The 72,089-nt window shown below is 38.8% G+C and overlaps 1 protein-coding gene, 1 long non-coding RNA gene and 1 pseudogene across 3 annotated transcripts; 1 reads left to right on the top strand and 2 right to left on the bottom strand.

The window, feature by feature from the left end:
• Positions 1-16,132: 16,132 nt before the first annotated feature.
• On the top strand, positions 16,133-20,505 carry LOC122136614 (zinc finger protein 501-like). Of its 2 annotated transcripts, XM_042720984.1 has the most exons (3): positions 16,133-16,210; positions 16,298-16,569; positions 17,027-20,505. In XM_042720984.1, exons 2-3 carry the CDS (start codon positions 16,371-16,373, stop codon positions 17,995-17,997), a joined length of 1,170 nt encoding a protein of 389 aa, XP_042576918.1. In that variant the 5' UTR covers positions 16,133-16,210; positions 16,298-16,370; the 3' UTR covers positions 17,998-20,505. The 2 variants fall into 2 exon arrangements, with proteins under 2 accessions (XP_042576918.1, XP_042576917.1); XM_042720983.1 differs by having other exon boundaries at positions 16,140-16,569.
• Positions 20,506-20,591: 86 nt separating this feature from the next.
• LOC122136619 lies at positions 20,592-24,424 on the bottom strand. The gene is made up of 3 exons (XR_006154269.1): positions 22,486-24,424; positions 22,232-22,372; positions 20,592-21,896 (listed from the first exon to the last, which is right to left on the bottom strand). It is a non-coding gene; the product is annotated as an uncharacterized LOC122136619 (long non-coding RNA).
• An 11,417-nt stretch (positions 24,425-35,841) lies between these two features.
• Positions 35,842-64,696, bottom strand: LOC109086750 (annotated as a pseudogene).
• Between the last annotated feature and the right edge of the window lie 7,393 nt (positions 64,697-72,089).

The raw sequence follows: 72,089 nt of genomic DNA, 5'->3' as shown, positions 1-72,089 counted from the left end.
CTCGACGCGCCGGCCTTGAAGGACTCTTAGCACAGGGCGGAGCCGATGTGGAGGATGCAGGAGGTCGCCCGCGGCAACGAGCAGGCTGAGGCACAGCCCATGACGGAATGGTGGCAGCCAGAGGATCACATCAGGGCACGGTGCGCTGTATGGCCTCAGTCTTATGTTGTACTGCAGGGAACTGCTGGGCACACCCCTCGACAGCATCACCACACATGCCAGCCTGGGAGATGGGACTTTGTCAACATCTCTCATCTTAACCAGGCTGAATCAGAGATGGCACTACTGGACCATCAGAGTGGACATCTCCTTCCCAAGGGACTGCATCGTGACTTCCGTCACCCGGAAGGACGAGGTCAGTCGACATACACAGATCTTGAATTAACCTCGGGTCAGTTTTACCCTCGTGCATCTCTTTAAAGCCTTGGTTTGGTGAATTTGCAGGATTGCTATAGGGATATTGAGCTTGGCCCGCTGCACTGCAAGCTTTGGCAGCAATAGCCGGCGACAGCTTAAAGGCCTTGGACGGGAGATGCAGACTATTCTTCCCAGTGGCGGCGTTATGCAGGCACAGGTGCACCGCAATCGCACTCTCCTCCTGGGGAACGTCAGCGCACCCCCTAGCTGCCCCACCATCGAGGGTAGTGAGGATGGAGGAAGAAGACGAGCGGTTTCTGGCCGTAAAAGGGGCCATCCACAACTACGTCACTTCCCCATGCACATCCTGGAAGAAAGGAACCAGAGCAAAACGCGTTTGTGAGCCGCGCTCTACATCGAGAACCAATTGACCAGTTGTGAGCACTCAGGGCTGGGTGGTGTATTCACCTCCAACCTGATGCTCACAGCTGCCCGGGCAAGCACGGCTGTCAACTCTGGGTCTGATTCGGCAGTGGCGACAACACCTGAGGGGGGCAGCCCCGCCGAACCTTCATCCACAGAAGTCAACATCCCCATCCCCCAAAGCTGCAATCGACATCTGATCCTCCGGCGGCACACCGAATGACATGCTGGGACTACCGTAAGACAGCCCAGCAGAATCATCCAGCAGCCGCACAGGACAAGCGCTGCGTAAGGGGTGAGAGGTCCATGGGTGGTGGGTCGGTGGGGAGTGTCTCGCTGTCACCCTCAAATCTCCCAGAGCACTAGCCAGCAGTCTTCTGCTCATGGCAGAGAAACCAGAATGGGTAGTGACAGAGGGGTCTGCTCCTTTCCTTGAACCATCCACGAACGCGTCTTCCATGTGCTGAGTGCCCAGACACAGAAGACAATGCCTATGGCCGTTGTCAGAGGACAGGAAACGACCGCATCCAGAAGGACACGGACAAAACAACATCTTTAAAAAGACACGAATTGTCAGTGATTTGCCCTTTTAGGAAATCTGCTCTTTTAGTTGAAGCGCCCATGGGAATCGCTGAAAGGGACACCGCTGTTTGCGCCGTACCACCAACCAGAACAGCTTCCCAACACACAGCAGATGAATGGCTTTGTGGAGTATAACAGCTTTTCATATCAATCATTAGGCTCTGAGGCAAAAATCTGAAGAGTGGATGCACCTGTTGCCTATTTATACCCATAGGCACGGGGAGTGGCTCAGGTATGTAAAATCCACTAGCCAATTTTCATTGCCATTTTCTCTTAAACTCAGAGATGATTGGCCTCCCAGGTGAGACCCCATATGTCGTTCAACATAACTCGTAGTAACTGACAGATAGGGAACTGATTATGTTCATCACCTCTTTGAGCAGTCCTTAGTCAATAATTTGTGTCCTTTGTTTATATGGTTATTAATTTTATTTAATTTTCTTATGTCTTTGCTTTTATAGCCCTGAGGTTGTTGTATTTGTTCATGCTGATTATGCCTGTAAAGCTAATATTTGTTTTGCTGTGCTTGTTTACCACAGTGGTCTTCAACCCTGCTCCTGGAGAGCCACTGTCCTACAAATTCCAGCTCCAACCCCAATCAAACACACCTGAACTAGCTAATCAAGGTGTTCAGGGCTACTTGATAATTACAGACACGTGTGTTGGAGCAGGGTTGGAACTGAAATCTGCAGGGCGGTAAGCTCTCCAGGAGCAGGGTTGGAGATCCCTGGTTTACCATAATCAACAGTCTATTGAATCTGTCTGCTTAGCTGCAATTTCATGTTTCTCCTTACCTGTAACTGATCAATTACAATTGTATTAAAATGAATTTTAGAATGACCAATCTCAATTAAAATCCAGATACAACAAGATTACACATGGTAAGACAATTGACAACACAAAGTAAAAATAAGTAAAATCGTATCAGTGCTGTAGTTTGAAAATGATCACACTTTTATTTTAATTGTACTTAGTTTGAAAATGATCACACTTTTATTTTAATTGTACTTATATTTATGAAAGTACATAGAATAGGTTATATATATATATATATATATATATATATATTATACATTTATTTTATTTGTTTTTGTAATTTGCCTTTCTTATTACAGAAAACGACTTTGTGCATTTTAAGGAATAACAGCACTATGGGCATACTGTTGTACATCCCATCAGACTGCACAACAGTGCCTACTGTGGCTTCAACACCTGTGAACATTTATTGACTGTCTTCTGCACATTGATGCATACACCAAAAATCTCATATCAAGATTTTGTTTATTTGCATAAAAAAAATACATATTTGTATTTATATCTGTGAAATGTCATAACACAGGTTACATAATCCCTATCACAATTTATTTCTGTATTTCAGTCTTAATAAAACTCCTGTTTAAATTCCATTAGGTTGTATTGCAGTTGATCAATCAATAGCCTACTGTTATTTTAAGGTGTCAATGAGTATTGAAAGGTGCCTAATAAATTGTATTATTATTATTATTATTATTATAATTAAATTATTATAGGAGTAAGCTTCAGCAGAGGCTGTGAAAGAATTAAATCAAGGAGTTCTGCAGAGGCATGAGGACTATAATTGTTTACAAGCTTTCTGTACAATATAAACAACAACAGACAAATAAAAATAGAGGGAAAGGAAACCTCAGCAATTTTTCCCATCAAAACATGAACATGACTGTTTTCTACAATTCACACTGAAACAATAATAGACTAATAATAATAATAGCAAATAATGTTTGTTATATAATACTTAGCATGTGTTTTTAATCTCAAAAGATAAGGTATTTGTTTCAAATTAGGGCATTTAACAGGATGCAAGAGCTAAATTAGTTTAGCCAGGTCTTATTTTAAATGTCATCAAATAGAATATTCCTGACTTATTTTTGTGCTCTTAATTTCTTATTATTATTTGAATTAATACATTAATAATAGTCAGGGTGACTGTGAACAGGAATCAATTGAAAGAACGAGCAAACCTATAAAAGAAAGATTTTTATGAGTGTCTGAAAATAGGACATCGTGTAAAAATGCTTATGCACTCAGATGCTTGGGGTGAATTAGCCTTTAATTTTCTCCAAAACCATACAGTAAAAAGACTTAAAAATTTAAACAGCAGTGGTCAGGGGCACTGTGAACAGGAATCAATTGAAAGAATGATTGTTTGAAAATGGGATGTTTTGTAAAAGTACAAAGGTGCACATAGATGCTTGGGGTGAATTTGCCTTTAATTTTCTCCCAAACTATACAGTATATAATATATAATATACAGTAATTAAACATACTATAATAGTCAAGATCACTGTGAAAAGTAATCAATTGAAAAAAATGAGCTAACCTACAAAGGGGGAAAAATATGGGTTTTTGAAAATGTGTAATGGTGCAACTGGAAGTAGAATGCACTTCGTTTTTCTTTTTTTGGAGTGAATTTGCCATTGATTTTCTTCAAAATCACAGAGTCAAAAAAAAAATGTTAAAAATAATACAGTACTAGTCAGGGGGACTGTAAACATGAATCAATAAAAATAAATAGCAAATCTTTAATGGAAAGATTTCTATGAATATATGAAAATGGGACATGATGTAAAAGTGTTTATTCAGTTAGACACTTGGGGTGAATTTGCCTTCAATTTTCTCCAAAATTATACAGTAAAAATATTTGAAATTTTTAAAATGATAATCTGGGTCACTCTGAATACATATGAATTGAAAAAATGAGCTAACCTATGAAGGAACACTTTTTATGAGTGTTGGAATATAGGACACAGTGCAAGTGCTAGGACAAATTTTGTTGTTTGGGGTGAATTTGCTTTCAGTTTTCTCCAAAACTATACAGTAAAATGTCTTGAGAATGAAAACAGTAGTCAGAGTCACTCTGAATACATATCCATTGAAAGAATGAGCTAACCTATAAAAAGACACTTTTTATTAGTGTTGGAATATGCAAAAATAAAGTGCAACAATGGAGTTAGATGTTTTGGGTGAATTTGCTTTTAGTTTTCTCCAAAACTATACAGTACAATGCCTTGAAAATGAATACAGTTATAGTCAGGGTCCCTCTGAATACATATCAATTGAAAGAATGAGCTCACCTATAAAGGAACCCTTTTTAGGAGTGTTGGAAAATGGGACACAGCGCAATTGCTAGGATGCATTTTGTTGTTTTTGCTTTGTTTTCTCCAAAACCATACAGTAAAATGACTTGAAAATGAATACAGTGATAGTCTGGGTCACTCTGAATACATATGAATTGAATGAATGAGCTAACCTATAAAGGAACACTTTTTATGAGAGTTGGAAAATGGGACAAAGTGCAAGTGCTAGGATGCATTTTGTTGTTTTGGGTGAATTTGCTTTCGATTTTCTCCAAAACTATACAGTAAAATGTCCTGAGAATGAAAAAAGTGATAGTCAGGGTCACTCTGAATACATATCCACTGAAAGAATGAGCTAACGTATAAAGGAACATTTTTATGAGTGTTTGAATATACAGAAACAATCCAAGTGATGGGAAGTTATCAAGACATTACATTCAGATAATAATTCAAATAATGAAATCTGACTGAAATCTGACTGACTGACTGTACTTATACTGGAAATATAATAAATGTTTTCTTCGCTTGCAGTGTGAACTGGTTGCTTGTTGAGATTGATGCTTGCTGAACAGAGCCTCAACAAATCGCCTCAACAGTTGAGGTAATGTTAACTTAAATGGAGTGGAAATGCAAGTTGTGTCCTGTCTCCTCAGACACTAGGGTACAGTCATTTATTAATCACTGCCGTTTACAGCATAGCAATTATTTACGAATTAGCCCTTTGCCTTGTCTATATAACACTTGTATTTGTACATTTCAGTCATTTAATGCACTGAAAATTCCTTTTTTAAGAAGTCACAAAGACACAAATAGAACTGGTGCAAGTGAAGGAGCACAAGCAGAACATGCAGTTTTTTCTTGTTGCTTGTGTGACTTTAAACAGCCTTTCTCAGAGGCAACAATGTTCACTCATTTCAGGAAACAGTTAAAAACTATCGTCTTTTGACATGCCCATTTAAAAACAAATGTCTGTTCTTAATTTAATGCACACAAAAGTAGAAAACATGCAGGAAGTTTAGACAGTTGTGATGACATTGTGTCAACTGAAAAAGACGATTTTTTTTTTCTTTTCAGTCTGAGCATGCTGACAAATTTGATTTTCCTGAGCCTGACAGTTGGTGTGACACCAACCAATTAAGAGCTCAGTTGCACCATAATTCGTCACTGGCCAGTGCCGGCCCTAGCGTTTTGGGGGCCCTAAGCAGATTTTCAAAAGGGGCCCCCATACAGTTTCATCTAACCACCCGCAACCCATCCCAATGTACACATATAGATAGGAAAATATATTTGGGTGGTTGACAAATATGCAGTAAAAAATGCTTTTTTGTAAAACAATATTCCTGGTCCTTCAACTAATTAAAATTGTCCATAGAGTTTAATAACAGGATATGGTGTCACACCAGAGGACAAAGATTTTAGTGTCATAATGTATCAAGTTCATATGCTTTTAGAAATATATGGATGAAAAAAAAAAAAAAGAGAGACGTTATTTTCGGGTCCAATACATGGCTGGGTTTCGTGCACTTCAGCAAGCCATTGACATATGTTTTCTTTCCCCAGTCTTTGAAGCATTTCCTACATTACTTTTATTCGTTTTTTGTTTGTTTGTTTGTTTTTTTTTTCAGTTTAATTTAAATGTGTATTTTTATTTTTTTGCCCCTTTTAATTATTTCATTTAGAAATTAATAAAATTAGAAAAATAAAATAAAGAAAACGAGTCATAAAGTGTACAATAAAGCACAATCAAATCCTTATATTATAATCACATAACACTTAAATCAAGTTATAGGTGTAATCTGCCGATTGTCCTGCAGGTGACCGCATAAATCTGTCTTCTTACGATGCCCTTAGGGCTTTACGATTACTCCAGAGCACCCGTAGATCTACGATGATTTTCAAGTGCTACTTAAGTTACGATCCGATCTTAGCTCTTAAGAGCATTTTCTACGAGTAATGTTACGAACGTTCGTTATTGTTTCACGTGCATTTCCCAAAAATGCACTTAACAAAGTCACTCGTAGCCGTGCTTTAAGTGCTACTTAGGAGTCGCTATCCGTTTGTCAAGTGCTGAAATGTCACCTTATAGAATGGCTCGTAATTGTAGGCTACACGCTCGTTTATTGAAATGTTAACTTAATGCTGCGTTCTAGACAACTCGAATATAATATCATATAATATCATATCATATAATATAATGTAATATAATAGTCATAAGTATATTTGTAGAGACTTTATTTCCTTTTAAGTCATTGACAGTTTATTTATTTATTTTTTTTTTGTTTATACTTTTTTTTTGTCTTTGTTTGTTTTTTTTTTTTTTTTGTGCTTTTTTTTTTTTTTTTTTTTATATTTTAATGTGTCTATAATCACATGAATAAAGCACTTGAATAAAGTTAAAGGTGTAATCTGCCGATTGTCCTGCAGGTGACTGCATAAATCTCTTCTTATGATGCACTTATGGCTTTACGATTACAGCGCATCTTATACGAGATAAATAATAAATACACTATATATTTAACTGGCTGAAGTGTTTTGAAATCACTTGTACCCTACGTGATTGTAAGAAATCCAGTCTTTCACTCTACCTGTGTCAATTTGAGTCTTGTTAAAGTTTTACATCTCTGCCGCCATGATGCTTCTCTGTCGGTCTCGGATTATAGAAAGTGAAACTGAAATCTATAGGGGTGGTTGGATTTTAATGTGAACGTTAAAATATTTATTTGAAGCTTCTTTTTCAGATTCTTATTTACAGCATTATCTTAATAGGCTAAAAATAAACTTATTGGGAGAAAACCGGTAGTTATGTAAAATAAGACTTTTGAGCATTTATAGCAAAAATGGAATAATCATAACAGCCGCAAATATTTGACTGTGAGATTTGTAGTCGAATCAGGCTCTATGTACCCCCACTCCCCCCACTTTGTCCACACTCACCCCAATGTGTCCACACCCAGCCCACAGTGTACCCACACTCTCCCCACTTTGTCCACACCCAGCCCACAGTGTACCCACACTCTCCCCACTTTGTCCACACCCAGCCCACAGTGTACCCACACTTCCCCCATTATGCAGCCGCTTATATCGCTTATTAGGTAGGGCACTGACAATCGTTCACTGACGTTAACCTAATGCTGCGTTCCAGACAGACAACTTGGATATAATAACTATAATACAATACAATGTTATATTATATTATATAGTGTATAATATTATACTTTACATAATAATATATAATATACTTTATATACAGTATAGAGAAAGAGAGACGTTATATTCGGGTCCAATACATGGCTGGGTTTCGTGCACTTCAGCAAGTCACTGACATATGTTTTTTTCCCCCCAGTCTTTGAAGCATTTCCTACATTACTTCTTTTATTCGTTTTTTTTTTAGTTTTTTTTTTCATAACATCGAATGATCATAACAGCCGCAAATATTTGACTGTGAGATTTGTAGTCGAATCAGGCTCAATGTACCCACACTCCCCCCACTGTGTCCACACCCAGCCCACAGTGTACCCACACTGCCCCCATTATGCCTACAGCCAGCCCATACTCTCCCCAATTGTGTCCAAACTCAGCCCACAGTGTACCCACACTCCCCACAATGTGTCCACACTCAGCCCACAGTGTACCCACACTCACCCCAATGTGTCCACACTCAGCCCACAGTGTACCCACACTCCCCCCAATGTGTCCAGACTCAGCCCACAGTGTACCCACACTTACCCCATTATGCCCACAGCTAGCCCATACTCTCCCCACTGTGTCCACACTCAGCCCACAGTGTACCCACACTCCCCCCAATGTGTCCACACTCAGCCCACAGTGTACCCACACTCCCCCAATGTGTCCACACTCAGCCCACAGTGTACCCACACTCCACCCAATGTGTCCACACTCAGCCCACAGTGTACCCACACTCCCCCCAATGTGTCCACACTCAGCCCACAGTGTACCCACACTCCCCCCAATGTGTCCACACTCAGCCCACAGTGTACCCACACTCTCCCCACTGTGTCCACACTCAGCCCACAGTGTACCCACACTCTCCCCACTGTGTCCACACCCAGCCCACAGTGTACCCACACTTCCCCCATTGTGCAGCCGCTTATATCGCTTATTAGGTAGGGTACTGACGATCGTTTACTGACGTTAACCTAATGCTGCGTTCCAGACAGACAACTTGGATATAATAACTATAATACAATACAATGTTATATTATATTATATAGTGTATAATATTATACTTTACATCATAATATATAATATACTTTATATACAGTATAGAGAAAGAGAGACGTTATATTCGGGTCCAATACATGGCTGGGTTTCATGCACTTCAGCAAGCCACTGACATGTTTTTTTTTTCCCCCAGTCTTTGAAGCATTTCCTACATTACTTCTTTTAGTCGTTTTTTTTTTTTCAGTTTTTTTTTTCATAACATCGAATGATCATAACACAGCCGCAAATATTTGACTGTGAGATTTGTAGTCGAATCAGGCTCAATGTACCCACAATCAGTGCTCACACCCAGCCCACAGTGTACCCCACACTGCCCCCACTGTGTCCACACCCAGCCCACAGTGTCCCCACACTGTCCAAACCCCCATGTACCCACACTCTCCCCTACAGTCCACCAGCCCCAGTGTACTCTCCCCACTGTGTCCAAACTCAGCCCATTATGTGTACCCACACTCTCCCCCACTGTGTCCACACTCAGCCCACAGTGTACCCACACTCCCCCAATGTGTCCACACTCAGCCCACAGTGTACTCCCCCCTCCCCCACTGTACCCACACTCACCCAATGTGTCCAGACTCAGCCCACAGTGTACCCACAGCTCCTCCCCCCACTGTGTCCAAACTCAGCCCACAGTGTACCCACACTCTCCCCACTGTGTCCACACTCAGCCCACAGTGTACCCACACTCTCCCCACTGTGTCCACACCCAGCCCACAGTGTACCCACACTTCCCCCATTATGCCCACAGCTAGCCCATACTCTCCCCACTGTGTCCAAACTCAGCCCACAGTGTACCCACACTCCCCACAATGTGTCCACACTCAGCCCACAGTGTACCCACACTCCCCCCAATGTGTCCACACTCAGCCCACAGTGTACCCACACTCTCCCCACTGTGTCCACACCCAGCCCACAGTGTACCCACACTCTCCCCCACTGTGTCCACACTCACCCACACTCACCTCCCCCCAATGTGTCCACCACTCAGCCCACAGTGTACCCACACCCACACCCAGTGTACCCCACATTCCCCCATTTAGGCCCACATTCTCCCCACTGTGTCCACACTCAGCCACAGTGTACCCACACTCCCCCCCAAGTGTCCACACTCCCCACAGTGTACCCACAAATGTGTCCACACTCAGCCCACAGTGTACCCACACTCCCCCCAATGTGTCCAGACTCAGCCCACAGTGTACCCACACTTCCCCCATTATGCCCACAGCCAGTCCATACTCCCCACTGTGTCCACACCCAGCCCACACTGTGGACATACCTGTGGGCATGTTATGGGCACACAATTGGCCCCATTGGGGGCCCACTCAGCTTTGTGTGGGCCAGCCCACACTCAACCCACACTTTTGGGCTGTCCCACTCGGGCCCCTTACGGGCCATTAGGGAACGTTCTCTATAAGTTATTTTTAGGTTATTGTAAAAATAACCACCCTGCAACATTCTGGGAAAGTTATTTTATGGTTACAAAAAATATTATAAAATAAAGAGAGTTTTTCTATAGTTTTTGTTTTTTTTTCAAAAAAATATAAAAAAGGGAGAACCAAAAACTAACGTTAGGGGAACATTCTCAAAAATGTGATGTAAGTTGATAGTTTAAGCAGTATGACATCCGGGGATTTCTCGCCTACTCTTTTTTTGAATACTGCGGTTTTCGAACGTACTTCTTTCTTCGCATACTCTTTTCCCCTACTATATAGAAGGTAAGGCATATTAGAACTCAAATTAAAGGGATAGTTCACCCAAAAATGAAAATTATGTCATTAATGACTCACCCTCATGTCGTTCCAAACCCGTGAGACCTCCGTTCATCTTCAGAACACAGTATAAGATATTTTAGATTTAGTCCGAGAGCTTTCTGTTCCTCCATTGAGAATGTATGTACGGTATACTGTCCACGTCCAGAAAGGTAATAAAATACATCTTCAAAGTAGTCCATGTGACATCAGAGGGTCCGTTAGATTTTTTGAAGCATCGAAAATACATTTTGGTCCAAAAATATCAAAAACTACGACTTTATTCAGCATTGACTTCTCTCCCGGGTCTGTTATTAGCGCGTTCACAACACTGCAGTTTAGTGATATCCGGTTTCGCGAACGAATCACTCGATGTAAACCGGATCTTCTTGAACCAGTTCACCAAATCGAACTGAATCGTTTGAAAACGGTTCGCGTCAACAATAAGCATTAATCCACAAATGACTTAAGCTGTTAACTTTTTTAACATGGCTGACACTCCCTCTGAGTTCAAATAAACCAATATCCCGGAGTAATTCATTTACTCAAACAGTACACTGACTGAACTGCTGACCGAGCCAGATAACGAACGAAACATTGACTCGTTTCTCGAGTCAAGAACTGTCCGGATCGGTTTTCGGATCACCGGTAGTGATGGGAAGTTCTGTTCTTTTCCGCGAACCGGTTCTTTCGAACAGTTTGATTCAATAAACCGGTTGCCGAAAACGGTTCACCAGTTCTTTTGCGCTCGACGTAATGACTTCATTGGCGATGATTGCCCTTGATTCAAGCCTTCGGTTTACACCGCGCTCATAACATTAGCACAGAATCAGTTCAGAATCAATCACCAAAAGAACCAGCTCGGTTCAGACGCGCTGTGTGTCAGTCTGCTTCACACTGAATCAAGCATGCGCAGTATCATCAGCTCCTCGGTTCTCGAAACGGACGCGTCCGACAGAAACGGTTCTTGACTCGAGAACGAGTCAATGTTTCGTTCGTTATCTGGCTCGGCTCGGTGTTCATCTTCAGTTCTCTCTTCACAGCAGTTCAGTCAGTGTACTGTTTGAGTAAATGAATTTGATTTGGTGAACTGGTTCAAGAAGATCCGGTTACATCGAGTGATTCGTTCGCGAACCGGATATCACTAAACTGCAGTGTTGTGAACGCGCTCATAACAGACCCGGGAGAGAAGTCAATGCTGAATAAAGTCGTAGTTTTTGCTATTTTGGACCAAAATGTATTTTCGATGCTTCAAAAAATTCTAACGGACCCTCTGATGTCACATGGACTACTTTGAAGATGTTTTTATTACCTTTCTGGACGTGGACAGTATACCGTACATACATTCTCAATGGAGGAACAGAAAGCTCTCTGACTAAATCTAAAATATCTTATACTGTGTTCCGAAGATGAACGGAGGTCTCACGGGTTTGGAACGACATGAGGGTGAGTCATTAATGACATAATTTTCATTTTTGGGTGAACTATCCCTTTAAGTAAACGTACGTCCGAATCTCGCAAGAATTAGTGTAATTTTTGCCAACTCTTTTATGAATACTGATCATTCAAACATAGTCATTTGCTCACCTACTGCTTTTTGACTACTATATAGTAGGAAAGTATGCCATTTAGGATGCAGCAACTGTCTGGGCCGTAGATCTGAGATACCCCTCGCTGCAGACTGTAGTGCGGTGACGTCACGTACGTGTTGTGTTTACCGGGCATGCGCACAGTGACGTAAGGTATGTCTATAACACGCATGCGCATTAACGTGGTGACAGTGCATGTATGTGTAATTTGCATGATGACGTTAAATGTTTTCACGTAGTGTGTGACGTGACACATCATTAAAATGCATGCGCATACTTAACAGAATACTTTAATAAAATGTTAAAGTATTTAAGTACTTTTAGGTGGGAAAAAAGAAGAGAAAAACAACAGTAAAATATAATACAGCAAACAGCACATATCCATTACTTTAACCATGTTTCATCTGAGGTAAAATTATACTGAATTATAGAGTTTATTCTGTAATATCTGTGTAGTATTTTATTTACAATATATTAACATTCTGTTGCACTTTACTTCACTGTGTATATTGTAATATTACGCTTTAATGGCACCTTATATATTTCTTATTGGGATAGTTAAGATCACAACAGATGAAGCACAGTCTTCAGCTCTAGTGAAAATCCTGCTATTTTAACATAGTGTAAATAGAATCTATACACTGAAAAAAAATAACTTGTAGGATTTACTTAAAAAAAATCTTTGTAACAATTTGTACTAACAATTTCAAGTAAATTTTAAGTATTGAACCAAAAATCTAGTTAACTATGTTAGGTAAATTTAGCAAAGGAATTAAGTAAATTTAACATGGCCAGTTAGAGTTTGATGAGTAATATCTACTTAGTTATTTAGTTAAATGCAATACTCCAGTACATTTCCCTCAGTTACAGTTTATAAAATTTACTTTGACAAGGTAACACTCAAAAACAACCATGCTTTTAAAGCATGTGGTTCACTTGCAGCTTGTTGTCCTTCAAAGATAATATGTCCACTCAATATAATTGTTGCCCAAATGAACACAGAGACCTCAATACTTGGTACACCACACACAATGATGGTAACAATCAGTGGCTAGTGTTTGAGTATAAATGGATCATTTCGAATAGAAAATTAACTCACATGTCACAAAACAGTAAGTTACGAAACCTAACAACAAAGCAACCGTAACATAACAGTGTAAATACTACTCGAAAACATTGAAAAATGTAACTTTTTTAAATTATTCATGCCCCAGTGCATGATAGGAAATATGGGACCATGACTTTGGTATTTACTTAAAGAATCCTTGTAAACATAACAAGCAATTCCTAGTAAAATATACTTATAAGTTCAAACTTTAATTTCTACAAGCTTAAATTAAGTACTAATATAGAATGTACTTATTTTTTTTTTAAATTCTTGCCTTAACTAAATTATTTAATGTAGAAATTACATTTGTTTTTATGTAGTATTTACTTCACCACAAAATCATTTTTATCAGTGTAGCCACTGCCTTTCTTATTTTAATCTTTCTTCTGCCATGGTTCTTGTTTATTTATTAAGTATAATTTTGGACATTTTTCTTTTGCTTTGGCAATTCTGCATGTGAAATATTTAAGCCAATAAAGTAGTTTTAAGTTCAATTGACTACATACAGTATATTTTCAGTGTCTGCATCCCATTTTATGCATGGTGCCTCCAAAAACAAAAAAACAAACAAACAAAAAAAAACTGATAACAGTGATCTTTTTAATTTTATTTAAAAAACAAAACAAAACAGAAAATATAATTGTTTATACAAATACAGATTAAGACTATAGTCTATAAACATGACATTTCATATTAAAATATGAAATTAGGAATTTAGGTATTTCAATGGGGAAATCCATAGCTTCAAGTAAAAGACAAAAAGAATATAAGGTCATTAAAGAAATAATGTGATTGTCCAGTAAAGATGATTTAAATATGCAGGAATTAATAAATCTATCGTCATTACAAGAACAACTGGAAAACATTTACGAAGAAAAAGCAGAGGTATATTTCAAATATTTCACAGTTTGTTGCTCAGTTTTATAAAGATTTATATACTTCTAAATTAGTATCTTCTGATCTGAATAACTTACTAAATAGTGTCAAAGATAAAGCCAAAGTTATTGATGATAATTTCAAGTTGTTTTGTGATGATGATTTAAAATTGGAGGAAGTTATAGAATGTATCGGTAACCTTAAAAATAATCGTTCTCCAGGTAATGATGGGCTTGTTAGTGAGTTTTATAAAATCTTTCGAGACAATTTAGCTCCTTTTTTGCTAGCAGTGTTCATAGAATCCATTGAAAAAGGGGAATTACCCACCTCTTTAAGACAAGGCATTAATCCCAAAGCCAAACAAAAATATTCTTTATTTAGAGAATTGGAGACCCATTAGTCTATTAAATAATGATGCCAAATTATTTGCTGTAATTTTTGCCAAAAGACTGAAATCAAGGATTAAAAAGTATCATAGATGAGCAACAGACTGGATTTATTCAAGGAAGACACATTAGTAATAATATTAAATTGATTCTAGATATGGTAGACTACAATGAATATATTTCAGATGATAGTTTTATTTTGCTTATTGATTTTCACAAGGCATTTGATACCATAGAACACCGTTTTTTATTCAGAGCAATTGAATTTTTTGGCTTTGGAAGTTATTTTCAAAATGCTATCAAAACCTTATACAAAGGATGTACCAGGTCTGTAAAATTAGCAAGGGGGACTTCTGGCAGATTTAATAATGGTAGGGGAATAAGCCAAGGGTGTCCGATCTCCCCTTTTTTGTTTTTGTTAGCAACGCAAATAATGGCCCTTCACATTAAAAAATTAGTTTTTTAAGGAACTGCTGCATTAGGGAGAACATTTAAGTTGTGTCAGTTTGCCAATGACACTACCTTATTTGTGAAAGATATGCATGAAATCATTAAAGCAGTGAACTGTATAAAAGAATTTTCAGAAGTATCAGGGTTAAGAATGACTATGAATGAATCAGTTCTGTTTCCTCTCAACAAATGTTTTTTTAAATTATTTCCATAATATTCCAATTAAAAACCAAGTAACATATCTGGGAGCTGTTATATGTAAAGATGAATTTTTGCGTAATGATGATTTTTGCGGAGTTGTAATGGATGCAATCACTCAAAAAGTTTTGTACCTTCTCAGAAATGCATCACAGGAGAAAGATTTGAATTTTGAAGAGATCAAGAGCATACAAAATAGAGTCTCAAATAACTATATTAGGAATATACTTAATAATGTTGTTTATCCTCCAGCTTGCTTTTTCTGGTCTTCTGTATTTGGAGATGTGAACTGGTGGAAATCTTGGCGAACAGTAGACAAATTCTATATTAATAATAAAGTAAAAGAGGTTTCTTTTAAAATAATGCATATAATATATCCAGTTAAACGTGCTGGAACGCTTTAAATTAGAAATTGATTACTCTTGTGATTTCTGTAAATGTGAAACGGAAACTATTTTTCATTTATTTTTTCATTATATACAAAAATATTTTGGATTTATGTGGAGTTTTTTATTAATAAAATATTGGACATTTATTTGCAGTTGAGTGGATTTGATGTAATAATATATTTTAGTGTTATTGGGTTTGTCATGGATTTGGCAAAGATAAAGCATATTTCATACAATTGTTAATAGTTTTCATATTTATAAAATGAAGTGGTCAGGCTCCAAACCAAACTTTTCTCATTTTCTAAACGATTTCAAGCTGTATTGTAAGATTCTATGTAATTGCACAAGTAAAAAAGCTATTCAAACTCATAATATTGTAAACAGGTATGCTATTGTATAAAGTGACGCCCCAAAAATATATATATATATATTTTTTTTATGTTGTTACTGTCCTCTGGCACGGTTTTCAAATTAATGTTGTTAATCTTTTTCTTTTTTCCTTTACATTTTAATGTTTCTAGTTGTATTGTTTTGATGTATGGCATAATAAGAAAAAAAAAGTACTTGGTAGAGCTGCCTGCTCCAGGTCTGCAGCCTCCCCTACTCCCTCCTCTCGCCGCTTCACTCCAGTCCAGCGGGTGACGCTAAATCACATGTTTGTTTGCCAGACACCATTAAACCTCAGAGGAAGAAGACTAGTCTCACCGTGCTCTATGTTGTTTTGTTGTGATGCTAGTTTAATACAAACGGTTAGAAATGTTGTTTCTGTAAGATAAAAAAAAAATACTGTTTTTGAATCAGGCCAGTAAATACCTTTAATTTTCTCGTCCTCACAGTTGTGACTAAGTTTTGAAGCAAGCAGGAATATCTGGAGGAGTATCATCTGAACTGAGATCTGCTGCTGTGAAGATGATGTTTGTTAAAGAGGAGATAGAAGAGGACACGAGTGAACCAGAAACCTGGAGAATAAAACACGAGGAACCCGAAACCTGGAGAATAAAACACGAGGAACCAGAAACCTGGAGAATAAAACACGAGGAACCAGAAACCTGGAGAATAAAACACGAGGAACCAGGAACCCAGAGTATAAAACACGAGGAACAAGGAGGTTGGTTTTTATTCTTAATTCATCTTTAAATGCTAATGAGCTCTGCTCGAGCTGGTATGCAGAATGGAGAACGGCATAAAGTTTAAAGCAGTTTAAGATTTGTTGTAGAAGGTTACTTTTTTCAATAATGTGCATGTTAGATAATTGTGTAGTTGATCAAACATTTGATAGTTATCCTTATAGAAAAATAGGGTTTTTAAATAATGTTTTAAAAAATAATATATTTAAGATCAATGTACCGCATTCATGGAAAGTTTCAGGGATGTTTTTATTAAATTTTATTAAACAATAAAATAAAATTAAAAATGCATCAAAAAATGAACAAAATTTAAAACTAAGAAACCCTGATGAATTATGATGAACCCTGAATCTTCATTAATAATGCTGACAGTTATAAAGCTTCAAGCAGATTTAGATTTACTTTAATGAAAATAAACCATTCTTACTTTTATTTCAGAGATGATAGAAGAAAACGAGGAGGAAGAAGAACTGAGTGAAGTTGAGGAGAAAAATCATATCAAAACTGGAGAAAAACCCTTGAGTTGCTCTCAAACCAAACTGAAAAATTTAAAGAAAATAAGAGCCAATAAATCTTTCACCTGCACTCAGTGTGGAATGAGTTTGACGAGCAAATATCATTTTGATGTTCACATGAGAATTCATACTGGAGAGAAATCGCACACATGTGATCAATGCGGGAAGAGTTTCTCACAATCATCACACCTCAAAGATCACATAAACATCCACACTGGAGCGAAACCTTACAAGTGTACACAATGTGACAAGAGATTCAATCGGTCAGGACACCTTAAAAGACATGAGACGATCCACACTGGAGAGAAACCACACACGTGTGATCAGTGCGGGAAGAGATTCACAATAAAAGGACACCTTACATTGCACATGAGAGTTCATACTGGAGAGAAACCATTCACTTGTGATCAGTGCGGGAACAGTTTCACACAATCATCACACCTTAAGATACACATGAATACCCACATTAGAGAGAAACTGTACACATGTGATCAATGCAGTAAAATGTATTTGAGGGCTTCAGACCTGAAGGAGCACATGAAAGTTCATACAAAGGATAAGCCACATTCATGTAATTTGTGTGGAAAGAGTTTTTCATTTCTACAAAGTCTGAAAGAACATCATGAAATACATACTAGACTAGAGTACATATGCTTTGAGTGTGAAAAGATTTTTACTTCAGCGAGCAGTTTAAAACAGCACGAGAGGATTCACTCTGGAGAAAAACCTCACAAGTGTTCACACTGCGACAAGAGATTCAGTCTGTCATCAAGTCTGAAAACACACGAGAGGATCCACACTGGAGAGAAACCTTATCACTGCACTGCATGTGGGAAGTGTTTCAATCATTCATCTGCTCTACACAGACATACAAAAACCAATCACAGCAAGTAGATCTGATGCTGCCTTCTCATCAAATGTGACACAATAATGAATCAAGCAATAAAATATCATCTGGATAAATCAAGTCATTACATGCAACATAACAAAGAAACATTATCTAAAGTTTTCACAGTGAATGAAATTCCTCTTCATCGCACCTTCATTTGGTACGGACCAAAGTGTTCCTGTGGCTCAGTGGTAGAGCATTGTGGTGGTAGAGCATTGTGTTGGCAGCGCAAAAGGTTGTGGGTTAAATTCCCAGAGTACACACATACTGGTAAAAAAAAAACAAAAAAACAACTGCAAAGCCTGCATGCACTGTAAGTTGCTTTGGATAAAAGCGTCTGCTAAATGCATAAATGTAAAAGTCAAAACCAGCAGATTCAAAGATGGAGTTTCTCTACAAAGAACAATGTCACAAAGTTTTATTCTTGTATATGTAATTTTGCTTTCTTATATATATATATTATTTTTATACTGTCATGTAGTTTGCAACTGATGGTTATTTGCTTCTCTTGTAAGAAGGGATGGGTGTCTGAACCTGATATTAAACAAGGCTTAAATCTGATGTGTCTTGAGGACTTTATGGCTGCTGTGTGCATGTGTCTGTTAAGTCCACTTGACTGTAGTAATACATTATTATAAGTTTACACCACTGATATATAACAGAACTGGATTGCTCATGGTATCATTGAAGTGAAGCCACCGCGCCGTCATATTGCTATTCCCTAGTGCTCCCCTATATTCTGTTGAATTAACAGTAAATCGTACAATAGAAAAGCAGGAGCCCGATCAGAGCCAGTGCCAGAGCAGCACTGATGAGGGGGCAGCTGATGTTAAAAGGGGGCGTTGACGTAGCACAAAGTATCCCACCTAAAAAAGCATCATGTGGCCCATTCACATATTTATCGGACCGTAAAGAAACATGCCTAACATTTTACACAGCCTATTAATACTTATTGATCAGGATACAACAAACTGCATAATCATATCGCATCTGCCATATACAGTAGGTAGGCTTGACATAGCCTAATTTCTTATTTTTGCACTTTCTTAAAATCAAAACAAAATGTTAAAATAATATTTTAGTTAAAATATTAATCGCATCCCAAAGTCTTTTAAATCCATGCACATAGGCTACATACAAAAGGAATAAATACACAAAATATATTTTATTTAGGGGCCTAATGGACAGATTAACCAAACAAAAGAAAAAGCTGTTCTATGGTTAAACAGTTCAAATAATCACGCTGACGCACAAAGTGGCTATCATTTATTCTTCAAAAATAACCAAACCCATTAAGTTAAATTTGAGAGCCAGTGTTTATTATTTTTAGTGTTTTAATAAAACTAACAAGTTTATAAAATAAAAGCAATTTTAATAATGAGCAATTTTAAAAACCCAGAAGCAGAAACGATGTCAACTATTTTCTTTTAATAAGTAGTTTGGCCATTACAATATACAGTAGTTTTATTCACAATCTCTTTCAAATAATGATAAATAAATTAAAAAATAAAATCCCCCCACTGTAATAAATCAAATGATTTGGCCAAAACAGCATAGTGTTTCATTCAACATTTCTTTCAGATTAATTTACAAAAAAGCTAAGTAACACAGAGTTAAAGTTTTAGCACTGTAACAGTTCAAATGAAAACACCACAGTTTAAAAATAAAATATGGAACCATTACATTGTGCTCTGCTAACATATTAAAGAACAGTCTTTAGTTTAGAAACAATAAAACCAGTAGCAGAAAGAGAGGAAGACAGTCGAAAAAGAAAGAAGGCAGACCTCAACTAAAACAGCTGGATTCTTCTGTTTCGGTGGTGACTGGCAAACCGTCTAACAAAATCATCTAAATCAAGACATTTGGCTCTCCTCACCTCAATGCTTAAGACTCCAAGATTACTGAGTCTGTCATCAGTCATGGTGGTGCGTAAATGTGTTTTTATGAGCTTAAGTGCAGAGAAGCTGTGCTCACAACTTGCGCTGCTGACTGGTTATGCCACAGCTATGCAGCACAAACGAAAAAGCTGATAAAACACTTCTTTGAATGGCTCAAGGAAGATGGTAAACTCTAGGAGACTAGACAATTCAATTCCAGTCTGGCATTTCCTTTCTAACACCCTCCTCACTTGATGCAGTTCCTAGCAAAGCTAAAAATGGTCTCTTCATCCAGAAAGTTTCTGCTTTTAGGGTTCAGTGCTTGTATACCTTGCATTATACTGCAGTTTGACTTACTGAAACGCCTCTGCATCTCCCCACACAGACAGTCCAGAATGGGGAAGAATATACCACTTCTGAACAGTACCATGTCTCCTTCCTTACACCTCCGCTGTCCAACAGTGGATTCAAAAATTGACCGGCTCAATCTAGAACTAATTTTTTGTGGTCTTTTCACCACAGTTTCTACTGCAACGTTGCACTGCTTTCCAGTGTCTACAGTGTCTTTCCAGATTTCATTAAAAGATGAATCACTTCTTTGGTCTTGGAGGGTGTCTTGAAATGCTTCAACTAAGTCAACGGAGCTAAATCAAGAGACGTTTGAGCATGTCTGAAGCATTTTGCCCAAGAGACGTTGACTGAAGCATGGACAAGAGTTCCGATAAAGGTAAGATCCAGTTGGGCAAGTAAACCTCGTGCCTCCAGAGAGCGTTCTCCTCTGTTCTCCACATCAATATCATGTAGCACACGCAATACAGCAGGCAGTCTGTCCTTAATGTTTTTGCAAGCCTGGTACCGACATGCCCACCTGGTGTCACTGAGCCTTTGTAGCTCTCTTGGGGCACCTTGATACATTTCATTTTGCACAGAGAGCCATTTCTGGTGTACATAGGAGCCTGACATGTACACATACAATTTCTGTAGCAAAGAAAAGAAGGTTTCAGACTCAGGCACTGATTTTGTTGAGTCAACGAGAACAAGGTTAAGACAATGTGCATTGCAGTGCACATAAAAAGCGTGATTTGTTTTAGCTTTAATCCTTGCTGCAACTCCAGAGTGTCTACCTGACATGACTGAGGCCCCATAGTAACCTTGCCCCACTAGATTTGACCTGTACTCAAGTCCATACGTCTCCAGGCATTGTATTATTTTTTGAGTGAGTCCCTCTGCATCAAGCTCAGTAGCTTACTTGAAATCAAGGAAGCTTTCATGGACTGCACCATTATAATAGTACCTAAGTACTAAAGACAGTTGCTCTTTCTTTTTTAAATCCCTTGTTTCATCTACAATGATGGAAAAATATTTATTTTCCTTGACTTCACTGATGATGCTTTCCCGTACAATATCTGACAGACATTCAAGAATTTCATTTTGTATGGTGTTACTTGTGTACTTTGCATTCCCCACAGTTTTTAATTTCTTGTCAATTAGTGGACTATGCTTAGCAATCAAATCCATAATGCCTAAAAAGTTTCTTTTTTTTGTAGATGCATCGGTCTCAAGGTGTCCCCTTTGTGAAATGTTTTGCGTTGCAGTAAACAAAAGTACCTCAGCAACTGTTTTAATGTAGGTACGATTTTGTTTGATTACTTCTTGGTGTTTCTTATCGAGGGCATTTAACATTGAAGTGTCTGTCAAGATTCTTTTTTTGTGTTCATTCCATGGTATCATGGCATTAACATGATTTTCAGTTTTTCCATGTCCCCTGAAACCTCCATCTTTATACATTGCTTTCTTCCAGTTAGAATAGCCCAGTGATGATGTGAATGAAGTCTCTTGAATACCAGGGAGAGAAAAGTGTCGACACGGAAAACAATATGCAGAGTCTCGGCTTACAGAATACTCCAGCCATTGGTGTTGTGTGTACCACATTTTGTTGAAAGCTCTTTTCCGGTCGCCCTTCATGGTTCGAGGGAACACCTACAAGTGCGGCTGTGTTGGTCCTGCTGCCCGAGACTGTGAAATGTCTGCAAATAAAGAGAATGGTCTTCTTATGGCGATGACTAGCCTACCAGAGGTCCTCAATCAATTTAAACAATGAGTAATAATTAAAATATTTATCAGTGCAGAAGGTGTAGTTTGTTCATTAAATCAACCTAGAATACATACAATTGATTCTGCAAATTGAGTTTGAATGAAAGTTAGTTACATAACCATAGTTATAGTCCAATAATATGAAGGCAATCGGTCATTTTTAAGGTTTTAGGAATCTAATTAAAATACACAAGCTCATCATTAACACCCATTTAGACAATACCTTCTAAAAAATGTCAGTAAAAAAAAGAAAGAAACTGGAGCATACCATGTGGTCCTGGCAGAATGCGATCTGTGGAGATGTTGGCATGTAGTGCCTGAGGTCTGTCACCATTACCCCCTGACCTATGCTGACACAAAGTTTCTTTGTGGTCTTCAAATTTAGACAGGTCACTTACAGCTGAATTATCTGCAGATACAGTAAAATAATAATCAACAGAGTAGACATCAAACATCATTTAACATCACTTGCTGAACGTGCAAACAAAAGAACTTTCAGGTCTCAACTACAACTATACATACCTTTGCATTCTGTTGGGGATGAAGGTGCTTGTTTATACCCACCAAACGTTGATCCTGAGAAATTATGAAATGTCACAAGTAAATATTGCATCAATGAGAAAACAAAACACGCTAAGTGAGTACTATAGCAGAATAAATACGCTCATGGTATTTTTAGGGCAAATTCATGTACATGCAATGATTACTACCGTTTTAGTTTGCTTCATACAAATGAAATGTAATATTTATCAAATATCCCTACAATTCCCTCTACACTTCACATACTTGAAGTTGCAGGAAGCACAGAGGAAAATGAAGGCCACTGCTGTCTGCTGGGTCCATTGGCATCACTGTCTGTCTGGCCTGTTGATTTCTTGCTGGCTGATTCTGTTCCAGTGAAATTTTTTTATTGCTGCCTGACATTTTCTTCTTGGTGAGTAACATTTTCTTCAGTTGCTTCTGCCTCTACACTTGTTTTGTTTTTTTTTTTATTTGAAAGAAACTCCCTATATCTTTACTTCTTTTCATGGCTTGGCACTGCTCTCTTCCCTGCCTTCAAAAGAAACACTTATGTTTCAAAAATTGTTCAAATTGTGAATGAAATGCACAGACTGCATCCATGTCATTTCACGTGTAAATGACTAACGTTAAGTTAGGCCTGACAATTTAACTGACTATCTAACTGACTTACTCTCATGCATTAACAAGTAACGCGTCAACAGACAATTATAATTATTATTTTGGAACATTCTGTGCATATTGTCATTTGGTGCAATCTTGCTATGTGGTCACTGTCACAAAATAAACTGATACAAAATATGCAAATCACCATGACAGTGTTTACTGTTTGATAGCGCCCAGCGTATTTTACTTTTATTGTGTTTTATTAAACATTGACTGAACATTCGATTGAAATCAACCACGACCAACGCGAGCAGAGCCTGACGGGGTAAAAACATTGATCTGAGAAAACCATACAAACATATTAAACTATCCATAAAGGTTACCTACCAGCTCTTTGTTTGGTGTCTTGACTTCCCACACTTGATAAAGTAAAAGTCCAAGTCCACGACGATCGTTGTTTCTCTGACGCTGCACTTCTTTGAATCGCGAACTTCAGTAGAGTCTATAAACTGATTGGCCGTAAAATGAACCAATCACAAGACATCTTATGGGGGGGCACCTGGGGTGGACAATCGAATTTCAGGGGGGGCCGGTGCCCCTGGCCACCACGTAGACCCGCCCCTGCTTTCTACACCTTGATTGGCTTAATCATGTGTGTTAGATTAGGAATGGAGCTAAAGTCACTGTAGCTCTCCAGGACCATCATTGGCCAGCAAGTGACATTCATGTGAAATTTATATTTTTTAAGGATTTACAGAGTTTAAGTCATGCAAAACAGCAATAAAATAGATATAAAATGACTGGTCTACTGTTCTTTTTTAATTAATGAACACCACAACACACTCCTGTATTTAAAGTGTTGTCTGTCCCATGTTTCCTAAGGCCTGTTCTTCATACATCGCTAACTCGATTTGGCATGATCTTGGATCATTTGGTTCTTCGAAGCTCATCCCAGAGTTGCTGTCATAGCAACAGGTCCGTAAGCTTAAACCTGCTCCGGAGCAGCTTATTTCATGTAAACAGCATTAGATCGCATCTTTTTAACCAGAACTGATCCTTGGAATCTGTCCGCTACCACCACTGCTTTATTACCAGAGTATCCTACTGATCCAGGGACAATTATTTAAAATAATAACAATTTAAAGATAATAATGTTGTATAGTCCATAATAGCCTACTATAGACACAGCCAGTTTTACTAACTGAAATATTTATGTTATCAAATTATTACTTCATAACTGTATTCGAGTCTTACACACATGCTATACAGATAATGTAGAGTCGTGCATTAATTTGAGTGATGACGGCTATTATGGGAGTGGCTTGATGAGCAGGGGATCCAGATAACATGATCTTGACCCTTAAGTGTATTCTGTATTCCAACAGGAATTTTCAACATTTTTAACTTCTCTTTGTTCATTGTCTCCAAACGTGGTTTTGGTTGGTGATCCATGTGGATAATACAGAAAATTCATGTTCTAGAGAGTTTTTATCATGCCTAGATAGTTTTGGACTACAGCAATTTATCAATGTCCCAACTCATTCAAAAGGTCATACTCTAGATTTAGTCTGCTGTTCAGGTGTGATTCCTGGAAATTGCACTACTTCTGACTTATCACTGTCAGACCACTTGCTGGTGTCTTTTAATGTTTCTTTATCTGTGTTCAAGCCTAATTTGAGTCGTACAATCCACATTTCGTAATATTAAGAACATTGATCCCTCATCCTTGGGGAATGTTTTGTCCACACTTTCCCACAAAGACCTTTCAGGGAATCTTGAAGATTTAATCCAGCATTATAATGACAATCTTCAAATGATCCTCGACACTTGTGCTCCACTGAAAACCAGGAATGTTTCGTTTGTCAACTCTCCACCCTGGTTTACATCGGATCTTCGTCTGCTAAAAGTCAAAAGGGCGTCGATTTAAACGCTTGTACTCCAAGACTGGACTTGTAGTTCATAAAGATTTGTATGCTGATCACATGCAAGTTTATAAGACTGCTCTTTCCACAGCGAAATCAGATTATTATGCAGGTTTAATTGGATCTGGTGTAGGAAACCAAAAATCTTTATTCTCTGTGATTAACACTATTTTAAAAGCCACCTGAAAACGGGAATATAAACTCTACAGAATTGTGTGAAGCATTTATGCTCTTTTTTAATAAGAAAATTGAATACATCCATCAGCAATTGGTTTTACCAAACCCTGATCGGAACAAAACCCATTCTAGCTTTGCGCCATCTCCCTTATTTTCATTTTCTGTTTTTAAAATTCCAACAGTTGAGGACATTTGTTCCATTGTACAAAAATCTAAATCTGTCACCTGTCAATTGGATCCATTACCGACTCACTTGGTTAAAGCTGGTTTATCATTTCTTTCCTCGAATTGATATTATGCATGCAGACTGGTACTGTCCCTACTGCACTTAAAACTGCTGTTATTATTCTTAAGAAACCTGTGACAGACACAAAGAATTTTGCTAATTTTCGACCTATTTCAAATCTACCGTTTCTGTCAAAAAATCCTGGAAAAAAATTGTTTGCTCATCAGCTCCGCGAACATCTCTCTTGCAATAGTTTTATATGAGCATCAGGGTTTCGTGCTTTTCACAGTGTTGAAACTGCACTTGTAAAGATTTCTAATGATCTATTACTAGCGGCTATGCTGGTCTTCTATCAATACTTATACTTCTTGACCTTAGTGCAGCATTTGACACCATGTTCACATCCCATATACTTTTGAGCAGGCTGGAATCTATTGGAATTACTGGTATGGCTTTAAGCTGGTTTGGTTCTTATCTTACAGATCGCATTCAATTTGTACAACTTAAACAGTTTAAATCAAAACCACTTATGTTTGTGTCACTGGTGTTCCCCAGGGCTCTGTTTTAGGATCAAAGTGTCCCCTCTTCTGTTTATTAGAGTCTTACCTATTGGCAGCATTTTTAGGAAATATGATATCCACTTTCATTGTTATGCTGACGACACCCAACTTTACCTGTCTTCTAAACCTTCTTCTAAGTTTCCCTCTTCTGCTCTTGGTGAGTGCCTAAGTGAATTAAAAGATTGGTTTTTCAAGTAATTTTTTACAATTGAACAGCAGCAAAACAGAAATTCTTCTTGTTGGTTCAAAAAATACAATAAGTAAGTCGAATATTTCTTCTCTGGAAATAAATAATTGTTCTGTTCCTCTATCGAATCAGGTCAAAAGTTTAGGTGTCATTTTTGACACAACTTTGTCTTTTGAATCTCACATAAATAGTGTTACCCGTTCTGCATTTTTCCATATTCGCAATATAAGTCCTTTCACTCAGGAGTACTGCTACGCTTGTGCATGCTCTTGTAACATCAAGAATCGACTATTGTAATGCTTTGTTTTATGGGGCTTCCTTCCAAATACAGAATGCTGCAGCTCGAGTCATTACCAAAACTTCCACTTTTGAACACATTTCTCCTGTTTTATGGCTCCCGGTTAAATTCCGTGTGAATTTTAAAATTTTTTACTTTTAACTTACAAAGCACTTAACAATTTGGCTCCTTCATATCTCCATGATCTTCTTCATATACACACTCCTTCCCGCACTCTAGATCTGCTTCTGCACTTACACTTGTTCAGCCACGCACTCGGACAACTTCTCTGGGGTCACGAGCTTTTTGGCTTTGCTGCTCCCCATTTATGGAACTCTCTTCCTGTAGAAGTTCGCAACAGTTCTAGTCTCTCAGTTTTTTAAATCTCGTCTTAAAAACATATCTGTTTAGGCAGGCTTTTATGTGATTTAATGTTCATGGTTTGATTGAGTAATAATGAATTGTGTAAGGTGTCCTTGAGTGCCATGAAAGGCGCCTTTAATTGTATTATTATTATTATTATTATTATTACATGATCTTGACCCTTCTGTCACGTAACAAATCTGTTCCACATAAAATTAAATGAATAGCTAAATACTACATTGAAATAAAAATGAAAAGACTACAAAAATTACAAATCACAAATCTAAATAATTTGGAATCATGTAAAAAAAGATAAAAATAAAATAAAAACATTTCATTTATCTATTATAACATTCATGTAGATTTGTTCACATGGCTGTTTCCTTCTAAAAGTCCAGAAATTTGTCAAGTTTTTCGTCAGGTGCCTTTTTTTTTATTATATGATGTCATTATGTTGCTGTCTTGCAGCCAGCCAATCGCTGCATTGCTGATCATGGTTTCGAGTATCGATGCATTACCCCTTTTAAACCAACACATGAACTCGCAATTATCTCAGATAACTCAATCCAGCCATACTAATCATCAACAACAGGTGCGTTCAAAGAACCGAATTAGCGCGATGATATCATCTTGGATGTGACTTTTAATCTTGAATGTAATAAGCGATGTACGAAGAACGGGCCCATTGTTTGATGTTAACCCTCAAATGGTTCTCGTTTCCCGTTTACACTTAAGGTCCTTGGGATCAATATGACCCCAAAGATTGAAAGAGAAATTTTGAATTTTTTTTACATTTTCATTTATACAAATGATATATGTATGTGTGTGTGTGTATACAGGTGCGTCTCAATAAATTAGAATGTTGTGGAAAAGTCAGTTTATTTCAGTAATTCAACTCAAATTGTGAAACTCGTGTATTAAATAAATTCGATGCACACAGACTGAAGTAGTTTAAGTCTTTGGTTCTTTTAATTGTGATGATTTTGGCTCACAGTTAACAAAAACCCACCAAATCATCTCAACAAATTAGAATATGGTGACATGCCAATCAGCTAATCAACTCAAAACACCTGCAAAGGTTTCCTGTGCCTTCAAAATAGTCTCTCAGTTTGGTTCACTAGGCTTCACAATTGTGGGGAAGACTGCTGATCTGACAGTTGTCCAGAAGACAATCATTGACACCCTTCACAAGGAGGGTAAGCCACAAACATTCATTGCCAAAGAAGCTGGCTGTTCACAGAGTGCTGTATCCAAGCATGTTAACAGAAGGTTGAGTGGAAAGAAAAAGATGCACAACCAACCGAGAGAACCGCAGCCTTATGAGGATTGTCAAACAAAATCGATTCAAGAATTTGAGTGAACTTCACAAGGAATGGACTGAGGCTGGGGCAAGGCATCAAGAGCCACCACATACAGACGTGTCAAGGAATTTGGCTACAGTTGTCGTATTCCTCTTGTTAAGCCACTCCTGAACCAAAGACAACGTCAGAGGCGTCTTACCTGGGCTAAGGAGAAGAAGAACTGGACTGTTGCCCAGTGGTTTAAAGTCCTCTTTTCAGATGAGAGCAAGTTTTGTATTTCATTTGGAAACCAAGGTGCTAGAGTCTGGAGGAAGGGTGAAGCCCATAGCCCAAGTTGCTTGAAGTCCAGTGTTAAGTTTCCACAGTCTGTGATGATTTTGGGTGCAATGTCATCTTCTGGTCCATTGTGTTTTTTGAAAACCAAAGTCACTGCACCCGTTTACCAAGAAATTTTGGAGCACTTCATGCTTCCTTCTGCTGACCAGCTTTTTGAAGATGCTGATTTCATTTTCCAGCATTTTCCAGCAGGATCAAACAAATCCAGCATTTTGCAAATAAACACAATTTGCTTTGCAAGTAAAAACTCGACTTTCAAACAAACGCAAAGTGATTTGCAAATACAAAACTCTATTTGAGAGAAAATTCAGAGGTATGGACAAATATATGTAGTGTGCGTTACAACTGTGAGACTCATTTGTGAGGAAACTTGGCTTGATTTTCTCACAAATGCATGCAGGCAGATATTCCCACATGTGTTTAAGCAGATTTTCTCACAAATGCAATTGAGCAACTATCTTTTCCAAAAACAGCAGATGGCGCTGTCCGTCAATTTATGCTAGTCCCCTGAGACCTGAAACACCTGTTTACCTTTTCAGGGAATACAACAGACCAACATGAGTTGGGAACAGGTGAGTTTCTGTCTTACTATATAATTAACCATTTAGATGTTTTCACAAAGCGACCCTACTAGTGTCAGTGAAATTCACAATAAGGGCTGTAAAGTTGGTAACATGATTGATTAGTTCAAAAATCAGTCGTGACATGGCTAAACATTTAACTAGGCGGTCTTTCCCTATAAAAAACTGATCCATTCTCCATACCTCTTATCCTCTGTAGGATCACGGGATATAGAATATATACATGTTGATAAAATTGTTCAATGTATAACAAAAATATTGTGTACCAAAAATGAAAGCTTAGACAATTTAATTTATTTTGTGTTATATATATATGTCAGATGAGGTCATTAATTATTAATAACATTTTTAAAGCAAATCACATTATTTAGTACAATATCTAAAACTTTTTAAATGTTTTAACACTGTGCAATCATTTGTGTCTCTAAAATAATTATGTATTTTTTAGATAAGCAACATGATGAATATTTATCTTCTGGTTTCACTCTTGTCCTGTGAATTTGGGAGAAAGATCAAGTTCACGCTGATGTAATACTAAATTCAGCATTTTAATAAATAGTGGTTTACCAGTATTTCAGAAAGATAATGTAATGATTAGAAACTAATCTTTGGGGTCGAAGACCGTGCCGGTGCGTTTTGTGATCTGAGGTCAGCCAGGTAAGCATGTAGATGCCCCTGAAAAATGCCATCAAAACGTCAAGCTTCATCATAGAATTTAGCCTACTTTCTTTTTCTGCCCGTTGGATGTTGGTGCGCTACACGGGTGAAGACACACTCTGGACAGCAAGGATATCTTCTCATATTGGTCTGAAATGGTAAACAGATGTTTCGGATCTCAGGAGACTAGCGTAAATTGACCAAAAGCGCCATCTGCTGTTTTTGGAAAATAAACTTGTTTGTCAGAAAATCCAACTTGTCGCATGTGAGAAAATCTGCCTGCATGCATTTGTGAGAAAATCAAACCAAGATTCCTCATAAAAATGCAAATGAGTCTCACAGTTGTAACACACTATAAATATATTTGTCCATACCTCTGCATTTTCTCTCAAATAGAATTTTGTATTTGCAAATCACTTTGCGTTTGTTTGAAAGTCGAGTTTTTCTTTGCAAAGCAAATTGTGTTTATTTGCAAAATGCTGGATTTGTTTGATGAATATTGGCACAAAATTCGCTCCATACCAGATATGATGCAAAGGCATTGCGTAAAATCCACTTCCTTGTTTCTCAACATGGCTGCTAAGAAGGAAACCCGGCATTGGACGTGGGAGGAGACACTCTGTTTAATTGATGTTTGGGGTGAACCACGTTACCAAAGGCAATTTGAACAAATGGTGCACAGCCACACCGTTTGGGAAAATATTCACAAAGACCTCGTCCTCCGGTGTCCGTTTATACAGGACTTTGGAGATTGGACCAAATGTACAGAAAGGTTGGACTACCTGCGAAGAAAGTACCGTGATTGCCTCAAACGCAACAAAAAGACCGGATCAAACCCTATAAAATGTCCTTATTTTGATGAACTGGATGCTATTCTTGGTAAGATTAATGAACATTTCCTTTCTAATGTTAGCTAACTACAGTTATTGCCAGTTTAGCCGCAACATCGCAACATAATGTTTCAGCGGCTAACGTAATTTACAGTTATGTTAACGTTATGCAAACATATGGTACAGTAATAGCCAGTTTAGCCACAGTGTACAGTGGCTAACGTACAGTAATGTTAACTTGCTAACTTTAGTAATGCCGCACAATTTAGGCAACCACTTGCCAATTGTTGCACGGTAGCTTTACTTTAGTTTTCTGTTGTGTATTTACAGGTTGTCGGGCTATGAACAACCCCAGGAGACATGAGGATGGATAACGGGGGGAGTTCAGATGAGGAATCTGACTGTGGTAAGTAGCCTACACTGGCCTGTTCACTGCGTAATACTTTAATGCTATATTGTGTTTTTAATTTATATGCTGTCATTATATCTTCTGTTTATATAAAGAAATAAGTAAAAAGTATTACTAGTAAATCGTTACTGAGTGAACCTGCTCGGTTTTCCTTTATATTCAGTAGGTTCATCTGAGAGCCCTGAGGATCACAACACCTCCAGGGAAAACGATGCAGAGGATGAGGCATCCAGTCATGGCTCAGCCTCCAAAGCACTAACACCCCCTCCTCCTCGTCCTGCTGAACCCAAGCCACAAGGTGGGCTCTCATGTTGGTAAACTTTTCAGTAAGGTACACAAATGCAGGTAGTTACTGAGGAGTGAAAGGATGATATGGTTAGCCCATCAATGTTTTGTGAATGTACCCTTCGGCAACACTTTTGACTACATATGTGTGTCAGAGGCAACAACACTACCACACACATTGGAACTCTCATAATAACTTTTATTTATATTTTCAATTACAGTGATGCTTTGTTGTGTGTGCACGTTCATGTATAAATAGAATAGGCTGTCAAACAAGGCTTGTCTGGTTGATTATGTGGTAGATGGCAAAAAACCTGCACTTGCAAAATCCCAGGACAGTCTCCCTCAACCTGCTTGGGAGTAGCCTACCACCATTACAGCATACTACAAAGACCACACAACACAGCATCACTTTAATTGAGAATAAAAATAAAAGGAATTATGAGAGTTAAAAAAAAAAAACATCCTTTTATTAACAGGTGCATTACTCAACTGAACCTTGGCACGTTGTGTGGGGTAGTGACACTGCCAGGGACACAGATGTCATCAAAACAAGTGTCCCAAAGATATATTCACAAACCATTAAATGACCATTACACAGATCTTACCAAAGAAAGATATTGAAATTTAATTTAATCACTGTAGCATTGAATGTTCCCGGTATTTAAGGGTTTTATCATCTGAATTTGCTGAAATGTATGTTTTGTTTTTGCAGCACATTGCTGAAGAAAGGGACGAAAAACACAGATAATGGAGGCAATGGACAAGGGTCTGGACCGTCTCCTGCAAAATGAGAACACCAATGACTTCGACAGGGAGCGGTTTAAATGGGAGAAAGAGATGGAGAGAAATAGAATGGAGCTGGAAAGGAAACGCCTTGATTTTGAAATGAAGAAGATGGAAGCTGATCAAAAGAGAGCAGAAGAGAACAGGTCATTAATGCTCCATTTGTTTCAGTGCTTTATGCCCCAGTCCTACCAATCACCTTTTTCGGCCCCTCATTACTACCCTTATACACCACTTCCCCAACGCGCATCAGCTGAGATCATGGACTATCCATCTACGTACAGTCCCTGGACCCCCTGCCCCAGCAGCATATAAAGTGCACTACTACAATGACCCACCCAAGTAGCATTTTGTGCCGCATCATCTTGCAGGAAAACATTATTTGTTCTCAGGCCTTTTAGATTTAGAAAGTAGGCAATTGATGTAGGTTATGTTTCGGGAAAAACTTGAGATTCAACTTTGGCTGGACAAATTCTGAATGTGCCTTTTTTTATTTTAGAACAGCAATATTTGCACATTTCTTTTTTTATTTTGTAACAAAATGGTTTATTTTATATTCAAACTTAAAAAAAAGCTACATTTATAACAATTGTTTATTTTATATCCAAACACTGGAAAAAAAATTGAACAAAAGTTGAAACTTATGTGAATTTCCAAGTTTAGAAATTAAGGATGTTCTGCACTACAAATAAATGTTTGATTTCAATTTCACCTGGGTCTTGACTGCATACTGGGTATGAGCTTCCAAGGCTTCTCTGCACTTTACTGATTTGTGTGAACATGAGCTACCAAGGCCTCCCGGATGCGCTCCGCTGGAGAGAGAGCAGGTACATCATGCTGCTCTGGTCCTGCCTCTGGCTGATACAACACATCTTCCTGTGGTTCCTGGTAAGCAACTTTCTGCATTTCACAGAAGTTGTGCAACACTACACAAGCAGACACAACATACTTCACATTTTGGGTTTGACAGTCATTTCTTTTCATAATACATCGCCAGCGGCCTTTGAGGCGACCAAATGTGTGTTCAACGTGGATACGAGCACGACTCAAGGAGGCCTTGTAGGCTGCCCTGGGTCCCCTCGCTGTACCTTCCAGGAATGGCTTCATTATGTTGCTAGTCAAGCTGTAGGCAGAATCGGCCACTATCAGGACAGGTATGTTGACCCCTTGGATGTTTCTGCTGAATGGAGTGAAAAAGGTACCATCCTCCAGCTTGTGGCACAGACGGGAACACTCAAAAACATATGCATCGTGGCACTTCTCAGGCCAGCCAACATCGAAATCAAGGAAGCAGTAAGTGTGGTATACAAGTCCTTGAAGAACACTGTACCATCCTTTTCTGTTAAAGTAGCCGGTGGGATAGCTCACTGGGGCAATGATTGGGATGTCATGTCGTGACATTTGCCAAGTATGGTAACCCATACTTTTTTACCCATACTCAGAATTGGTGCTCTGCCTTTAACCCATCCAAGTGCACACACACAGCAGTGAGAAGTGAACACACCGTGAATACGCACCCGGAGCAGTGGGCAGCTATATCCAGCGCCCGGGGAGCAACTGGGGGTTCAGTGCCTTGCTCAAGGGCACTTCAGCCATGGGTATTGAGGGTGGAAGAGAGCACTGTTCATTCACTCCCCACCCACCTACAACTCCTGCCAGCACCGAGACTCGAACCTGCGACCTTCAGGTTACAAGTCCAATACTCTAACCATTAGGCCACAGCGTGCCATCCAAAGTTTCAAGTTCTGGCATCCTGTCTTTCTCTCACTGTGATGATGGGGACTTCAGGCACATTTGGACTCTTCACAAAAACCCTCCTGAGTTTGCTCAGTGCCTCACACACCTCCCAGAAGATGTTACAGGTGGTGCTGGTTCCAATACCAAACAGATTAGCAACATCGTGGAACTCAACATTACTGGCAAGCTTGTAGATGGTGAAAGTGAAAAGTGAAAGTGAAAGTCGTGACATTTGCCAAGTATGGTAACCCATACTCAGAATTGGTGCTCTGCATTTAACCCATCCAAGTGCACACACACAGCAGTGAGAAGTGAACACCATTGATGGTAACTGCTACCCTCTTCTCTAGAGGTACTGGATCCAACATGTTGGTAATTTGGGGGTTGATGTATGGGTGTAGCTGGTCACAAAGGACATTGAAGGTCTCTTTGGGCATTCTGAAGTTTAGGTACCAATCATTCTCTTGAATATTCTGGAGCACCTCTGTTTCCCAGAAGGAAGGACCTCACTCCCGTGGTGTTCTCAAATTGAACCATGAATTTACTATAAAAGGCAGAAGGCAGTCAGTACACATTGTCAGTTTGCAGTTTCAACAGACATTCAGTTAATTAAAATCAGGGGAACACCTACATTTTATTACAAATTTAAGTACCGGGACTTCCGGTTTGGTGAGATGGCGTAGACACGCGTTAAGTCTCGCTCCCACTTTTTTTTTCTGTAATAGTTTTAAAACCCCACGACTTCTTTTACTTCAATACCAAGTGGGCAATATTTTTGTTTCACACATGTTTGCATCAAATTATGGAGCTAAAACTACAAAACAAAGCAAAAAGGATCAGAAAGCCGAGGCGAGTGGAGACGACGGCAAAGAGGTTAACATGGCAGCCATCGCTAGCCTTCTTGAGGAACACCGCGTCGCTCTTTCTGCAGACTTTAATACTGCCGTTTCAACACTCGAGGTAAAGCTAGACCAAATTCAAACGGCCGTGACAGACCACGCCTCAAAGATTGCCTTGCTCGAGACACACGGAAATGCACAGGATGAGCGCGTGCAAGCCTTGGAAACGACTTGTGCTATCCTAAGAGAGAGCAACGCTAAATTGCTAGCCAAAGTCGTGGATCTCGAGTCCCGTAGCCGGCGCAATAACATAAGAATTATTGGACTACCTGAATCCATTGAAGGGCCCCGACCGTCTATCTTCTTTTTGGAACTACTTGCGGAAGTATTTGGGGACGGAGTACTGGAATCCCCGCCGGAATGTGATAGAGCCCACCGGTCGCTGTCGGATAAACCGAAGCCGGGGCAGAGGCCCGGACCTGTTATCATTCGGCTACATAAATTCCAACAAAAGGAAAAGATCATCCGCGAGGCCAGAGCGAGGAGGGGAAAGCTTCACTACCGAGGCACACCTATCTCTATTTACGAAGACTATGCGCCGGAGGTGATGGAACAACGGTCCAAGTACAGAGAGGTGCTATCTGAACTGTACAATCTTGGCCTAAAACCAGCGCTGTTGTTTCCGGCCAGGCTCACTATCGTGACGAAGGATGGTGAGAGGAGAAGATTTGCATCGGTCACTGAAGCCAAGGCCTACATTGCATCTATTCGTCCTGTTGAGATCTAAACTCAAAGTGATTTGTGGAGTAACTCATGACTGGATCATCTGACTCAAGAAGCGGTATTCGTTAAATGCTTGGATTTCCATACTGACTTAGAAGTGCGTATTATACATAACGTTTGGTTGTTACATATGAAAATGGTTATTCTAAATCTATAACGTTAGATGTCTTTTATTTGGCAGTATGGAGGTAATGTTTTGTATACACTATTGTGTTCACTTAGTTCAGTGATTTAGTTTTAAATTTAGATCATTGTACATGTACAGGCGTGCCAAATTATAATTATTACTTTTTCAATTTTAATTTTTATTTATTATAATTTTTCTCTCTTCCCTCATCTTCCTTCGTTAGGCCTGGTGCTTGTAGTTATTATACAGATTTTGCTTTAACAATGTTTTTTCTTCTCTGGACTGGGTTGGACTTTGATCCATTCGTTGGTCACTTGAAATTTTCATTACAAAATGGGGGGTTGTTGTTCAAAGGTGGTGGGAATGAGACATTGGAAGTCTTGTATTGCTGTAAAGGTGTTGAGCCGTGTTGCTCGGACAATGTTCGTATTTTGAGGGAATATTTTTGGTGAGGCCACAAATAAGGTGTTGTGTTTTGTTGTTTTTTTTTTTTTGTCTCCTTTTTCTCCCTTTGCTCTCTCTCCCCGTTGCAGAAGGCCTTGCAGTCCCAGTTGCAACATTATGCATTGTTTTAGATGGCTGTTAATACGTCTACAATTTGAATCCGCTTTTAGCAGAGCCAGATCAGACGCGCTGAGCGCTTGTCTTATCTTATCACAAATATTCGGTGTTTTCAACCATACAATGCTTATTTTAGGTTTCAGACATTTAAATACACATAACTACAAGCAAAACCATACATTTACAGTTTGTAAAATACACACTGATGTCTATGGAAACAGCAAAAATGATCCTTACAAATATAATCTGATGACATGTTTTTATTGATATCATATACAGATTGTGTAGGCAATTATAAAGTTTACTCTGCTCTTCTGCCAGTTTACCAGAGACCTACTTTAACATGTTTTGGGAGGAGAGAATGAATTTGTGTTGTAAAACCCACAGCTCGGATTCAGCGCAAACTAACATGGCAGCACCCATCACCCCGTATAGATCTACTAACTATCTACTTAGTGTTTAAACTAACAAATAGATTTACTTGCACATATTTCAGAATTGGAATATTTCAGATATTTCATAATATAGTGAGCATGTTTGAATATTTTGAATAAAACAGGAAAAACAAAATAGAAGGGATCCATGTGTCATACACATCTATTGTGGCTGCGTTGTCACATGACAAGCATGACGCATCGCCATGGAAACAATAAGGCCATACATTCTAAAATACCTCCTAAAAAAAACTCACACTGAGGGCTCAGCAAGAATATTTTAAACTCACGTGCGAATGGGTTAGTCAACATTAACACACTGTAATACACCAAATACACAAAATAATGTTATTTTTAGCAACATCATATGACCCCTTTAATTATTTGTAATGCTATACGTGTGTATTAGTCACATAGTCCGAATTTTCCTACTCTTGCAGAGAATAATTTAGACTTGATTTTAATAACAAGAATATGATACATTTCACAAAGTATTGACTGATATCATCATCTGGGGACAGAATTCTCAAACACAAATATAACAAACATAAACAGAAACCTATGAACGATTTAATAGTTATTAAAAATGACATACACAATCAGTGATTAGAACATGATAGTCAAATGTGTGGGTAAGATAGATGAAATGAAGTTATGCAAAAGAATGATATTTGTTCTTAAGTCTTTTGAGCATAATTTTGGATGATCTGATGCATTTTTAGTAATCTAAACCACAGTCTCTATGTCGTTCTGTGAATGTGAGGGTGCATTCTGTGAGGAGCAAAAGGTTAAAAGGGTTTAGAAGGAATCTCTAAGTGGAAGAAGTCAATCCGAGGAAGTCTTTAGCTTGTGATTTCTGTCATGGATTTACATGTGTTAGTTATTCTGTGTCTCTCTTTAGTGGATTTGGTGTCTGGAGGAGTGAATGTGGAGCCCTCAGATTCGACCTTCATCAGTTCTGTGTCAGATTCAGGATCCCTGAGAGAAACACATTCACTTTCAGCAGATGCAGATTCACAATTCAATCTGTTTTATTACTGTTTGTGTGATTCTGTCTCAGTGTTTCTATTGATTTGATTCACTCACCTGTTGCCAGAATCATCCTCACGCTGACAGACAGATGGCAATGCCTTTGAAAAACATCTGAAAACAGACCAAAACCTATTATTAAATACCATTAAATTCATTACAGTATTTTATTTTTTACATGGGGTACATGTTCGGTTCATTTAGTTTTGTCGTGGCCATGCCATATTAAGTCATGGGAATGAGATAATATGCCGTGGCCACGAGATCATTTTGCCAAGGTAACAACATCCTTATGTCATGGCCATGAGATCCTATACATCCTTTTCTCGTGGCCACGGCTTCATATGTTGAGGAAATGACATATTTTTTCTCATGTTCACGAGTTTAATGCATATACAAACGTGACCATAGCAACCTGGGATTATCGGAAATGGATAAAAATAATATCTTATTTTGAATTAAGAATGATAAAAGTGCGCAATTTTGAAATTATTATATTAACCATAGGTACAGACTACAGACCATGTGCACAATAATTCCAGGTTGCTACAGTGCATCCGGAAAGTATTCACAGCGCTTCACTTTTTCCATATTTTGTTATGTTGCAGCCTTTTTCCGAAATGGATTAAATTCCTTATTTTCCTCAAAATTTCCTCTACAAACAATACCCCATAATGACAACGTGAAACTAATTAGTTTGAAATCCTTGCAAATTTATTTAAAAAAAAAAAAAGAGAAAAAAAAAAATCATGTGTCCATTAAGTATTCACAGCCTTTGCTCAATACTTTGTTGAAGCACTTTTGGCACCAATTACAGCCTCGAGTCTTTATGAGTATGATGCTACAAGCTTGGCACATCTATTTTTGGGAAGTTTCTTGCATTCTTCTTTGCAGGACCTCTCAAGCCCCATCAGGTTGGATGGGGGTGTTGGTGCACAGCCATTTTCAGATCTCTCCAGAGATGTTCAGTTGGGTTCAAGTCTGGGCTTTGGCTGGACCACTCAAGGACATTCACAGAGTTGTCCCGAAGCCACTCCTTTGTTATCCTGACTGTGTGCTTAGGGTTGTTGTCCTGTTGGAAGATGAACCTTCACTCCAGTCTGAGGTCCAGAGCGATCTGGAGCAAATTTTCATCAAGGATGTCTCATTAGTTAATTAATTAATGTAGCCTAATTGTTTGCAATTACAAAGTTAACGGGTGTAAGATATTCTCTTTGATGAAATTACTTCCTCTTTTTGGCTGGGATTCGTTTCTCCGTGTCGTAAACTCTAGGAGCGTGGCTTCTAAACCGGGGTGTTTTTAGGGGCGTGATATTCAAATGACGATTGTTTTCTGCCACCACATTTATCAACATGCAATCATTCGTACAAGGAGATTGGCAGCATACGAATGTTTCATGAATCACACGGTGATTCTGTCATTAGTTGATTTGTGTATACGGATCTGCGCTCGTTTCTACATTAGATGATGGAGGCTACTGTGCTCATTGGGACCTTCAATGCTGCAGAAAATTTTCTGTACCCTTCCAGATCTATGCTTCGGTACAATCCTGTCTCGGAGGTCTACAAATGATTCCTTGGACTTCATGGCTTGGTTTGTGCTCTGACATGCACTGTTAACAGTGGGACCTTACAAAGACAGGTGTGTGCCTTTCCAAATCATGTCCGATCAACTGAATTTGCCACAGGTGGACTCCAATCAACTTGTAGAAATTTGCAAAGATTTCAAGCAAACGTATTTCATTGTTTGTAGAATTTTGAGGAAAATAATTAATCCATTTTGGAATAATTTTCAAAAAAATTCTAAAAATTGTGTGTTGATTGTACCAGTCCAAGATCCCTTTACTTTTGTCACACTTGCACCGGGAAAACACACAAAAAAATTTACTTTTGTCACACTTGCACAATGGGGTGCAATAAAAAAAGTAACAAAAGAGTCCCTCGCGAGTCATTTTGACCCGCAAAATATTATATATATATATATATATATATATATATATATATATACACTGTATTGTCTCACATTCTCTCTCTCACTCTCTCTCTCTCTATATATATATACATAGAATCTGAGACAATACAGTAAAGATTTATACCCAAACAAAGGGCTGAGGCTGCAGAATATACACAATGCAGAAAAAAAATATCAGTCATATCTGCTGGGATATGACTGTTATTATTCTTTTTCTTTTTTGACTTCGTTAAATTTGAGTGATGTGGTAAAGACTAATGAGTTTAAATCATATTTTATTACATTTATTATATATATATTTTTTTATACATTGTGTATAAAAAAAGGTGTGATTTTAAGCCTCCAGGTCATTTTGACCCACGAGGGACACTTTTGTTATAGGTTTGGGAGTGACGGATGATGGTTAAGGACTGATGCTCAATGAAACTGTTTACCGCACTGATCACAGTTAAATGGTCATTCATTAGTATGAGATTGTGATTCAGATGTGATTTCAGAGTGAAAGCCTGAATTTCTTCCCAGTGTGAACTCTCGTGTGAATCTTAAGCCTTGATTTAAATGTCAATCATTTTTACACTGAGGTCACGTGACAATTTCTTTGGCTTCTGTTTTTCTTTTTTAATGTCCAACAGGTCTAAAGGATACATTAAATCATGTGAGATTTTAAATAAGAGACAAATGTGAAAAAAAAAAAAAATAATTGATGAAAATCCCAGTCAAGATCAACGATGAGTTAAAGGGGAACTGAGAAACACCTCGGTTACATATATACCATTCATTCCCCGATGGAGGCAATAGAGATGTTATGTCATGGCGACGTTCATCCAGAACGCTGCTGCCAGTATTCTTACTAGGACCAGAAAATAAGAGCATATCACACCAGTCCTCAGGTCCTTACACTGGTTTCCAGTTATATTTACGTTTGATTTTAAAGTATTTTTACTCATTTATAATTCACTCAATGGCCTAGGACCTAAATACATAGCAGATATGTTCACTGAATATAAACCTAACAGACCACTCAGATCATTAAGATCGAGTCAGTTAGAAATACCAGGGGTTCACACAAAAAAAGGGGAGTCCACTTTTAGTTATTATGCCGCTCGCAGCTGGAATCAGCTTCCAGAAGAGATCGGATGTGCTAAAACATTATCACATTTAAATGCAGACTCAAAACTAGGGATGTTCATTTCGGTTATTTTTCCTAACCGACACTTGTTAACCGATTATTAACCATTAAACAACAAGATTTTAAATTAGAATTGAGTTAAATTAGAAACGATAGCTTTGTGTCTGTGACCCGTTAAAAATACTAACATTTGTTTCCCGGGAATTCATTTTACATGCGCAAAAAGCAGCAAACAACAGAACATGAGGATTCACATGGTCTTCATATCACATCACGCACCTGCAGCGCTTCTGTGAGTGGAGAAAAACATAATTAAGCTAGGCTATATATAAGCCTATATAAATATATAAAACAAATAAATAGGCCTATACGAGAAATATATTTTTACTTAAATAATACATCAAGAAAATTAATGAAAAACAAGTAGCCCTAGTATGCAGATATTCTGCTCATTTTTGTGCTGCTTGAAAGAAAACCAGACGGCAGAAATCGGCATCCTATTTTTCTTTAGGCTTATATTAAAAAAGCACAAAGATTTGTTTTTATTGTGAATGTACACAAATAAAGGCAAATATTTTACAATTCCGATGATCTTTATGACTAAAACTGTTAGAAGGAAAAATTTCAAGTGATTGTGCTGGCGACGCATATGCTACCTTGACAATGTAATCTATTCATTATCTTAATAAAATACAGTCAGTCAAACATATGGAAAAAAACACACACACTGCTCAGTTTAAATATGTAGTAAAATCTGTGCCATTTAGTGTTATCACCGTACCGCCGTGATGTTATGCAAAACATTTTGTTTTAAGTGGATATTGGAACGCAAGTGAAGTAGGCTACATAATAAATAATAATTTGGCATTCAATAATAATAATAATAATAATAATAATAATAATAATACATTTTATTTATATTGCGCTTTTCTTATACTCAAAGTGCTACAACAAGTACAGAACAAAAGTAAATACATTAAAAAATACAAAAAGAAAAAAAAAGATTAATAAATAAAAATAAGAATACAACAAGAGGTAGAATACAATATACATCCAGTGTCACCAATCAAGACAAACACCATCTTAAAAAGATGGGTTTTTAACTGTTTCTTAAAACTTGTTAATGTTGGGGCATTCCTAACAGTTAAAGGAAGCGCATTCCACAACCTGGGGGCTGCCACAGAGAAGGCTCTTTCACCCATCGTTTTTAGTCTGCAAGAAGGCTGTTTAAGGAGGAAAGAGTTGGCGGAGCGGAGAGATCGAGAGGGCGTATATAGAGTAATTAAATCACATATATATGATGGTGCAGTTCCATGTAAAGCTTTATATGTTAAAGTAAGAGTTTTAAAATCAATACGGGCATGGACCGGAAGCCAATGCAGGTTCCTATGCACCCCAGAGATATGCTGACGAGAAGGAGTATGTGTAAGAACATGTGCAGCTGAGTTCTGTATGTGTTGCAGTCGCTTAATAGACTTTGCAGGTAGGCCAAGATAAAGGGCATTACAATAATCAACCCTAGAGGTAATGAGTGCATGGACAAGCCTTTCTGCATCAGGTAATGAAAGAAAAGGCCTAATCCTGGCAATATTCCTTAGATGGAAAAATGCAGATTTTGAAATGCTCTTGATATGTGCTTCAAGTGTGAAATGAGAATCAAAAAATTCAAATATATAGTGAATACGGAAACATTTGATTTTGTGTCGAATGAGAGACCCAATGTTGGTTTCAGTTTCGTTTTAACCTAAATGAATTATGTAGCATGTAACATATTTAGCGTGTAACACTAGTATAATGCTCAATATGGGCCAACTGATCAGAAGAAAGGTGCGACTACTGGAGAAAGGAAGGCAACACAGCAGGTGAGTGAATAACCAACACTGAGCCTCTTAACTGAGTAAAATTTGATTTTATATTAGAAAGAAAAGTTTTTTTTCTCTTTTTCTTTTGAATGGATGAATTGCTATGATCACAATTTGACAAAGTGTTTGACAATGTTTCTGCTTATCACTCATTTTGGAACTTTGTAGGTACTTGAACAGTCCAACTCAGTTGAAACACAATTGTCATACAACTGGCATAATAAGGGAAATTAAATTAAAAAAATACTGAATAGAAAATATTTGATTTGTTTGTTTGTTACCCAAAATAAATTAAATAAAAAAGTAGCTTAACAATACTCTCAAATAAAATGTTACAATCAATAACTCAATTACTCAAATAAACACTCAGTATGATTCAATGTACAGAATGTGATTCAGTAAGTTCTCTTGCAAATTCAATAGATCACTTTTCCCTTTGAAAATCAATAGCTTTTCAGCTGTGTGAACACTCAATGAAGGCTCAAGAATCAGATAATTGGTTCAATAACCAGAGTCTATGGACTAAGTGATTCAGTTAAAAGAACGTACTCGTTTACGAACGTAACCTCGGTTCCCTGAGATACGGAACGAGTACTGCGTATGGGGAAAAGCTCCTTTTTTCCTCGATACTGAAGCCTTTTCAATAACGCAGTGCAACTGCACTGCCATTGGTTTAATATGTAAACTTTTTTTAAACCAGTGACAGCGCTGCGTAGCTGCGTGAGCCTGTGGCGATGCAGCGCGCCAAAACCCGCCAAAATGGGCGGGGCGAATGGCTATATAAGCAGGCAATCGCCAGAGGAAATCAGGTCATATGACTGAAGTGACGACACTGAAGCCGCAGCCTCGTGGCACGGCATATAACTCAGGGAACCGAGGTTACGTTCGTAACCGAGTACGTTCCCTTTCGATACTTCACTCATACTGCGTATGGGGAACGATTTCAACCGCGCCGTGCCACGGTAGGGAACGACAAGACTTATCTTGAACACCCTGGGGTCCAGAGGATAAGTGAGAGGGCCGGAGCCGTCGAACCCTTGACCCTACACTGCTAAGAGGGAGCTAGCTCCCTGGAGGTGATATGATGACGGAGTCTGATAGAGGCCGTCGTATCAAACCGAAAGAACCTGAGCGTGCAAGGTCGGGATGTCCAAGTTATAGAATCTGACAAAAGTGGACGGCGAGGACCAGCCGGCAGCCTCACAGATGTCCTTGATAGAGACACCACTAGACCAGGCCCATGAAGAGGTCATCCCTCTAGTAGAGTGGGCTCTTACTCCTATGGGGCACTCGAGGAGTAACATAGAGCAATAGCTTCAACTATCCAACGCGAGAGGCGTTGCTTTGAGACCGAAGACCCCTTGGTGCGGCCACCAAAGCAGATTGCCTGAACGGCTGTGACCGCTCAATGTATATCCTCAAAGCCCTCACTGGGCAGAGTAAATCCAGCTCTCGCTCACCTGACAACGGAGGCAGAGCTGAGAGGGAAATAACCTGTGCTCTGAATGGCATCGAGAGCAATTTAGGGATGTAGCCATGCCTGGGTTTTAAAATGACCTTGTGTAGGCTCTGCCAGCCATGGCAGAGGTCGTCCTGCAGGGCTTGGAAGGAAGGGCTCTCTTGTTTTTCCACCCCACAGCCGCAGGGGGGCAGAGGTGAGCAGCCACGGCCTCGTCCAGGGGCGGCAATTGCTCATAGCCCTTCTCCTGAGAGCCGTCTACTGAGCTGAGAGCTGCACAGGAAGTGCGTAGGCGGGCCGAGTAGGGGGCGCGCCACGACTTTGTCAGCTCATCATGAACCTCAGGGAAGAACGGGGCAGAGCGCTGGGGGGGGGCCTGGCGGCATCCTGGCAGGTCTTCAGGTGTCGGCTCTTCAGGGGGGGCCCACTCCAGATGGAGTTCCTCAACGGCCTTGGAGAGGATGCAGAGAAGCTCGGCATCCATCCCAGCTCTGGCGTCGATGGGCTCTAGTGACAGCAAGTGGGCGGGGTCAGAATCACCGGCCCAGTCCTCCGTTTCAGAAGCCGCAGTGACATGGAGTCATCAAGCGGCTCGTCCTCTGATCCGCCAAAAGAGACAAGGTCGCTCGCTTTAGCCGAGGGACGCTGCTCTGGGCGTGAGAAGAGGACAGGGGATGGCTCTCTCATTGGAGAGGGTGAGGCACGCGGGTGCTGAGCCGGCGTGATCTCACCCAAATCCGGGCGCTGAGCCCCTCTTCCCTGCTGTCTTTTCCTGGCCAGCTCTCGGGAGGAAAAAGACAGGGGGGCGCGAGGGGCGGGATCGCTTTCATTAAAGAAAGCAATCCGCGAGCGCAGAGAGGCGAGACTCATGCTCTCACAAAAGCAGCATGAGGTCTCAGTGAGTGCAGCCTCAGCGTGGGGTTTACCCAGGCAGAAAACACACTCACCATGGCCGTCATCATCATGCAGAGGGGCTCTGCATGTGCCACAGCTGTGGCGCGGCATGGCCGCCGCCGTTAAAACGGCGTTAGAAATGCTCTTTTAGAGCGGTGAAAACCACTGGAAAAAGCTCTTTTGTGATCGCCGGATGGCGGCAGGAGATCGCTGAGAAGCGGCCGGAAGCGGGTGGCCCGAGATCGGCGCTAAGAGCGGCTGTCTGCGAGAACGCCGGCGCTGCAGGCGGTCTCAGCTGGTCTGCTGCGGTGCCTCTTCGACGGCGAGAGCTCGTTCCAGGCGAAGGCGTTCAGCAAAGATCCAGCAAAGTGAAGTCGTCGCTGAAGGAGTAAGATCTGATTTCCTCTGGCGATTGCCTGCTTATATAGCCATTCGCCCCGCCCATTTTGGCAGGCTTTGGCGCGCTGAATCACCACAGGCTCACGCAGCTACGCAGCGCTGTCATTGGTTTAAAAAAGTTTACAGATTAAACCAATGGCAGTGCAGTTGCACTGCGTTATTGAAAAGGCTTCAGTATCGAGGAAAAAAGGAGCTTTTCCCCATACGCAGTATGAGTGAAGTATCGAAAGGGAACTGTTGATTCTTTTGAAACCGTTCGAGTTCAAAGTTAATGTCCTTGATCGTGAATCCAGAGGAAAAATCATGAAAATAATGAGTTCAGGTCCCATTTATCCAAAAGCAAAAAGTAAAGGATTCTCCTACCAGTTTGGTGGCTCAAAAACACAGTTCAGCAGAGAAAACCTCGTGCATCCAGCACGAATCAGCAAACTCATCACAGAAGAACTCAAATCTCACAAAAAGACCCAGCCAAGGAAGGAATTGATATATTTTCAGATAAAGAAGTTCAATTGTGGCACTTTGATGATCAGAAATTCAATTTTTCTCTTACATCCGATCACTTTTATTTCTAAATGGATTATTTAGGTTGGGGGGGCTTACTCAGTTCACTGCTATTACTAGCTCTTAAAGAGCCCATCACTCTGACACAGTTTATGATCAAATAACTTCCTATACTTTCTTCGACTTATACTTTCTTTTCTTAAATTTTTCTTATCTTTTATATTCTTCACTGACAGCTCAGGTTACAATTAGTTTTGGCTTGTAATTTATATTGCTATAGCTTCTATATTTTTAATTATTGTTATTTTCTAAATACTGAAAGGATTCTGAAAGTTAATTGAAAGGATTTGAGTGAAGCGAACAGTGTTTGGATGTTTACAGTGTTTATTATAATGTTTGTAAACATTTCGAGTCGGCATTAAGCCTATACGCGACTTTTTTTCTCTCTCTTTCTAAAAAAAACAATTTGTTTATACACATATTTTAACATGTTTTAACATGTTTATATTTTTTAACATGTTTATACACAGCGTATTTTAACCATGCAGCAAATCTTTTTAAATATTTTGATAAATTACTGAAAATAAATAACTAAATGACTTTTTAAATCATTTAACTGATTGTATTAATCAGTCAAAATTCTTAACGGTTAACCAGTTAAAATGAACATCCCTGCTCACAACTCATCTGTTTAGCTGTGCATTTACTGAATGAGTACTGTGCAAAGTCCTAAATGATTGCACTATATATTTTATGTATGATAATTTTCTATTCTTAACTGTTTTAAATTAATTTTAAACCTTGTTTTATTATTGATTTTTTTATTATTATTTTCTTTCCTTTTATTTAAAACCATCCACAAAAAAAATTAAAAAGCAAAGGGATTTTTAACCTTGAAAGACTTCAACCAATGAAAGATTGCTTCAATATTTCCTATTTGTTCTTTCAGACTGGCAGAACGAATGGGAAGCGAGCCTTCCGAAAAAGGTTGCAACCACATTCTACCCTTAGGGGAGGTGACATGTGGAAACACTAATATGGACTGCTCCGCCCAGTCTGACTGTTGGGGGTGCTGGACGATGCTCGACTAGGGTTCACCATTCCGGGAACTCGACTGGGAGAATAAAGGCACTTGCATTCCCCTGTGAGAGAGAATGGCGCAGCAAGCATGACACCGAGTCAGTTTTTCCCGCCCCTTACCTGTTACCCAACACATGGAAAGAAACTGGCTCTATGTGAAGGCTGTTTTATAAGGTATTAGATGTCTCCCAGCCCTCAGCTCTACAGATCTCTGCCAGAGAGGCACCGTGTGCCAATGCAAAAGGAGGCAACACACTCTGGGTGGAGTGAGCCCTCACCTCCAGGGGGCACAGCTCACCTTGAAAAAGAGCTGTTTCAAATCTTCTGAAGCTCTGGGTACAGTCCATGTATATGCTTAATGCTCTTACTGGACACAGCAATGCCAAGGTTTTGTCTGCCTCCTCCGAGGGTCGTGCTTGCAGGCTCACCATCTGGTCCCAGAAAGGCATGGTGGGCGAGAGTGAGGAGGCAGCGCGTCACTCACTGTCAGTCTGCGAGCCTGAAAACGGGGAGATAAGGGAAATTGCTCTTTCTTTGAAAATGTGGGTACCGCTGTCCCTTGAGCCTTTCTCCAGGAAGAAAGGCACCAGAGCAGAATGCAGTTGTGAGGTGCATCCCTCTCTGAGAAGGCAATCATCCAACCGCAAGGACTCAGGACTGGGCGGTCTATTGACCTCCAGCGGTGATACTCATGGCTGCCCGGGCAAGCATGGACGTCAGCTCCAAGTCAGATTCGGCGGTGGCGACAACACCCGAGGGGGCAGCCCCGCTGAATCTTCATCCTCAGAGGATAGCCCTTCCCCCGATGCTGCAACTGACATCTGATCCTCCCGGGACGCACCGAGTGAAACGTTGGTAGCCACATGAGACGGGCCAGCAGAATCACTTGGGAGCCAAACGGAACTCTCGCTGCGTGAGGAATAAGAGGTCCGTGGGGGCGTGCTCGGCAGAGAGGCACAGAGCGCCAGCCAGAGGTCCTTTGCTCGAGCCAGAGAGACCAGGACGGGTGGCGGCAAAGGGTGCCGCTCTTCTCAGAAAAGAGAGAGAGGCGAAATCGCAGCAAAGTCATGTTCATATGCTCGCAATGAACACATGAATCATCCATGAACTCAGCTTCAGCATGTTGGATGCCCAGACACCGAAGACAACGATCGTGTCCATCACCAGAAGACAGGTAACGACTGCACCCAAGAGGGCACGGACAAATTGGCATCTTTAAAAAGATGCGAACCGACCGTGCTTAGTAAAACTGCCTTTTAGATTGATGTGCCCAGGGGAATCGCTGATGACAGGGACATCACTGTTTGCACCATACCGCCAACCAAGAACAGCTTCCAATTCTTCTTTTCTTCAGAGGAAAGAAGTTTTTTTGGAGAACAGCACTCTTCATCCACTCGGCTCCGAAGCAAAAATCTGATGAGTGGATGCACCTGTCACCTATTTGTACCCGTATCACGGGGAGTGGCTCAAGTGCACAAAATCCACAAGCCAAATTTAATTGGCATTTTCTTTGGCAAGTCAGAGGTGATTGGGGCTCCCAAGTGAATCCCCATAATGTCGTCATGACATAACTCGTAGTGACTAACAGATAGGGAACTAGCCTACTCTGTGTGTTGTGTCTGCGTGAGACTCTTATAATAATAACGTTGATTGAAGCTGAGCAGCATTTACTGTGAGTTTTTCAAATCGCAATAATCAAATACGGGTTTAATGATAATTAAAATATGAAACGGGTTTATTAATATTATTATTAGTAAATAATAAATAAAATCATAATGTCAAGTTTTTTCTGGTGAGTTACCTCCAATCAGGCCACGAGCTACTGGTAGCTCGCGAGCGACGTGTTGGAGACCCCTGCTCTAGCAATCACATAGTTTCATTAACAGTACAAGCTGATTGGCCTCTAAGCTATGCACAAATATCCAATTGTTGATAGACTGTCTTTTCACATTGAATGTCTAACAAATACACTTTGGACTGAAGGAAGAGCAAAGGCATGCCTGTTCATGCCTGCTTAATGGTTCATATGGCAAAAGTGTGACTTTCAATGGACTATTTTACACAAACATTTTACTAATCATGGCTTACTCATGTAGTTCAAAGTAGGGGTGAAAGAAAATATCGATACACGTGTGTAACATGATATTTTGCTTGGCTATACTGTATCTATTTTCAAAAATGGAATATCGATACAAAAAAAAGTTGTTTTCGTTTTGAGTTTATATACCGACAGTTAGATGGCAATCTTCATCTCAGTGACAGGAAATACTAGCATTAGGGCCTGCCAATAATGTTATCATTAGTATCGCTGCTAGTAATTTAGGATGTCCCAGTTCCTGTTTCAGTGTGCCGTCATTTGGGCTTTTGTGGTAATGTCCACCGTGGGACCGTGACGGAGACGCCACCTCGGTTCTGCCGCGTCCCATGTGAACAAGGGCTTGCGCAGAGCGAGGCGGGCGGTAGGGTTGCCGCACAGCTGCAGCTTTCTCTCATTTTGGGGGCGTTTTGTGCAGTTGGGGCGGTGCTCGCATCACGGTTTCGGCGATTCCACACATAAATACAAAATGAAAAACCTGTGAAATCCAACTGGAAGGTTCAACATTTGTATTTATTTTATTCCTTTACAATTGTTTTGTTTTCTTTAGGAATTCTGTAAGCACCTTTTTTATGCTCACTTCCATACGGATAAATGCTAGTTTGTGCATGGAAATGAATTTGCAACCAATTTTCTGTTGTACACTCGTTTTATAAATAAGAGCCACTGTGTGAAAACATCTACCAATTGTGCCAATTTACAGCAGTGAATAACGTTTCTACGGACGAAACACATCTGAATAATTAAAAGAGGTCACATGTTGAGCTGCTGCCGGAAAAGCACACAAAACAAACTAACTTCAAGATTCCAGACTTTGTTGACATAAAGATGAACTACTTACCATAATTTCAAACTGCGGTGATCTGGTTTCTCCACTGCATGGCTCTTCATGTGCTTCTTCAGATAATTTTTAATAGCGAAACTCTTCCCGCACTGATCACACGTGTGCTGTTTCTCTCCAGTGTGGATCATCTCATGTATTTTCAGAGTTCCTGACTGACTGAATCTTTTGTCACAGTGTGAACACTTATAAGGTTTTTCTCTAGTGTGGATCCTCTCATGTATTTTCAGAGTTCCTGACTGATTGAATCTTTTGTCACAGTGTGAACACTTATAAGGTTTCTCTCTACTGTGAATCCTCTCATGTGTTTTCAGGTCTCCTGACTGATTGAATCTCTTATCACAGTGTGAACACTGATAAGGTTTTTCTCCAGTGTGAATAAAACGGTGCCGTATTAAACTGCTTGCAAATGTAAAAGTCTTCCCGCACTCAAAGCACATGTACTCTCTCACACCAGTATGCATTTTCTTATGTGTATATAAAGTTTGCAGCAGTGAAAAATTCTTTCCACATTCAGAACATACATGTAGCTTCTCCTTTGTATGAACTGTCAGATGTGCCTTCAGAAGTGATGCCCTAGGAAATGCTTTGCCACACTGATCACATTTGAATGGCTTCTCTCCAGTGTGGATTCTCATGTGAATCTTAAGATTTTTTTTAGCTGCGAATCTCCTTTCACAGTGATTACACGTGAATGGCTTTTCTCCAGTATGGATTTTCATGTGTGATTTAAGGTTTGCTGATCGGATGAAACCTTTCCCACATTGATGGCATACATACGGTTTCTCTCGAGTATGAATTCTCATGTGAATCTCACAACCTTGTTTGTGTCTGAAACTCTTCCCACACTGATCACAAGTGAACGGCTTCTCTCCGGTGTGGATCCTCATGTGTCCTATAAGACCTCTTTTTTGTGAGAAACTCTTCCCACACTGATCACAAGTGAACGGCTTCTCTCCGGTGTGGATCCTCATGTGTCCTATAAGACCTCTTTTTTGTGAGAAACTCTTCCCACACTGATCACATGTGAATGGTTTCTCTCCAGTATGAACTCTCATGTGCGCATCAAGATTTTGTTTGTACCTGAATTTGTTTCCACATTTTTTGCATACATACGGCTTCTCTCCGGTGTGGATCCTCATGTGTCCCATTAAAACTGGTTTTTGTGTGAAGTTCTTCCCACACTGAACACGTGAAGAGTTTTTCTCCAGTATGAATTCTTAAGTGAACATGAAGAATTTGTTTGGTTGAGAATCTCTTTCCGCATTGATCACATCTGAACAGCTTCCCTCCGGTGTGGATTCTCATGTGAACCTGAAGATTTGCTTTGTCTGAGAAACTCTTTCCACATTGATCACATTTGAATGGTTTCTCTCCAGTGTGGATCTTCATGTGTCTTTTAAGGTGTATTTTTTGTGTGAATCTCTTACCACATTGATCACATGTGTACATTTTCTCTCCAGTGTGGATGTTCATGTGAATCGCTAGATTATATTTCCATGACAAACTCTTTCCACACGGAGAGCAGGTGAAAGATTTATTGGCTCTTCTTTTCTTTAAAAATGTCTTTTAAGTCTATGAGACTCAAATATTTTTCTCCAGGTTTGTCATGATATTTTTCCTCCACTTCAATCAGTTCTTCACTCCTCTTTATCTTCCATCAGCTCTGAAACAAAACAAAAAAAGAATTAATTCCATTTTCAGTACATCAAAACTATTCAAAAACAGGAACATGAAAGGAGATAAAAGTGGGACCTGCTGTAACAAAGCAGACAACTGCTATAAAATATTACAATATTTTTTATACCTTTTTATATATTATACATCCCTGAAACTTTACATGTACAGTGATCTTCACTTATTAATAATTATTATTATTATAAACATTATAGACACAAATTCCATGTTTCTGTAGTAAAAACTATTAAATATATTTGAAAGACATGATTATCGAACATGACATTAACATTAAAATACATATTACTCATATTTTGTCACCAACTTTTAGATAGATATTTAATTTATTTTACTAAAAGCATTTTAATTATTAAGGGTCAGTCACACTACACAGACTTTTCTGACTTTCATTTATATGCACATGAACATAGGACACCAGAAACACAAACTCAAGCAGATTTCAAAAAGAACAAATATTTGCATAAAGTGGAGCAGATTGTATATTTTCTTAGGGCTGGGTAAAAAAAAAATATATATTTCTTGATTGATTCTAATTTTTACAAAACAACATTGATTCTTAAATCCCATGAATCGATTAGTCTAGCCTGTTTTCAGTAAATGAACGGAACATTGTAGCGTGCCTACCATCCAATAAATTGCAATAAGCTTTGTCATTTCGATATGAAACAAAGTCTCAGATTTCAATTGTCTATTTTATTACAGTATTCAAACAATAAATGCCATTTTGTTGCTGTTTAATGTAGTGACAGATCGCCGTAACGCCTCAGTTCAAAAGAAGCAGCAGCGTGAACTGATCATTACCTCCGCTTTAATGCCAGTTTCAGCATGAAATAAACATGAATAAACATCTGAAGGTATGTTAAAAGAAAGAGTACAACTTACTGAAAACCATATACCGTCTCATGTAATCGTTCAATCAGTGTTTCCACCGCACAAAGACGTCAATATCTTCTAAACAATGTCATGTAATGACAGTTGCCAACTCTCGCAAGACAAATAAGGAACCGCAGCTTCAAAAACAAGCCCCAAAATATTTTATTATTAATAATCACTATCAATAAATGAGCCTGCAGCATATTAAATAGAAACGACCCTTTTATTTGAAAAACAAAAAACATTATTTTACAAAAATCTGCAAACTGCAAAAAAGCAGGAGGCACACACTATCCACTCATCTCCAGTCACCTGTGAGCAGAAAAGGACTGGAGAGATGGAAAAGGAGAAAACGACAAGAGCTTTAAGGTAGAGACCTGCGCGGGACAGATTTTTCAGTCCCTCTCCCCACAAGATTCTGTCCCGAGCCCACTGGCTCCTGCAGAAATAAATCTTATCTGGTTCCTCTCCCGCCCTCGACATCCATGTTTTGTCCCGCTCCCGCCCGCAAAAGCCCACATCAAAGTAATCTACATTGATTTTTTTCAGTACATCAAAGAAATTTACATGAAATGGTTCTGTAACATCTCCTAAGCTCCACCACATCCCAGCATAAACACTATAACAGATAAAATATTTGTTATTTAAGCTAAGCATCAACATTCACAAACCACTGTTATTTTTAACAGAAAAGCAAGCATGGGCTGCTGCATGCATGGTTTGACATGTCAGAATGCGAGCAGCGGACTGCACAATGAATCTTTCACAGTGTCTACACTTCGTGTGTTAAAATGAGATGATTCGTGAGCACACAATTTCAGCACTACGTGAGTAGATTCTAACATTATCACCTCTGATTGGCCACTGCATTCCAGAAATCAACAGCTAAGTCTGTGATTGGCTACACTGCGCAACCCTTTAAACACGTTATAAATATTAACTATATGCCTAGCTTACACATGTCAATCATTTTAATGTTAACATTAGTTGTTCTTTTTGCTTTTGTGCAACATATAAATAACAATTTATAAATTTTAGACACTAATCTTAGACACGAATCATTTTATTCTCCTGCATCCTGCACACACACGAGTCTCTTCCCGCCCACACCCGCACTCGCACATCAAGAGTTGTCTCACACTGCACCTTGTTGCGTTGGGTCCCTACTGCCCCTGTTGAGTGCAGGTCTCTACTTTAAGGGGGAGCTGTAACTTAGCTACATTTTTACATGTGGGATTATGAAAAACGGGCAAAATTATTCATTTTTTAATGAATAATTTTCCCCACACGAGGTGATCAGACATTAGATCACTGCTATTTAACACTAAAGGACAGTTACAAACTAGGGATACACCGGTTGACCGGCCATACATCGTATTTTGCTTAAAATACGCGATCGGCAATCGGCCGGTTTTTGGTCTTTTTCCGGCCGATTTTTCCGGAAGCGCGCCCGCGTGCACAGACTACATTGTAATCATTCGCTATCATGTCATTTTGTGTGGCAGTATTTCGAAATCTGTGCGCAGGACACGGGCAGCCGTTCAGCACTGGAAGTGCAGAGCTACATGTCTGAGGTACAGATAGCAGGAAGCGAACAGCTGTTGGTTTACTGGCGCACAAATAAGAGCCCCTTTCCTGCACGAAATAAAGCTGCGTGAGCACGTAGCTGTCCGCGCCCTACACAAGCGCAGACAGTGAAGGGACGTTCAGCTCAACTTCTCGCGTGTTGGATGAGAAACGAAACTGTCTAAACGGATTTTTTTTATTATTTTTTTTTAAGTAGAACTTGCATACACGTTTGAAAAGCCAGAAGTAAACGTCAGTTCTGTATAGGATGATTATTTTTATTTTACCTTAAAATTACATCGACTTAATTTGATTTAAAATTCACCTGCTGTAGCACATTGAAAAAAAGTGTTTCATTCATCCAATTAAAACATTTTAGGGTAATGAATCACATCTATATATTTTTTTAACTTGAGCCAATAGTTATTTATTTTTCATTGGCTCAAGTTAAAATATAGATGTGAATCATTACCCTATTTTTTTTTAATTTGGATAAATGAAACACTTTGCATCTTTGTTTTATTCGCACCAACATTATTTGATTTTAACATTTTGGAATAATGTATTTATATAGCATACTTTTATTTAGTCTCACTGGTAAAGATCGATGAATTTTTTTTTTTTTTTAATTTAAAACCAAATTTTTTTAAAAACTAAAATACTGAATGCTGATTAAGAAACATCTTATTGAATGTGTGTTGATTGTGTTGTTTGGGTTGTAGAACTATGCAGCTGTTGCCTTTAATTTCACATGGTTACAGTTAATCTTTTAATTTAAGGCCAGTTCTCTGTAGTTTCAACACAATTCAAAAATAAAGGCTAAATGCTGATGTCTGTACCATCTATGTTTGTATTGAACGTAGGCTACTTACTGTGCAGTTACTGCTGTTGATTTCAGATGGTTACGGTTATCGTTTTCAATAGCCAAAAGCCAGTTTGGCCTATTAAATACCAAATAAACATCTTGTTTATGCACACTTTCCTTCTTTCTTGTTTGTTGCTTAAAGATAAAAAAAAAAAAAAAAAACGGAAATCGGTATCGGAATCGGCCGGTTTGCATTTAAAAAATCGGTATCGGAATCGGCCAAGAAAAATCATGATCGTGCATCCCTATTACAAACCCCTCCCCCTTCCAGCATTCGGCAAAGGTGACCACATTAGCATACTGCTGTAACCATCTGTTTCAAGATGCAGCAGGAGACAACATACAGGAATACACAGATTCTGTGATATGCTACATTAACAAATGCACAGAGGATGTTGTTCCATCCATTAATGTTAAATCATTTCCAAACCAGAAACCATGGGTCAACGGTGAGGTGCGTGCAAAATTATGAGCACGAACTGCTGCCATCAACTCTGGGGATCTAACTGCTTACAAGAAGTCCAGGTATGACCTTCAGATAACCATCAAATCAGCCAAAAGAGACTTTAGGCACAGAGTGGAGTCAGAATACCATGGCTCTGACCCCCAACGCATGTGGAGCAGTTTGCGCTATATCACTGACTACAAAGGAAGGAAAAGCAGTGGTGTGTCTTTGTCTGCCTCCTTACCGGATGAGCTCAATACATTATATGCTTGCTTTGAGACAGGCAACACATTCCCTGCTGTGAAAATAGCTGCTGACCTTGACACCTGCCCTTTGGTTCTAACCACACTCGAAGTGAGTAAGGCCTTCAAGAGAGTCAACGGCCGGAAAGCTCCAGGTCCAGATTGTATACACGGACGTGTCGTGAGGGCCTGCGCTGTCCAGTTACCAGATGTCTTCACCAACATCTTCAACCTCTCCTTGATACTAACAGTGATCCCCACATGCTTCAAGCAAACCACCATCATCCTTGTTCCCAAAAAAACAACTGTCTCCTGCCTGAATGACTACCGCCCTGTAGCACTGACAGCAGTCATCATGAAGTACTTCAAACGGCTAGTCAAATCCCACATCTGCTCCTCTCTGCCTGACACCTTGGACCCATTACAATTTGCTTACCGCTCAAATAGATCCACTGATGATGCCATTGCAATGGCCATACACTCTGCCCTGGAGCACTTGGAAGGAAGAGACACCTATGTGCGGATGCTGTTCGTTGATTACAGCTCTGCATATAACACCATCATCCCTACCAAACTTATAACTCTAGTTGTAGTTCTAGTTCTTTTATTTATTAAGCACATTTAAAACAATCACACGACTGACTGTTGTTGTGCTGTACAACATATTGATCAAAGATAAAAATACACAACATCAAATTGCAAAGGCTTCAGAAAACAAGTGAGTTTTCAAAAGAGATTTAAAAACCGATAAAGTTGGAGCAGCTCTAAGGGGTGCTGGCAGGCTGTTCCACAATCTAGGGCCCATCAGCAAGAAAGCTCTATCTCCTCTGCGTTTCAGCCTTTCAGAGGGAACCATAAGTAGGTTATGATTAATAGATCTTAAATCTCTGGAAGGGTTGTAAGGATGCACCAATTCAGAGAGATTGTGCAAACATTTATAAACAAATAAGAGTATTTTAAAATTTATCCTAGAGTTAACAGGAAGCCAATGACGTGCTAGCAGAAAGCCAAAACTGAAAGATCTGGGTCTTAACAGTCACTTATGTAACTGGGTCCTGGATTTCCTGACCGGCAGACCCCAGGTGGTTAGAATTTGCAATCACACATCCTCCTCACTTACACTCAGCACTGGCGCCAAGGGCTGTGACGGTGGCAGATTTTTACTACCGCGGTGGTAATGGACCAACTACCACCGGTGGCATGGTGTTGATGCATATATAATTAATATTAATTATATATATAAATATATAATTTATGTATAAAAAAGTGTGTGTGTGTATATCATATTTTAAACACAACTAGTAATAAATGAGGCTGAATCATTTATTAACAAACGTGCGTTTATTTTAGCACTTCCGTCAGTGAATACGCAGCCTGCAAAACACCAAAATATCAAAAATATCAAAGAAATAATAGAGTTAAACAAGAAAGTAGCCTAAATAAGAAAGTTAAATACACCCCGTCTGCAGGACACGAGTGGCGCGACACGACAAAATACTACTAAATTCATTATAATCAATTGGTGATGCTACACTGGATGCAGCATTACGCGATATGACAAATCCCCGACAGTAAACTGCCTCGTCCTATTTATGAGGTACTGACACAGAGTTCAAATGTCCTGGGTAGACACTAGACAAACCTGTTGCGATGCGGTGTCGCGTCCGGTGCAGACACGGTTCACTGAAAAAACTTCATCCGTTTGGGAAGGTGCGCACGCAGTCAGCGGAGCCTCGCGAAGTATAAATCCGGTGGGTGCATTAACTCGTCATCTGCACATTTATTGTTAACATCTTTCATTTATCCTAGTCTCATTTTTATTTGGCCAGTTTGGAGAAACTAAGCCTCACCAAACCTGACCAGACAGGAGTTTGCGATCATGGGAACTTTAAGACACTTGTACAATCGTGGATGTGTGACATGAATGGAGATGGCAACAGATCGGCGATGTTATGGCAAGCCGTTTTATTTGGTTTCCCAACAAGGTCCGTGTAAGGCACTTTTAGATTCTTGTACAATCGTGTGATAACTAATTTAAGTAGTAAAGAATTAAAGCTGGGCTAATATCAGAAACTCTAGGTACGACTACGGAGCCTGAGATAGTGAAAGGTCAGCAGAGAACAGACAACACAAAACAGGTAAATTTGAGAAATGTATTAAACAAAATGAATGGCAGTTATTTACATTCCCTGCCTACCTAAGCCGGCTTCCTGAGTGCACAGCGCACAATAAACCCAAAATAAATAAACTCAAATATAAAAAAAAGAGAGTCCATAAAAGTTCTTGGTGTGTGTGTGTTTCTTGGAGTATGTATGTTCTTTTCACTACCCGGGTAGGTTTACGTGTGTTCTTATCTGTATTTTAAATGAAGGCACAGGATGATGATGGTTCCAAAGATGCCACGGCTGGCCACACCATGCTCTTGGTCCGATCACTTCTGCGGTTGGAACTGCATCCACTGACCACCAGGGTCAGATTCAGATGGTCTATCCCTTTCTTAAACCAATCGGAGGTATCTTGAGAAGCTCGCTGTCATGCGGCTTAACTCTCTCTCACACAGCTTTCAACCTAATGGACACACCATATTTCAATATTTGGTACGAGATTTTTCTTTGAATTTCTATCCTTCAGAGGATACTTTTCATACCAGTCCTTGTTGCTTTCTAGCAGCGTCTTCACCGGAAGAAAGGCGTGTTTTCTTTTTATTTAATAGTAAATCTGCTGGGGCTTACGCGCCACCCACAGGCAGAGTAAAGAATTGCACTCCAGTAACCTTGTGCCGGTTACATCCGCCCAACACAAAATAAATTTGCTGAATGGATAAACTGTATTTTCCTGCGCTCAAACCTGCCAATCTAAAGGAAACGCTGTGTATGGCATTTGAGGTAATTTGTAAATTACCATAGACTAAAGTCTAAATAAAACAATTTGCAACTATTACTGTTATTACACTTGTATACAAAACAGGTGTGGGTAGAGTGGGTGACGCCAAGTGCAATACCGCCAGTGGCAGTAGACAACCGTGGCGGCAACCGACCACGGCCACTGTCACAGCCCTACTGGCGCCCCACAGGGATGTGTACTCAGTCCTCATTTGTACTCCCTGTTCACTTATGACTGCTCTGCAAAGCACAACTCCAACATCATCCTCAAATTAGCTGACGATACAACTATCCTAGAACTCATCACTAATGGCAATGAGACATCCTACAGAGATGAGGTTAATGCACTCACAGCATGGTGTGCTGATAACAATCTCTCTCTAAACGTCAGCAAGACCAAGGATATGATTGTGGACTACAGGAAGTCTCCGAGAGAGGGTCATGTTCCCATTCACATCAATGGAGAGATAGTAGAGACAGTTAAGAGCTACAAGTTCCTTGGCATTCACATCTATTAGGATTTTTCCAGGAACCTAGACTCAGAGACCATAGTGAGAACAGCCTGTCAGTGTCTCTACTTCCTGCGGAGGCTGAAGAGGTTTGGCATCTCCTCTAACATCATGTCAAACTTCTACCGCTGCACTATAGAGAGCATTCTGACCGGCTGCATCACTGTATGGTACGGCCACTGCTCTTCTTCTGACCACAAAGCTCTTCAGTGAGTGGTGAGAACTGCAGAGCTCATCATTGGACATAAACTCCCAGCCTTACAGGATATCTATCAGACTCGCTGCTTGAGGAAGGCTCGCAGCATCATCAAGGACCGCACTCACCCTGCTCATCACCTGTTTGCCACACTGCCATCAGGCAGATGCTTATGATCCATCCGATCATGGACAACCAGACTGAAGAACAGCTTCTATCTTCAAGCCATCAGACTGCTTAACAACCAGCTATCCTTCATCTAAAACCAGAATACATGGTGCTCTTCTGTTTACTTTTATTGTACCTGCACTGCCACTTTTTAATGTTCCTTCTTGTAGCTCTGTGACACTCTACAATGACATTTTGGACATTGCTCTACTCAGGAATACAATCGGAATGTGTGCTGCTCTTAAGTTTATTAATTGCATCTGCATTGCCACTTTAATTTTCCTTCATGTAGCTCTGCATCACTCTACAATGATATTTTAGACATTGCTCTACCCAAATAATCATATTAGTACCTCAGGACTACTTATGAATACTTATAACTCTTAACACTGTCTACCTTCATTGTATCTGTTACTGTCACTTATTTGCATATAATGCTCTGTCCGTGTCTTTTCTGCCTATGGGCACTGAAGTCACTCAAAAATCTCAGTGCTCTACACGTATGTCTATGTCTTTTATGTCTTGTTATTGTCACTGTATGTCTGAGCCTCGTCACAAGCATTTCAATGCCCAGTTTTCCCCAGTGTTAACTATGCAAATGACAAATAAATGCCTCTTGACTCTTGAAACACATTCGCTCCTGGTAACAGGTGCACAAGAACTAGCTAGCATGATGGTTTTATGAGACTAAACCAAGTTTTTGCTTCAAACTCACATTTTAATGTAAGTCAAGTGTTTGAAATAACCTTATGTGATCTAATGTGGCTTCGGACAAAAAAAAACAGTATTTTTAAGGATTCTGTAAAGTGATAAAGGCTATGTTGATTAGCAATGCATTATAAAAATATACTCTATTGTTATAAAAATACCCAACACGGCTTGAACACAGATAAACCATATATTGTCGCAATCATGTGTTTATTGCCTTCATGCTTCTCTATCTGTATTTTATTCAGCTGCAGTGATTGTTGAATGCCATGAAAGGGATTTCTGGAAAGTGATATGACTTATGGCTCTATGAGTCATGAATGTTCTTCAGCATCATGAATAGGATTGAGCCAATAGACGATGCCATCGTCCATCGCCGATGACTGACAGACATCACAATGTTGCGCCGGCATCGTGATGCCCCCACACACCCCACCCCACCCCTTTTTGAATGCACAATCGCTTTTTAGTTTCACTATCACTTTCGAGATCACATGTACTCGGTTTATAGCAGTGGTTCCCAATCTCGTTCCTGGAGGTGTTGAGTTCCTACCTGCGGGTGTCACTGTTGGACAGTATTATTCCTGCTTCCTGTTTGCCGTGCTGCTGGTTTGTGATTGTAGCTCCTTGTAGCTTTGTTTTAAGTGATAAAATATAACTTAATTCCCACCATATTTCTGATATTATCTATCAACCTAATCTGATTAATATGATCGTGCGCTTTTATTCTAAATCCACGAGTGCAGCGCGTTAGCATTTGTTAGCCGGTTAGCTTGTCATTAGCGTTTACATTCTTGCCTATTGCTGTTTACTTTTTTTCTCTCTCTCGCTACGTGTTTTCACAAGTTCATCAAATAACTGTGGTAAGAATCATTCATAAAACACGGTGAGTAATGGCTTCTTCTCCTGCTATTGTTGTTTGCATCGCTTGCACATGTATAGTTTATCTCTCTCTCTGTCGACGACGAGGGATTCATATGTGATAAATGCAGGAAAATAGTTAGGCTGACAGAGAAGATTTCAGAATTAGAGACACACATCAAAACTATAATTGAGGACAGCAAGAATGTGAGTAGGGCAGTGCGATTAATCGAAATCGAATCGCAATCGCGATTTGAGATGTTGCGATTTTGCTAACCACAAAGCCTGCGATGTGGACGATATTACTCTGTTCCAGAACACATGCATTACTGAGTGGTAGTCTTACTAACCAATAGAGTGAGTGCACCTCCGTTCTCCCCAGTCAGCTCAATCAACTGCATAAACGCCCACCATTAAAAAATAAAAATAAAAAATAAACCGGAAAATGGGAGCGAGAGTGTGTGTGTGTGATTATGGCGTCTACATGGTCAGATTGATAGGTAGGCAAATTAATACTAAAGAAAAACTTATGTAATATGAGATTACTTCGAAATGACAGAAACCAAACAAAAAAGGTAACGTTAATTTGCAAGACCTGTGTCACAACACATATCAAGAGCTCCCTTATCGGTTCTGCTTTCAGTACTTGAGAATAAAAGATATATACTTAAATGTTTTTATTAGTACATGAACATTATATTGCACATTTTCTTTCTCCAACAGATTCTAATTTGCAAGAAGTTAATAACACATGTTCGCTATTCCCAATTCAGAAGACCGCACACAGGTGTCCCTGAATGCTTCTCATACTCGCTCCTCTCTGCCGCGTCTCACGGAGGATCCGTTTAATGTTACACTTGCTGCACGCATGCAGCTTGTCTCGTAATGCTCGTTTATACTCTCACGTGGCTCCGCACCACACGTCCCCACGAGCGCATCTGGAAATGTGGACAAGGCTTGACGCATGCGCACAACCTGCGTCAACTCGCGGCTGGCTCTGCGTTTAAAACGAGTGTAAATTCAGGCTAAATGCTTAGCTAATTTCACTTGGATGAAATGAAACATTCAGCACATTTTCCACTTGTTCTTGAAATCCAAAATACTTAAAAATGAATAAATCGTCCTATGTGCCCTATGTAATACTTTAATTGACACACATGCAAAAATTAATACAGTTCTTTATTTACACAAAATAAACTAATCTATCTTGTGAAATTCAATAATTAAGTAAATTCTGTAAAAGTAGTAATACAATTATAATATTCACTGAATAATAGAACCCCTCTCAAAACACAATAGAAAATTTAATGGATTTAAGGGTTATAATGGGAATTATCATAGCTTTAATGTATAATGGTGTTTAATGTAATGTATAATGGTATTTGATAGATTCTATTGGTGGGATGTAATCTAGCAGATGGGAAACAATAGAACAACAGTAATTCCTATTGGAATAATGCCAAAACACACTACAAAAAGGAATTTTGCAATTGTTTTAATGGAAACCATGAGAATTTCTGTTATGGTTTCTATTGTTTTTTTCAGCAGGGTAACGATACCCATAAGTTACTGTGCTGCACACTATTGACAATATCAAGCTGAAGCTTGACTGCAAAATTAAAATCGCAAATCAAATCGCAATCGCAATATCTGTCAAAAAAAATCACAATTAGATATTTTCCCCAAATTGCACAGCCTTAAATGTGAGGGCTCTAGATACGGCTTTGGATGCGTCTAGCTCAGGGAGTCCTGTACATTGTCCTGTTCTGGTAACAGAGCCTCTGCGGCAGGGCAACTGGGTGACTGTGAGGCGGCATAGTCGCGGGTCAAAACACCGCTCTTCCATTCTGATCAAAACATTAAACAGATTCTCCCCACTCAGTGATGCACCCACTGAGAAACCTGATGAAAGTGCTCTAGTTATTGGCGATTCTATTGTACGGAACGTGAAAATAGAGACACCAGCCACCATACTCCAATGTTTACCGGGAGCCAGAGCGCCTGACATCTTAGCAAATTTTAAAAGTGCTGGCTAATGCTAAATGTAAATACAGTAAGATTGTTATTCACGCTGGCGCTAATGATGTTCGACTACGCCAAAAGAAATCTTTCACATCAACAGTCATAGAGGTGTGTGAACTTGCAAGCACGCTGTCAGACACTGTAATATGCTCTGGTCCCCTCCCTGCTTACCGTGGTGATGAGATACATAGCAGATTGTCATCACTCAATGGCTGGATGTCTAAGTGGTGCCCGCAGAATAACATAGGTTTCATAGACAATTGGACAAGTTTTTTTTAAAAGAGATGGTCTTCATCCCTCCTGGAGTGGTGCCGCTCTTCTCTCTAGAAATATGGCATATATTCTTGGGTTTTGTACTTGACTAACTGGGGCCCAGGTCAGGAAGCAGACAGACGGTCTAAACCGACCGTCTGCTAGCCGCCTCACGTCACAGAAGTCAGTTAATTCTCAGCACATAGAGACTCTCTCACCTAGATATCACACTATAGAGACTGTGTCTGTTCCCCGAACTAGAAAATACAAAAAATCTCCAAACCAATTTAAGAGCAACAATTTAATTGATGTTCAACAAATAAAAAACAGATGCAATACAGATAAACAAATGATAAAGCTTGGCTTATTTAATATCAGGTCCCTTTCTACAAGAGCACTTTTTGTTAATGATATGATCCCTGATTATAACCTACAGGTGCATCTCAATAAATTAGAATGTCATGGAAAAGTTAATTTCAGTAATTCAACTCAAATAGTGAAACTCGTGTATTAAATAAATTAAATGCGCACAGACTCAAGTAGTTCAAGTCTTTGGTTCTTTTAATTGTGATGATTTTGGCTCACAGTTAAAAAAACCCCAACCAATTCAACAAATTAGAATACTTCATAAGACCAATAAAAAAATAAAAAAAATAAAAAAAAATTTTTTAGTAAATTGTTGGCTTTTCTGGTTTGTATGTTCATTTACTGTACATGTACTCAATATTGGTAGGGGCTCCTTTTGCTTTAATTACTGCCTCAATTCGTTGTGGCATGGAGGTGATCAGTTTGTGGCACTGCTGAGGTGGTATGGAAGCCCAGGTTTCTTTGACAGTGGCCTTCAGCTCATCTGCATTTTTTGGTCTTGTTTTTCATTTTCCTCTTGACAATATCCCATAGATTCTCTATGAGGTTCAGGTCTGGTGAGTTTGCTGGCCAGTCAAGCACACTAACACCATGGTCATTTAACCAGCTTTTGGTGCTTTTGGCAGTGTGGGCCAAAAGCAGCACAAGCCCCCGACCCCCCCAGATGCCATCGTCCATCGCGATGTTTCACTGAATACATCGCCCAACCCTAATCATGAATGAATGAAGAATAAACACCAACCTGTTTGTTGTTCAGTATCTTCAGTGTGTTTGATTCTGCAGGGTTCTGGATCTCTCATCTTCTCTCTGTCCTCTTTAATAAACTCAGTCTTTACAGATTTGAGCTCTTCCTGATGATTTGAAGCTTGTCTTCACTTGTAAACTGATGGAGATATTCCAGCATTTATTGATGAACTGCTGTGGGAGAAGCTGATCTGCCACAATCAAAAATATATCAGCAACTGAGTTTGTTTTAAGCACTTTTAAGCATTTATGTCAGTCTGTCTAATTATCGTAAAGTTAGTGATGCTAATTCATAAATTATTTTTATTGCTAATCCTAACAATATTCTGTGTCTTCATGCAAATAAAGCCAGTCAGATATCAAGAAACATAGAAAAGAATCCAAGCAATGTAATGTAAATTCTTTGAAATATAAATAATGGTCAGAAAACAATTGAAAGCAGAAACAGGATTAAATGTACATAATTGTAACCAACAATTCCCCTTAGTCTGTTGATATCAATGAAAGAAGCTTTAAGTGTCCAATTACAGGAGATCTGAAGACATCAGCATTAAATGAGATGAAAACAGGAACTATTGACAATGAAATAAAGAGTCTTTTACAGCAGCTCTGTTCATATTGATGAGGACTAAGACAGATGCAACCCTCATTTAACACATGATAGCGTGGCTTATTTAATATCAGGTCCCTTTCTACAAGAGCACCTTTTTGTTAATGATATGAATCCCTGATTATAACCTACAGGTTGCATCTCAATAAATTAGAATGTCAATGGAAAAGTTAATTTCAGTAATTTCAACTCAAATAGTGAAACTCCGTGTATTAAATAAATTAAATGCGCACAGACTCAAGTAGTTCAAGTCTTTGGTTCTTTTAATTGTGATGATTTTGGCTCACAGCTAAAAACACCCCAACCAATTCAACAAATTAGAATACTTCATAAGACCAATAAAAAAATAAAAAAAATAAATTTTTTTTTAGTAAATTGTTGGGCTTTTCTGGTTTTGTATGTTCATTTACTGTACATGTACTCAATATTGGTAGGGGCTCCTTTTGCTTTAATTTACTGCCTCAATTCATTGTGGCTTGGAGGTGATCAGTTTGTGGCACTGCTGAGGTGTATGGAAGCCCAGGTTTCTTTGACAGTGGCCTTCAGCTCATCTGCATTTTTTGGTCTTGTTTTTCATTTTCCTCTTGACAATATCCCATAGATTCTCTATGAGGTTCAGGTCTGGTGAGTTTGCTGGCCAGTCAAGCACACTAACACCATGGTCAATTTAACCAGCTTTTGGTGCTTTTGGCAGTGTGGGCCAAAAGCAGCACAAGCCCCCGACCCCCCCAGATGCCATCGTCCATCGCGATGTTTTCACTGAATACATCGCCCAACCCTAATCATGAATGAATGAAGAATAACACCAACCTTTTTGTTGTTTCAGTATCTTCAGTGTGTTTGATTCTGCAGGGTTCTGGATCTCTCATCTTCTCTCTGTCCTCTTTAATAAACTCAGTCTTGACAGATTTGAGCTCTTCCTGATGATTTGAAGCTTGTCTTCACTTGTAACTGATGGAGATATTCCAGCATTTATTGGATGAACTGCTGTGGGAGAAGCTGATCCTTTCCACAATCAAAAATATATCAGCAACTGAGTTTGTTTTAAGCACTTTTAAGCATTTATGTCAGTCTGTCTAATTATCGTAAAGTTAGTGATGCTAATTCATAAATTATTTTTATTGCTAATCCTAACAATATTCTGTGTCTTCATGCAAATAAAGCCAGTCAGATATCAAGAAACATAGAAAAGAATCCAAGCAATGTAATGTAAATTCTTTGAAATATAAATAATGGTCAGAAAACAATTGAAAGCAGAAACAGGATTAAATGTACATAATTGTAACCAACAATTCCCCTTAGTCTGTTGATATCAATGAAAGAAGCTTTAAGTGTCCAATTACAGGAGATCTGAAGACATCAGCATTAAATGAGATGAAAACAGGAACTATTGACATGAAATAAAGAGTCTTTACAGCAGCTCTGTTCATATTGATGAGACTCAGATGATCAACCCTCATTTAACAAGACATTCAGATCATCAGCAGATCATCTCTCTTTATTCTGAGTGTTTGCTGTTAGAAACACATAATTTGATTTAGGATGAATGATTAAAGCCTACAAGTGTTTTACTGAAAGAAATTATTTTTCATTCTCACAACATGACATAATATACTGATAAAACATTTAAAAAAAAATACTAAACAAATAAACAAAAAAAAAAATAAAAACAAACACTAATGACATCAACCACTACAGATAAGACAATTCTCCTCACAGATCTCAAAACTTTTTATTAAGTAACATTTTCTCAGTCCAAACATCGAAACAATCACACACACACACACAAACAAGTACGGAGCCCAAAAAGTCACGTGTAGGAGAAAAAAAAATAAAAAATCCGTCCCCTCAGTTTATAAACCGCATACTCACAAATTCTTAAACTGTTCCCTCGGTTTAACAAATCGTGCCCATGGATTAATAAACCGTACCCACAAATTTCCAATCCATGCACTCAGATTTTGTAAACCGTTCCTTCGGTTTTTGAATCCGTACCCACAAATTCATAATCCGTGCGCACGCTTTCGCAATCCGTTCCCTTGGGTTTGTAAACTCACGGATTTGTGGCCCCGCCCCCCACCGGCAGATTAAACCACGCCTCCTGTTTAGGTGCAGGATGCATTGTATTGTGTTTATTAAACATTATTTTTCATATTAGCCTATGAGACCATGATCCGCACTGACAAAATCGTCTTCTTTTAGCATTTATTTTACATTAATCACCAATAGGATAAGACACAGCCGCCTGTGTTTTATAGCCTAAAATAAACTCTAAAAAGAAGAATAGACAATTCCCTGAATAGAGTTTAGAGAGAAGAAGGTAAAAAGCAATACAAAACAAATAATGTACCAGTTATGTTGTCATTCCTTTGCTCTCTAACTGAATGCAATGTTATAATAGGCCTAATTATTTAATAATAACATTAACAGTGAAGCATGCATCTGACTCTGGGGGAAAAAGCTTAGTATAATAAAGTCACCAAAATAAGTCAAGAAAGAATTGTCAAGAAGGATTAGTACACAAACACATTTCCAAAACTGTAAAAGGTTATTTAAAAAATAAAGCATTCATTAATTATTTTATGACAAACATTTTACTGTCTTAAGTGCACTCATTTATTTAGCCTATAAATTAAATTAAAAATAATAATAACTATTTATTATTATTGTATATTATTAAACATTTAGGTTACGCATTTAAAAGAAGCTTTTATCCAAAACTACTTAGAAAAGAGGAACAAATTACTCCAGAGTCAGTCACAATGCCAGGTTTATTATATAATAATAATCAAGTGCTAAGATTATCACAAATTAAACAAGATTTTGACGCACATCTTTCTTTTTAAATCGTTGTATTCTACCTCGTACTACACTTGATAGAGAATCACTTGCTGTAGTCCTATTCCACATAATAATATCTGCAATAAAACAATATACAATATGATTTGTTAACACGTAGGCTGCCTAGGAGCTTGCTGCATGAATCCGTGAGTACAGTTTACAAACCCGAGGGAACGGATTGGAAAGCGTGCACACGGATTATGAATCTGTGAGTACGGATTCAAAAACCGAAGGTACGGATTACAAAATCTGAGTGCACGGATTGGAAAAAAAAAAAACGAGGGAACAGTTTAAGAATTCGTGAGTACGGTTTATAAACTGAGGGGACGGGTTGTGTTTTTTTTCTCTCACGGGTGACTTCTCGGGCTCCGTACTACGGCACTCAGGTCTGAATGAATTCATATTTTCCTCACATGCTCGCTGCTGCTGCACTAAATGTTTATTTCAGTAGAAAGACGCCAGAAAAGACGCACAAGCAGCGCTGAACCCGATGAAAACAACACAAAAATCAGCCTGTAAAATGTCCCTTAAACAAACTGTATAAAGTGTGTTTGATAGTTGTGTAAATATGAGAAATACCGTGAAACAGCTCGCCTCAGACTCTTCCTCTTCTTCTCTATTGGCAGCTTGTATTCTCACGTAGAGGAGCATTAGCGCCATCTACTCTGGATATGGATCAGACAGACAGGCGAACTCGGAGATATTTTGGCAGAGAGCATAATATTCCTAACAGTCTGATCAGGAAGCGAGTCAAGAAAACTTTCGGACGCAGCGTGGACGTCGAGACTTCTGAGGACAGGAAAGCAGTTCACGGCTGGGCTGTGCCTGTTTAAAGAGTATTTAAGATAATTTTGTTTTGTAACTGCCATCTAGTCATTTTTCTTATTGTTTAATGTATTATTGGTGGTATATAAAATAATAATTTTTTTTTTTGGTGTTGAATGGGGTTTTTTTGGGGGTATACAATTTAAGTTCATTTTTTATTTGATCATAGTAGGAGTTATATTAATAACTTAATTACATATTAAAGAGAGATAAGCTACTATTCTATTTATAAATGGCTTACTCCAAGTAATACTGGATTTAGAGGGTGACAAAGCAGCAGACCAGAAAAGGGCAACTATGGCAAATATACCAGGGGACTACATATAAGACACTTGAAGATCCGTAAAAGCATGTGACATCAAGATACATTGACATTTCTCAAAAACAGTAGAAAATATTCAGATGGCTTTCAGACTCACAGTGGCACAGGAATAATTATTTCATAATGTCTCAGAAAGCAGTGATAAAGGAGCAGTCAGTTACTTCAGATGGACCCGTTTAAGGACCGTTTTATTACTTAAACAGTAGCAAAAGGATGGGAAAATGCTATCAGGTTGTAAGGATACTATAAAGATGAGATTAGGTATTATTCAAAGAGTGCAAGACAACTGGGCAAACAGGATATAGTCTTTATAATAGTTCATAAGTTTAACATAGGCATGTCCAGAAGATTCTCAAAAGTCAACTCAAATATTCATAACAGCTCTCAAGGTAATTTCAGGAACCAGTGGGTGAAGACATAAACCAATGTTGAAAACAGTTGTGTAACAAATTGTTTTCAGGATTCTTTGATGAGTAGAAAGTTCTAAAGAACAGCATTTTTCTGAAATAGAATCTTTTGTAACATTTTAAACGTCTTTGTTGTTTTTTTTGATTTTTTTTATTCATTTTTTATTAATAATTTTTTATTCCTTTCCCCCAAAAAAATAAATAAATAATTTAAGTTCTGACTAACCCCAAACTTTTGAACGGTAGTGTATAATGTTACAAATTATATCTATTTCAGATAAATGTTTTTCTTTTGAACTTTCTATTATTCACAGAATCCTGGAAAAAAAAAAAAAAAAAAAAAAATTGTACACGACTGTTTTCAACATTGATGATAATCAGAAATGTTTCTTGAGCACCAAATCAGCATATTAGAATGATTTCTGAAGATCATGTGACACTGAAGACTGACGTAATGATGCTGCAAATGGTTTACTATTATATTATTATTATTTTAAATTGTAATAATATATCATGATATTACTGTTTTTACTGTATTTTGGATCAAATCAATGCAGGCTTGATGAACAGAATTGACTTCTGAACAGTAGTGTACATCCAAAAGAATAATTCTAGCATTATTTACCAATGTAGTATTTATTATTTTCCCAAAAAAAAACAACTGTATGACTGACACTTTGTGATGATAATGTTTGTTCCAAAAGGCTTGTTTAAATGCAAGAAACTAGTTTATTAGATATTAAAAATATAAATTGTGACAAGACTGGCTGTTAGGGATTTTTCAGCGATTTCAGTGCAGTTTACATAGTTACGTCCAGTAGGTGGTGGCAAGGGACTGTTATGAGTGAGTCTGTCAGTCAGCAGACTATTCAGTGATTTCAGTCCAAAGGTCTGCTTTATTCAGGAACTAACTATGGCTATCAATATGTCAGCCATAGCTATTTCAAGAGTGAATCCCGCATTCATATGCCGATGTAATTCCCGAAACTTTGCAGCGTGTATGTGGCCGTTGGTCTTAGCAGCATGAAAAACAAGTTTTATACAATTCTGAATGGATTATATATAGCACAGAAACTGCACAAGGAGCACTCCCTTTATAATTACTAAAAAGCTGTCACTCATCTTCATCGAGATCTCTACCACCCCAGAATCAGACCTAATAATAATTTACACAAAGGAATACAAAAGCCCCAACATGGAATTGATAAATATAGTGGAAAGATATATATAGAGAGAGAAAGAAAATTATCCCTCAAAAAAGTCAGTAAGAAGCTTCCTCTTCCCGACTGCGAGTGGAGGTTTATTATTCTCCATTTTTTAGCTGAAGTTAGCTTCACCGGAGTGGCACCAATCAAGCAGTCATGTTAACAGTGTCCTGGGCTCACTGTTGCCAACTCTTGCGAGACAAATAAGCAACCGCAGCTTCAAAAACAAGCCCAATATTTTTTTTTTTATTAATTATCATCAATATTATTTATTATCAATTATTAATTACCAATAAATGAGCATGCAACATATTAAATTGAAACTACCCCTTTATCTAAAAATAGCAAGAACATAAGTTATATTACAAAAATCAGCAAACTGCAACAAAGCATGAACAAAACTCATCTCCATCACCTGTGAGCAGAATAGGATTTGAGAGATGGAAAGGGAGAAAAACACCAGAGCTTCAAAGGGGAGCTGTAACATAGCCACATATTTATTATAGCCTACTAAAATATTGTCTATTCGAACCAAATATATACTCTTAGTATTAGTAGGCTATAGGCCTAATTGCTTTTTACAATCCGTGATAATTAATACATTACAAAAACATTGTAAAATCCCACTCTAGTCTACTACTATCATTGCGTGGATTACAGCGCCACGCGCCGCCTTTTTGAACATGATTTTTCTCCAATCCCAAAGAAAAATCAGTTTTAAAAAGGCGTATGAGGAGGGGGCGGAATATTTCTAGTAGGGGTAGCTGCAGGACTTATATTTTTGCACTGATTAGCTATTAACTGTGAGCAGACAAAAGTTGCTTGTCAGGTTTTCCTAACAAGTAACAATATGTTTTAAAATTAAAGCCCAAAAACCGCAACCTGCGACCCTGGATTTTTTCAAAATTGAGTTTAATATGTGGACTTGGCAACTATGCCTGTGCTTAGCGATCTTTAGACGTGGGGCCGGGCATTTAAAATTTAAAGAGACATGACAACTAGCCCATAAACAAACTTAATATAAATTATTGTAAATAATTAACTCACGAAATTTACCATATCCATTGCATGAATTTAATCACATTTGTCAATATAATTTTTACTCAAATAAAAATATCTGAGGGACCCCCCTAAGTCTATTTTTTACTTCTTATGGGGGGTCCCTAATGCCTTATGGTGGGTCACGGATCCCCCAGCCCCCCTTCAATTCGAGCACTGCATCTAGTGGACATTGTAAGAAACTGCAGATAATAAAGCAGGAAGTGAGTAGTAACATTTATTTTTTATTATTGCAGTTTTAAGAACAAATAAAACATATAAGGGCAATAACATTAAAACTGAATCAAAACAAATATTTAAATAAATAAATAAATAAGAAAAGCAATTTAAAAAAAATCACACATCAAAGAAAAGATTTAGGCTTTAAAGTAATTTACGGTTTTTATTTGCTTTGTTATCTCGTTTCTTTTAACGTATACAGGTTGTGACCTATTTCTATTTTGAAATCAGTAAAATGGTTTTTTTCACTGCCCATTTACATTTGTGAATAAAGAATTTTCCATATATAATGAGTAAATTCATAATATACCAAATTCTGAAGTCAACAGTATACTCGTTTAAAAAAATAAAATACAATAAAAACCTTTTCTTTGAGTTGCAATTCAATATTAATACTTTGTTTAACAAAAAATAATAATAAAAAAATCACACCAAAATTATTTTGTATAAATACAATCATAAAATAAATTAACAATA

This window comes from Cyprinus carpio, chromosome B3 (assembly GCF_018340385.1).
Source record: "Cyprinus carpio isolate SPL01 chromosome B3, ASM1834038v1, whole genome shotgun sequence".
Classification (NCBI taxonomy): domain Eukaryota; kingdom Metazoa; phylum Chordata; class Actinopteri; order Cypriniformes; family Cyprinidae; genus Cyprinus; species Cyprinus carpio.
This window is presented reverse-complemented; position numbering and strand designations above follow the sequence as displayed.

What these genes read in the sequence shown, in the direction of transcription:
- LOC122136614 (XM_042720984.1), top strand. Translation starts at nt 16,371, where the DNA reads ATGATGTTTGTTAAAGAGGAGATAGAAGAGGACACGAGTGAACCAGAA. An exon ending in AAAACACGAGGAACAAGGAG is followed by an intron (nt 16,570 to 17,026) that starts GTTGGTTTTTAT and finishes CTTTTATTTCAG; the next exon opens with AGATGATAGAAGAAAACGAG.